This window comes from Pleurodeles waltl, chromosome 2_1 (assembly GCF_031143425.1).
Source record: "Pleurodeles waltl isolate 20211129_DDA chromosome 2_1, aPleWal1.hap1.20221129, whole genome shotgun sequence".
NCBI classification, from domain to species: Eukaryota; Metazoa; Chordata; class Amphibia; order Caudata; family Salamandridae; genus Pleurodeles; species Pleurodeles waltl.
This window is the reverse complement of record NC_090438.1, coordinates 837,220,253-837,292,341: the sequence shown is the minus strand read 5'-3', so window position 1 is coordinate 837,292,341 and position 72,089 is coordinate 837,220,253. Positions and strand designations below refer to the sequence as shown.

The window sequence follows — 72,089 nt, the reverse complement described above, 5'->3', positions numbered from 1 at the left end:
CCCCGTTATGTAAGGGGCTGTAAGCCAGGATTCGGGAGCGCTTCCATTTTACTCCCTAAAAAATAATTAGGATGACGTCTTTCTCTTTCATACTACCATGCAGCTTTGTTAGCTGTACGGTAGTATGAAAGAGAGACTCGCACTGGAAAAAAAAAAAACTTGAAGGGTTTTACAACTTACAACATGACATTGCAAAACCCTAACAAGTTTGATTTATTTCCACTGTGATTCCTTCTTTTTCAAACTCCTGTACAGCTTCATTCTAAATGTGTTGTATTTCTTGAAAGGGGCCCTACGGTAGTATGAAAATGAAAGCATTTCAGTGTTCCCTAGAAGTGTGCGGCGCCCCTGGTGAGTTCTGATGGTGCACCAGGGAGCCACCAGGGAGCCACGGCGCACACTTTTGGAAACACTGCTCTACCTGATGGAATCGGGAAGTGAAAAAAGAGATGGGGTCTCGCTCTTTCAATTACCTGTGGCTAAGTTGATCTTAAGCCTTTGGCACCCATGTAGTAAGCTAGATAAATGAACCATAATGGCCACGCCTTCTCAGGGTGTATCTTTTCTGGTTGATACTGCTTCCAATATGCTTTTAACTAAACCACTTTTTCCTTTGTTCCAAGACAGGCAAAGAAACTGCTGCAAACTCCAAGTCTACATAATTGAGTGCTCTGTGTGTTGGTGTAAATTATTCTATTATTCATTAACTTTTGTAAACAAGCAAGACTGTGAATAGGTGAAAGATCTACAGTTGGAAGATGTATTAATTAAACTTAGTTACGAACAATCCAATTTAGGTTCGACATGATGTGATATTTCCTTCTTGAAACCCAACATCTTTGTAGTGCACAGTAAGTGCACAGTAGTACATGCCTCCCAGGGGTTTCCTGGAGCTGGAGTGAAATGCCCCCTAATGAAGGCAAAGTTTGGGCACTGAAAAGAACATGAGAAGATGCTTCACAAGTTCATGCTACATGTCTTGTTGAGGTTTTCTGATGCATTATCCTCATTGTCCCAAGATGATTTTTAGCTAGTTTGGACAGTTTCCTTGAAGGGGAAGGTGATACCAAATCCCACATTGCAAAGAGGCCAGTCTGATTAACATCACAGCATTCACAAAGTTCTAAAAAATGCACAGATTTGCTAGGATTCTGTAGGTGCCGGCTGAGCTAGAGGCCAAACTCCACAGCTAGGTACTTAGCAAAAAACAGGTCAGTTTTTTTGGGGAAAATGTGAAGTTGTCCTTGTTGTGTTTTGGGGAATTTCCTGTTGCAGGCACTACGCCTACCCACACAAGTAAGGTACCATTGTTATCGGCAGCCATGGGAGAATGCTGGGTGGAAGGAAGTCTGTGGCTCCCCTCAGATTTCAAAACTTTCCATCACCGAATTGTGAGGAAAAGGTGTATTTGTTTGACAAGTTTTGAGGTTTTCAAAGGATTCTGGATAATAGAACCTGGTGAGAGCCCCACAAGTCACCCCATCCTGGATTTCCTTAGGTGTCTAAGTTTAAAAAATGCACAGGTTTGCTAGGTTTCCCTAGTGCCGACTGAGCTAGAGGCCAAAAGCCACAGCAAGACACTTTCCAAAAAACACTTCAGATTTCAAAGTAAAAATGTGATGTGTCCATGTTGTGTTTTCTGTTGCGTGCACTAGGTGTACCCACACAAGTGTGGTACCATTTGTATTGGGAGACTTGGGGAAACACAGAATAGAAGAACTAGTGTTATTTCCCTTTGTCTTTCCCTAATTTTTTTTAATTCCAAATGTAAGACAGTGTGTAAATAAAGAAGTCTATTTGAGAAATGCTATGTAATTCACATGCTAGTGTGAGGACCCCAGATTTCAGAGCTGTGCAAATAACCACTGCTTCTCAACACCTTATCTTGTGCTCATTTTGGAAATACAAAGATTTCCTTGATACCTATTTTTCACCAAATGAATTGCTGTATACCCGGTATACAATGAAAACCAATCGTAAGGTTCAGCTTATTTATTGGCCCTGGGTACCTAGGGTTCTTGATGAACCCACAAACCCTATTTATGCTTGCAACCAGAAGAGCCCAGTAGATGTAACGGTATATTGCTTTAAAAAATCTGCCATACCTGGAAAAAGTTATAGAAGAAAACAAGGACAGAAATGGTTTTTTTTACCTTAATTTCAATATATATTTTTTTAATTTTAGCTGTTACTTTCTGTAGTAAAACCACCTTGAAGGATCTACACAAATAACCCCTTTCTGAATTCAGAATTGTGTCTACTTCTCAGAAAAGTTTACCTGTCTGGGATCCACCCATTTCTGTCACTAACTGGAAGGCGGATGAAAGCACACAAAATAGTAAAAATGGGGTATGTCCAAGCAAAATGCCAAAATTGTGTTGAAAATTTTGGTTTTCTGATTCAAGTCTGCCTGTTTCTGAAAGCTGGGAAGATGGTGATTGTAGCACCAGAAACTCTTTGTTGATACCATCTACAGGGAAGAAACCACACGCTTTCTTCGGCAGCACTTTTCCCCATTTTTCTGGGGTAAAATTAGCAGTATTTTGGCTAATTTCTTGGTCTCCTCCAGGGGAACCCGCAAACTCTGGGTACCTTTTGAATCCCTAGGATGTTGGATAAAAAGGATGCAAATTTGGCGTGAATAGCTTATGTGGACAAAAAGTTATGCGGGCCAAAGCGCGAACTACCCCAAAAAGCCAAAAAAAAGGCTCGGCACCTGAGGGGGGGGAAAGGCCTGGCAGCGAAGTGGTTAAGGAAATAGCTGTATTGGCAGTTAGTGTAATAATTAATTCCAGAATCTCTCTTTGTGTAGGAAAATGCCACTGTTGGCATGGTTACCCCCCACTTGTTCCCTGGTGTTGATGCCAGCTTTGATTGGAAGTGTGCTGGGACCCTGCTAACCAGGCCCCAGCACCAGTGTTCTTTCCCTAAAACTGTACCTTTGTTTCCACAATTGGCACAGCCCTGGCACACAGTTAAGTCCCTTGTAAGAGGTACCCCTGTTACCATGGGCCCTGTGGTCAGGGAAGGTCCCTAAGGGCTGCAGCATGTATTATTCCAACCTCAGGGACCCCCCACTCAGTACATGCACACTGCTTTGCAGCTTGTGTGTGCTAGTGAGGAGAAAAGACAAAGTCAACACGGCACTCCCCTCAGGGTGCCATACCCACAAACCACTGCCTGTGGCATAGGTAAGTGACCCCTATAGCAGGCCTTACAGCCCTAAGGCAGGGTGCACTATACCACAGGTGAGGGCATAGCTGCATGAGCACTATGCCCCTACAGTGTCTCAGTCAATTCTAAGACATTGTAAGTGCAGGGTGGCCATATTGAGTATATTGTCTGGGAGCTTGTCATTACGAACTCCACAGCACCATAATGGTGACATTGAATACTGGGAAGTTTGGTATCAAACTTCTCAGCATAATAAACCCACACTGATGCCAGTGTGGGCTTTATTGAAAAATACACACCGAGGGCATCTTAGAGATGCCCCCTGTATGTTAGCCCAACTGCTGGTGTGAGGCTGACCGGTCTATGCCAGCCTGCCAATTCCAGACGAGTTTCTGACCACATGGGGTGAGTGTCTTTGTGCACTCTGTGGTCAGAAACAAAGCCTGTCCTGGGTGGAGGTGCTTCACACCTCCTCCCGCAGGAACTGTAACAGCCGGCCGTGAGCCTCAAAGGCTCAAGCCTGGTGTTACAGTGCACCAGGGCACTCCAGGCAATGGAGGTGCCCACCCCCCGGACGAGTCCCCACTTTTGGCTGCAAGACCAGAGGGATAATGAGAAAAACAAGGAGGAGTCACCCCCTCAGCAAGGACCACCCCTAAGGTGCCCAGAGCTGAAGTGACCCCCTCCTTGAGAAATCCTCCATCTTGCGTTGGAGGATTAGGACCAATAGATGTGCCCCACTCCCCAGAAGGAGTGGGCACAAGGAGGGTGTAGCCACCCTCAGGGACAGTAGCCATTGGCAACTGACCCTTGACCCTAACACACCCCTAAATTTAGTATTTATGGGTGACTCTGAACACAGCTCTTGAGATTCCTGATGACCTCAAGAAAGAAGAAGGACTGCTGAGCTGAAAACCCCGCAGAGAAGAGAAGGAGACACTAACTGACTCGGCCCCAGCCCTACCAGCCTGCCTCCCGCTTCGAAAAGGTACATGAAAAGGCACAACGCGTTCTGCATGACCAGCGACCCCTGAAAAGCCTCCAGGGGACTGCCTGCATCACCGAGGACCACGGATCTCCCGTGGACAGCAGACCTGTCCAAAAAGAAGACAAAGAAATCATCTTTAAAGGGACTCTCACCTCACTCCAGGCGCGTGAGTCCAACTACTATGCACCAGACGCCCTCGGTCTGTGTCCAGAGAAACCAATTAGCCAGAGAGGATCCCCAGGCAACTCCGATACTGTGTCCACCTTGGGCGGACCTCCCTACACCCCCACGATGACACCTGAGAGGGAACCCCGAGGACCCTCCTGACCGCGACTGCCCGGGTCAAAGATATCCGATGCCTGGAATAGCACAGCACCTGCAGCCCCCAGGCCCGAGAGAAATCGACCACCAGTGTAGCAACAACCAGCAGGCGTCTCTTACCCTTCCACAGTCAGTGGCTTGCCCGAGAGGCCCCCCTGTGCCCTGCCTGCAGTGCCTAAGTGACCCATGGGTGCCACTGGGGTGTGGTTTTAGTGCCTACTTGGGGCCCCTCCAGTACTCCTCCAAACCTCCCTGGTCTGCCCTCTGACAATGCAGGTACTTACCTGCAAGCAGACCGGAACCGGAGTACCCCTGTCTCCATAGGGGGCCACGTTATTTTGGCGCCTGTTTGACCTCTGCACCTAACCGGCCCTGTGTTGATGGTGCTGGGTGTTTGGGGTTATGTTGAACCCCCAACAGTGAGCTACCTGTGCCCCAGAGATCGAACCCATAAGTTTGTTACTTACCCCAAAAACTGTACTTTAGTTACCTCCCCCAGGAACTGTTGAAAATTGCAGTGTCCACTTTTAAAATAGTTTTTTGCCATTTAAAGAAAACTGTGTACATTGTTGATTCCATTCAAAGTTCTAAGTATTACTGTGTAAAGTACCTTTTATTTAATGTACTTACCTGCTAAATGAATCTTGTGGTTCTAGAAATAAATTAACAAAATAATATTTTTCTAAATAAAAACCTATCGGTCTGGAGTTAAGTCATTGAGTGTGTGTTTTCACTTATTGCTTGTGTGTGTACAACAAATGCTTAACACTATCCTCTGATAAGCCTAACTGCTAGACCACACTACCATAAATAGAGCATTAGTATTATCTATTATTGCCTCTGTCAAGCCTCTTGGGGAACCCCTGGACTCTGTGCACACAATATATCATTTTAACATAGTATATACAGAGCCAGCTTCTTACATATAATAATTAATTCCAGAATCTCTCTTTGCACCACATTTTGATCCTGTTAGAAAACTTAAGAAGGGGAGAAACTAACTGAAGTGGTTGATGATAAAACTCTATTTTGTATCCCTGCACAGCCTGGTGTGATGTAAAAATTTCAAACTAATGGAGAAAGAGGAACAGTTTAATTCCTAACATTCTTGGCTTGCCAGAGTTTGGACAAGAACATGCCTTATCTTACCTTGCTGGATAATCTGTGGGTACCTTTTAGAGGGTAAAAGGACGGGTGTGCTCCTTTTCCACTGAAACTGAATGTAAGCACTTATTTTGAAATGTAAAGTGTGTGCTTTGTACGAATCCCATTGGAATTGGTCAGGAGAACAAGTTAATCCGCCTCCACCTGCTATAAAAACTATATTGTTGTACTCCTTCCTGAGAATCTGCTAGGCATTATCAAGTGAAGTGGAAGTTTTGATGCAACCTGAGATTTCTATAATAAACATGTCACTTCGACATGGTCTTAAACCTTAGAATCCACCTCTTTGTCTACCATCCCTCCCAACATAGGGTCATCTCTCATTAAGAAAGCCCTGAGACTTTCCAATGTAAAATTCAGATTTGTATTCTTAAGGAGAAAACTACCATTCAGCTAAAGCACCCCACGTATGGGAAGATGAGGTGCACATAGGTGGTAAATGGAGAGAGCGCATATGTATAAATGCAGGATGTTGCTAGAAGTGGGTACAGGGGTGTGCAATGAGTTCAGGGTAAGGGTAGTGAGAGCAAGGTGAGTCTTGAGCCTTTACATGTGCAATGAGTGTATGCAGGTAGTTGTAATGAGAGTGAATTGGGTGCATGTTGAGGACCAATGCGTTGGGAGCCTGCAGGGAGTGGATGAGGGGTTCCTATATAAGAGGAATGTGGGGTGTCTGCACGGGCTACATATGAGTGATTGGATGGTGTGTGCACAGGGTGGTGCCTGCAGTGAGTGTCAGTAGTGGGTGAGCACAGTGTGTGCCTGTTTGGAAATGAGTGCAGGAGGTGCCTGTGTGAGTGCTTGCAGGAGTGACTGTAGAAATGCTTGCAGGGGGTGTCTGTGGGAGTGCCACTATATTTGTGGGACATAAGTGAAGAATACATCTTTAGGGGGTACCTGTAAGGGATAAATAGAAAGTGGTGCATTCACTGAGGTTCTTGCATAGGGTGCCTGTAGGGGATGAGTGCAGATTGTGCCTGTGTCAGTGCAGGTGGTGATTTTGGTGGTGCCTGTGTGTGGGTGCATGGTACTGCAGTGTGGAAGCTCATAGAATGCCTGTGTGAATGGAGGGGGAGGGGTATGAGTACAGGGGGAACAGTGTGCCTGTTGGTGTGCAAAGTGAGTCTAGGGACAGGTGTGAGTGGGTGCCAGGAGTATCTGTATGAGTGGGTGTGGAGAAGTGACTGTGTGAGTGGGTGCAGGAGTTACCTATGCTGACGCAGATGTTAATTAGAAATATTAATGAGTATTATGTGATTTGATTAACTAGAAAAAGATAGAAATAATTAACCATAGAGAAATGAATGTGCACATTTGAAAATGTGCCCACGGAGATTGGCCATCAGATTTCACAAATTATACTAAAATGATTAAAAATGTATGAAATATTAATAATGAGCAATAACAATGTAGTAATATGTCATATTAAGATGTATAACATATGTTTTGCATTATAGTGTAGAGCTAACTAAGCTGAAGTTGTGGCCTAGTTTTACCAGGCTTCATGCAGAAGCTGAATAATCGTGCAATGTAGAAAAGCTGATGAGTTGAACTGACCCTGACCACTTATGTTAACAAATCTGCCTAGCTAGAATATTCTGCAATGAACTGACGGACAGGAGACGGGGGAATCAAAATTGCATCAAACCCGGTGAAAAGCAGACGAGATGTACTTTCCCAGGACTCGAACAACAGAGACACTGACTGGAGAAGAATATCCAACATTTTCGATACATGATGAGCCGGATGATGAGGACATCGAACAATGAACCAATCAATGAACTGAGAACAGCATAATCTTAGAACTTATAGATTTGTAAAATAAGTATTATTGTTTAGGGTAATAACTGGTGTTTAACTGACCAATTAGGAATTAGGGGGATGGACTGGATAACCTCAATAAAATGTCATGACAAGGGGCAAAAACCTCAGAACTGTTGGGGAGACGTTAGAGGCAGATGAACGGGAGAAGCCTTGCCGAAATTGCTGCAAGATTCTATCATTGGGCTCATGCTCTTGAGAGCCTGATGCATTGCTGATCAATTGATGACCTGAAGACGAAGAATTACTTTGTTGCTGATCCATTCTGTGGATAGGTAGCTATGACAATGTGATGTTAACTTTGTGCCTTTCTTTCTAGGTACCAACTGTGCTGTTTAAATAGTTTTTTTCTCTTAGCTAGATGTTTTCTAAATTCATGTTCTAAATTGTTTTTTTTTCCGCATGAAGTCCCACATGCTAGTGCTAATCTGGGTTAGACAGGGTTCCTATGAGTGAAGTTGACAGTGACAAATGATTGACAAACTGATTGCTGAACTTTGCTATTAATGTTGATATATTCATCTTTGTTGGCTTATGCTGAAGCATTAGAGCATATGTTTTCTCGAGTTCTGATAAGATTATGTTATTGGTGGTCATTAATGAATTAATTCTGAGCTGATTGAATACATTTTGAATTAACCATATGGATTAGAATTGTAAATAATAGAGAAATAAAATTGCTAAAACGTACATTGAGTTGTGGTTATTCATGAAATGTTGCTTTAATTGACTAATGATTAATAATTCTCTTAGTAGTTATTGATTGGGTATATTGAATATTGATAGCATTGGTCACTACATGGCTAGGATACTCCATGCGATCCAAAAGGTTCATCGGCCTATACGCTTCCCCTTGTAAGTTTACTTACTAAGGACCAGGTGTGCTAGCAGTTTTTGGTAGAAGCTTGATGGTTAGTTTCCTCGGAGAACTAGTTATGTGGAGACTGATAGTTCTGATGGTAGTTTAAATTAGGGTTAGTTATTCATTTTATGAGGTTTGAATTTTATTTTTCGTAATGGCAATTGTAGCAAAGATGATGTCCCCTTAAGCCCAGAAATGACTTTCCCAGATCCTAGTTCCCGCAAGTAAAGTTGGGTATGTTCTCGGCGCATTTGTGTTAGTATGAAAGTGGTAGGTTGCGCTTGCAAAAGGCTTATGCAAATCGCAGGTGAATTGTGATGTATGAGAGGTGAAGTAGGGAGTTTGCGTACTCCAGTTGAGGTTTAGTAGGAGTGTGCGTACTCCGCAGTATGAGAGTAGGGAAGTTGTTGAACTTCATATGTGTATGGCGCTTTGTGCTAAAAAATTGTCCACGTGGTTGTTGGTGATGTACGGACCCTGCGTAGTCTAAGACTCTAGAGTATATTGACAAGTGTAGGAGACACTTGGTTACATGTTGTAATTTGTATGGTTTAGTAGGTTGATCGGGCGTGGTAAACAATTCGGTGTGTAAGTTAAGTGATTAAGAGAAATTTCCGGCTGAGATTTGGCAAGTCCTATGTGCACCAGGACAGACAGACCCATTGATCAGTTGAGAGTAGAATTTGCGGGTCGAATTTTACTTGCGAATGTGGGAGAATGAGAAAGAGGAATAGCTGCATGAGCGAAAGGGCCATCATTGAAAATCCGTAAGGTCTCTGAAGCGATTGTGTACCTTCCTGTAGTAAACCAGCAGGTTTGTTTTGGATATTGGTTTTTGGTTAGTGCTCACAATAATTTTGCATTAAGTTTCATGTGAGTTGAAGATTAGGAGGACAAGTCACAAGACTTTGTCAGCCACAGTGTGTGAGTGTGACGTCAGAGTGAGCCTCGCTGGGATAGGTTGTTTAGTGAGAAGAGTCGCGAGCGGATTGGCAGCCATCCTTAAGAGACAATTGGTTGAGAAAGCAAGTGAAGGGAATCTTGGGAGTAAAAGTAATTTCCTTATTTAATCGAATACACAAAAGGTAGAAAAGATGAAGTTTTTCAAAGCTTTTAGGAGTGCCATGAAGGGTGATACGTACATTAAGGTGACAGAGGGGGAGCCTACCCCACCGGAAAATTCTCCAGCATTTATTGTGATGGAGGAGCGAGGGGTCGTGCCATGTCTTTGGGTAAAGCAGTGCTGCAAATTGTCAAAGAAACAGGGAGCTTTAGCGTTTCCGGAGCATGGAACGTTTAATTTGAGACTTTTGGATCAGTTGCGAATGACACTATATGAGACGAAGCCACTTCTGAGACCAGCACAGTTTGAGGCTTTAGCAGTTTGGGAGCTCATAGTAAGACAGCAGCAAGATATGAAATTCCAGAGGAGAATAAGGAAGGTAGAGAAGTCCTTAGCAGAGGCGAGATGGGATTGGGAACAGAAAAAGTGGAGAATGACGACATTGCAGGATGTTAAATTGTTTCCTGCAATTACTGAAGAAGATAAGTTAGAAGAGACAGAGGATACTAACAAGGGTGAAAAGAGTTTAGGGAGTAAAAAGAAGAAAAAGACTTATGTGGAAAAAAAAAATCAGTTGTTGAGGATCTTATTACTCAGGTGTTGAGGGACCAACCTCCACCATCTGCAATGCAAGATGGAGGTCCAAGTACTAGTTCTGCTACAACTGACCCAGCCCAAGTGTTGGGGACAGTGGGACCAGCACAGATAGATAATGGACAGGTACAAGGGGTAGTGCAGATTACTCCTAATGCAGTGACTACTTCGGTGGTCCAAGCGCAGATGCACCCACCACGATACAGAGAATTTATCCAGAAGTACCAATTCTTGAGACAACTTCGAACTTAGTGGTTTCTACGGAGCAAGTGGTTCCGAGGCCAACTAGTTCAGACTGAGCCGACTCCAATGTTGTTATCTCAGGCACAGCCACAGGGTTTGCCGAAGTCCACACCAGTGACAGGGACACAGTCAGATATGACACCAGTAATGAATCAGAGTATGGGAGTAGTCCTTCCACAAAATGCGCATGTCAGAGCAGCACCAGATGCAATAATGTTGTCAATTACTGTTGGTCCAGCGGTACCATTGTTTGTGCAGAATAAGCCAATTGCAGGAGAACAGGGTGAAATATCACAAAGCCTCGTGAGGAGGGAGGTGAGAGATCATGTGCAGGTAATATCATCTATGGGACAGACCGTTGATGGATATAGGCCATTGATGGACCTTAGTCCACTTGTTGCGCTTCCAGATGCGGTAAATGGCCCAAGTGTAAGTGAGAGCTTGAAGCTTTTGACACCGCAAACTCCAGGTGCAGTGGTATAACAGGTGCCAATGCTGAATGCGACTAACATCTCATTACAGGGATTAACAGCACAGCAATTGAATGAGTGGTTGGATATCCTGAATACTCCTCGAAACACATCCAAGAGTGAAGAGCAGATTAATCGTGTAAGACTGGCTACAGAGATAACGGAACTAGTCGAGGGATTGATGGGAGTGAATAGGTTAGAATCCTATACAGAAGAATAGCTGAGATATTTGTGTCCGAGAATTACGAGAGAAGTAGGCAAGATACATCAAAAATTAGCAGATCTGGCAGATCAACATGAAATAGAAAATGAGAAAACAAAGCACTTGAAAAGGAGTTACAGGTTAGATTTCGAGGCAAAAGATTTTGAACATATGAGGTCAGCAGGGATGAAAGCGCACCTCAGAGAATTATTGCAGAGTGCTCAGATTTGGGGAACATTAGAGAGGTGGGAAGGCAGATGGGCAAAGAAGAAGGATAAACGGAAACGAGATTCACAAGAAGGGTCTGAAAGTGTTCAGAAAGAAAAGGATCCAGTAAAAATGTTACCAATGAGGGAAATTCAAAGGGGGCAATTTGTTCATGTTCCTTGGCACAGGAGTGAAATTTTGTCATTCACAAATGATCATCCAAAACTGAGAGAGAAACCGGTTGAGTGGTACCAGCAGGCAGATAGGTTTGTGAAGCTTTCAAAATGTCTGTGGGAAGACTTGAATACTCTGTTGGAGATAGAGGTTCCAGCTGACTTGTGGGTTGAGTGCAAGAAAGCAGTGTATTGGGCGACAAGTGAACTGGAAAGAGATAGAGTTACATGGGCACAATCACCTGAAGTGACAAAACATTATTATAAGGTGATTGAGTTCCTGAAGATGCGAATTTTGCCTAAAAATATTGATTGGCAGAGAACTGACAGGACAGTGCAGGAAGTAAAGGAGTCGATACATACCTACTATGAGAGATTGCTAAAAGCGTTCAAGGAGTACAGTGGTAAGGAAGCAATTGAGCCGAAAGAAATGTTGCATTTTGTGTTCAGGTTCGTGGAAGGATTGAGACCTGAAATAGGTCAGATGATTAAGAGTCATTTGATTTGTTGGCAAGCAAAACCGATTGATAAGGTATTGAGGTATGCAAAATACTGGAGTGACGCGATTGAGTTGAAGCAGAAAAAGCTGAAGGAGAAGGCAATGGTGATGCAAATTAAGGCAGCTCAAACAGGAGTGCAGGGAGCTTTAGTGCAACAGATGCCGCAGTAGCAGGGAACTGTCATGTTCCAACCTCAGGTGAGAGGTAGGGGTCGTAGAGTCAATATGAATCGTGGTCCGTATTTGAGTACTGTAGAGGTTCAGAATGATGTACAAGGGATGAAAAAGATGTTACTGTGTCATCTTTCTGGAAGCGGGAGTGTCCGTTGATGGTGCAGGATGGTGTTGTTCAGCAAAGTGGTGATGTCAATACATTTCAAACTGTAAAAGACCCTAGAATGAGAGGACTTAATCCAAATTTTCAGAATCAAGTGCAGAATTTTCAACCCATGCAGCTTGTGCAAATGCCTCGTGCACAAGTAACACAGTTGCAACGGATGCAGCAGCAGGTTCCTATGGTACCTAGACAGCAAATGCAAATACTTCAAGCCCCGATGGAACAGCAACAGATGGTGCTTACTCAGCAGGTCACAGGTCAGAGACAAGACAGAAGTAGTGACACAGTGCATCAATTCCCATTACACAGTGAGAATGAAATAAACGAATGGATGAGTATTAGTTCGGATGATCAGCCATGTATGCTTTCAGCTTCATTAGAAGTAGATTAACGAGGACCCTTTGTAAAAGTAAAGGTGATGGGTCATAGGGTCTCATTTCTAGTGGACTCAGGAGCTACACGCTCTACAGTGAGAAGTGCAGAAGTTCTGAACTTACCTCTTTCAGGAAGAACAGTGCAGGTTGTAGGGGTTGCGAAGAGACAGTTGATAAATCCGATCACAGATCCAGTACAGATTGAGACTGGCAACTTCCAGGAACTACATAAGTTTGTAGTTTCTGACTCGAGTCCAGTATCTCTACTGGGAAGGGACTTGTTGTGCAAGACCAGATGTTCGATCAATTGTTTAACTGCTGGAATAGCGTCTCAGACAAATAGTGATGATGAAGAAGAACAAACTCCTGAAACTGAGAACGAAAACTTTAATGAAGAATACCCGTTGATTGGGTTTTTCCCAATGTTTACTGTGAAAGAATTACATGCAGACTTGCAGGGAACAGTACAAGAGAATGTATGGGACTTGACAGGTAAAGAAGTGGGTTTTATCAAGGGAGTGGAGCCGATTAAGATCACTTTGAAGACAAATGTAGTGTTTCCGCAGCTTCCACAGTATAACATGGCACAGAATGTTCTGATGAAAGTGGCACAGATAATTGGAGATTTTCTAAAACAAGGGGTTTTGAAGGAAGTGCTGAGCAGTCCATGTAATTCACCGTTAATGGGCTTAAAGAAGCCGTGTGGGAAAGTGTGCATTGTGCAGGACTTGCGAAAAGTAAATGACATGGTGGTCAAGTGTTGTCCTGTAGTGCCGACCCCAGCAGTAATATTGTTTCAGATTCCATGCGATGCTGAGTGGTTCACAGTGGTTGGTTTGTCACAAGCTTTCTTTTCTGTGCCTCTTCATGAGGATACTCAGTTTCTTTTTAGTTTCAAATTCGCAGACAAAATCTACAGCTGGTCAGGCTTCCACAAGGGTACACGGAGTCACCATCTCTGTTCAATCAGATTTTGAAAAAGAATTTGGAGTCATTGGAACTACCGTACTAATCGGCTCTAGTGCAGTAAATTAACGACTTACTGATTGCGTCCAAGATAAGGGACTAGTGTAAGTATGACTCGACTGCCCTGTTGAATCATTTGGGAAAATTCAGACATAAAGTGTCACCTTTGAAATTGCAGTACTGTCAGAAATCAGTAAAATACCTGGGACACCAAATTGAGAAGGGGTCAAAGAGAATTTCTAGAGAAAGGATTGCCATGATATTGCAGAGAAGTCCTCCGAATTCACAGAGAGATGTCAAAATGTTTCTGGGAATGGTAGGTTATTGTCATCAGTGGATTCCAAATTTTGCTGAGATTGCCAAATCATTGCAACAACTGACCCAGAAGGAGGTTATAGATCCCATTACATTGGACCAGGATCAGATGAAACCATTCACTGAGTTGAGAGAGAGTTTGTGCAGAGCTCCAGCGTTGCGAATGCCTGATTACACAAAGCTGTTCACATTGTTTCGTCATGAACGTGATGCTTGTTCTTTGTTTGTCTTGACACAGGTCCATGGAGGTGCTTATGGCCCAGTAGCCTATTTTTCAGCTCCCTTGGGCCCAGTCGCAGCAGCTTTACCAGGTTGTCTGTGTACCATTGCTGCAGTTGGTCAAAGCCTTTCTCAATGTGAGTGAGTAGTGATGGGATACCCTCTGACGGCAAAGGTTTCTCATTCTGTTGAGATCTTACTGACAAGGACAAAAACACAGTATTTGACTGGTGCCAGAATGACAAGGTATGAGACGAGCATTCTAGGTGCTCCAAATGTAACATTGAAAAGATGTACAGTGCTGAACCCGGCAACATTACTTCCAAGTGATACTGTTAAAATTGAAAAAGAGGAAGACATTGAGCATGATTGTCCCGAGGTAACTGAGCTGTGCACAAAACTAAGACCATATATCGGAGATACACAATTGGAAGAAAATGACCAAATTATCTGTGTTGATGGCTCATGTCTCAGAGATGGTACAGGGACATTGAGAGCAGGATATGCTGTATGCACAATCACAGGGACATTAGAAGCTTCTTGGCTTTGAGGTGTATATTCTGCACAAGTAGCAGAATTGGTAGCTCTTACTAGAGCGTGCCATATTTCTGTGAGACAGAGTCACAATTTATACTGACAGCCAATATGGATTTGGAATTGTTCATGATTTTGACCAATTGTGGTTGCAAAGAGGTTTCCTGACCTTTACTGGTTCACCAGTAAGAAATGGTGACAGAATTAAAGAATTGCTGTATGCAATACAGTTGCTAAAAAATTTGCCGTGGTAAAATGCAGTGCACATCAAAAGACACAAGACTACATCTCACTGGGAAATGGATATGCGGATCAAGTCGCAAGGTTTTGCGCATTGAACTATATATAGTTCAAAGACAAGTGGGAACTGATGTCAGAAGAAGATAACCCATGTACAAGTTTTGCATTAAAGGTGATCGATAATTGAAAACATTGCAAGATAATGTTGACAAAGAAGAGAAACGACTCTGGTCCAAATTAAAATGTGTCCAATGTCCTGATGAGATCTGGGTTTCTGAGGAGGGTCAGATAGTCCTGCACAATAGTTTATTGTCATAAATGGCCAGTTATTATCATGGTCAGGCACATATTGGGAGGGATGCCATGGTTTGTTTAAGTTTGACTGGGTTAATCCCAAATTTAGGCAGGCAGCAGAGGCAGTATGTCATCGGTGTATAATTTGTCAGCAGTTAAATCTGGGAAAAGGGACAATAGTGAATTTGAGCCACATTGGAAGAGTAGGAGGTCCATTCAGCAGAATGCAGTTGGATTTCATTGAAATGCTCACGTGTGGAGGTTTGACATACGTGTTGGTGATTGTGTGTGTTTGAAGCATACCCTACAAGAAGGAATGATAGTCTCACAGTAGCAAACCTGTTACTTAGTGAGTTGATACCACGTTTTGGGTTTCTGATCTCTTTAGAATCAGATAGGGAACTCACTTCAATAACGAGGTGATTAAACTCTTATGTGCAGCACTAAACATCTAGAAAAAAGTTGCATTGTAGCTATTGCCCTGGAGCATCTGGACTAGTCAAACAGATGAATGGTACCTTGAAATCAAGAATTGCACAGATGTGTGCAGCTACGAATTTGAAATGGTCAGACACATTGCCTTTGGTATTGATGTTGATGAGAAACACACCCGACAGGGAGACAGGGCTGTCGCCCCATGAGATCCTCATGGGCAGAGCAATGAGATTACGAGCAGTTCCAGCCAATGCACTTGTAAACATTACAGATGATATGGTGTTGGACTACTGCAAGGGTCTGGCTAATGTGGTTCTCTCTTTCTCTCAGGAGGTGCAGGCCACCACCCTGCCATCCATCCACGATCCAGGGCACAATCTGAGAGCCGGAGACTGGGTCGTTGTCCGAAAACATGTATGCAAGACGGGTTTAGAGCCACGCTGGAGAGGGCCTTACCAGGTGGTCCTAACGACTACGACAGCTGTGAAGTGTGCAGGACTTCCAAACTGGATACATGCAAGCCATACAAAGAGAGTGGTATGTCCACAGGATCATGAAGAAGCGTTGTTGAGAGCACCAACAACAGCGAAACAAGTTGCTGCACCTGAACCAAAAAAAGAACCAAGAGAGCCTGAAGTTGAACCAGAGCTTGTGGAGGATGGTTCTATTACCCCTGTAAGAGACAAGAGTGAAGAATTACAGGAGGGTGCGGAAGAATCTATCTCAACGGACATAGCAGGAGAGCCTAGCTCAGCAGAGGTTCTCCTAGAAGCAGACAGTGCTGAAAAGCAGACAGAGCAAGTGCCAGACCAAGAGGGGGAAAGAGTTGAGACCGATCAAAGCCAAAGTGATTCAACTCCTCCTGAGCCCGTTGCAGGTCCATCAAAAGACAACACCATAGAGAAAGAGAAAGAGAAGAGTCGAATCCTGAGAAGAATATTGACAGCAGGAGCAAGAAAAATAGATAATTGGTCTGAGTCGCAGATAGGGAAGAGAAAGGAATTGGTCATAAATGAAACAATAGAGCAAGAAGTAGATAGCACAAGAAAAGAAGAATTGAGTGAAGGTGAATTAAGTGGTGATCGAAAGTTGAAAAGAAAGAGAATAGCAAGTTGACGTTACGCAGGTCCTGAATGGGCGTATGCAACTACAAATGAATGGGAACACCAGTCTATGTCCTTTTATTTTGATAGAGAGGTTCTGAGTCAGTACTTTGATGTAACCTGAAGGGAAACAAGAAGCTGATTTCTTGAGCCAATCTGAGAAATCTAAAAGAGACTGTTGAAAAAAAAAAACTGGAAGAGACATTGATAACCTGATTTGACATAACACCGGATGTGACAAGCTGCTAATAGATTTTGACAAAGGAAAAGGGTTCCTGAGTGTAAGACTGAACTGTGAGAGAATAATTTTTCATTTTTTTACTGCACTTTATATAAGAGTTACTTCTGCTTTCTGATTCTTTACAGATTATGACTGAGTTAAATAATCAAGCTAGGAATGCTTGGCGCTGTAGATATATGAGTGTTGGGTTGGCAATTATGTGTGAAATCTTGTTTATAGTAGTGATTGTGGGAATGTCTGTTCTTGATGTGAAGGGAGTCAATCATACTTCTGCTCCTGAGACTAATACACTATCTGCTTTAGAGAGGTTTAAGTTAGATGAGAAATATATGCATGACTATACTAATGCTCAAGGAGAGCTTTCTTCTAACGTTTTCTATCGTTTGTTGTGTGAGTATGTTGAGACGATGGATTCAAGATATTGTCTTGGGTGTACGCAAATTCCTTCGTCAGTAGAGGAAGGAGTTACGTACCTCAGCTTACCATTAACCTACAGAATAAGCTGTAGTTTGCAACTATCAAGGTTCTATAATCAAGAGTATATACAATATTTTTACTCTAATTAGGATCTAGTGTTTTCGTTTGTTCCTATTATTAGATATTTGAGTAGAGTAACTAAAAAGCATGGTAAAGTATTAGTTAGAGGATTTTTTGAGCCTACACTAACATTTGGAACCGCATATGCGCACAAGAACAACCTCACATGTTTGCTTACACCTTTAGAAAAGAGATTTATAGGGCATACTGATGACAGAAGAAAAACATTAAAAGAAAAATTAGGTAACGGTTTAGAGAAAAGAACTTATAAGAATGATTATGCTTACTCTGCAATTAAAACGCAAGGGAAATCAGCATTAGATGCATTGCACGAAGGGAAGCTTTGTATATACAGGCCAAAATCACGCACTGACACTTTATTTGTGGGAACGAGTGAATGTAGGCATGTGTTTTTGTTTCAGAGTAAGTGGACTTTTAGGTTGAATGGTCAGGACCCTGCGATTCCTGTGATCTATTATATTTGTGGACTTAATGCTTATTACCGTCTTCCAAGAGGATGGTATAGGACATGCTATTTGGTGATAGTTTTCCCAAAGATTTATCAAATAGATGACTTAAAGAAGTTTCCGAAATTAACTGAATTATATCATAAGCGACAAAGGAGGGAACCCTCTTCTGCAGTTGTGGGAGATATCTTTGGTGCGCTGATTCCTTCAGTAGGACTCATTCTGAATTCGATCAAGATACGAAAGTTGTCTACTATTGTGGATAACATGCTGAAAAAATTTACAGGGGCAATACTCCTGATAGATACTGAATTAGCCACGGATAGAGCTATGACGCTTCAAAATAGGCTTGCTTTAGACATTCTTTTTGTCGAAAGACGGCGGAGTCTGTAAAATGATTAACTCTAGGCATTGTTGTTCTTACATACCTAACAATAGTAAGGAGATAAGGGACTTACTCACTAACCTGACTAACTCAAGTAAGGATTTAAAAGAATTGAAGGAACCAGGTGTTTGGGAAAAGGTTGGAAAAGGATTTGCATCAGTGGAAAATTGGCTTAGTAACATTTGGAATGGGGTATTATTAAAAAATCATACAGGGAATATTAATTGATATTGCTTGCATATAAGGATTATGGGGTCCTTGCAAATTGTGTCAAAAGATTAAATTGAGAAGATCTAAAAATAATCAGAAGTGGGAAGAACAAAACAGGGAAAGGATTTATAGAGAAGATTTAAGAAGGAGACAAAACACTGGGGAAATTGAATTATGAAAATGCTGATGGCAAAGGGTGTGTAATGACATATTTAGTCATCAGAGGAGGGATTGCTGACGCAGATATGTCAATTAGAAATATTAATGAGTGTTATGCGATTTGATTAACTAGAAAAAGATAGAAATAATTAACCATAGAGAATTTAATGTGCATGTTTGAATATGCGCCCACGGAGATTGGCCACCAGCATTCACAAATTATACTAAAATGATTAAAAATGTATGAAATATTAATAATGAGCAATAACAATGTAGTAATATGTCATATTAAGATGTATTAGGTATGTTTTGCATTATACTGTAGAGCTAACTTAGCCGAGGTTGTGGCCTAGTTTTATCAGGCTTCATGCAGAAGCTGAATAATCGTGCAATGTAGAAAAGCTGATGCGTTGAACTGACCCTGACAACTTATGTTAATAAAATCTGCATAGCTGGAATATTCTGCAATGAACCAACAGACAGGAGATGGGGGAATCAAAATTGTATCAAACCCGGTGAAAAGCAGACTAGATGTACTTTCCCAGGACTCGAAAAATAGAGACACTGACTGGAGAAGAATATGCAACAATCGATACTTGATGAGCCGGATGATGAGGACATCGTACAGTGGACCAATCAATGAACTGAGAACGGTATAATCTTAGAACTTATATATTTGTAAAATAAGTATTATTGGTTAGGGTAATAACTGGTGATTAACTGACCAATTAGGAATTAGAGGATAGACTGGATAACCTCAATAAAATGTCATGACAAGGGGCAAAAACTTCAGAACTGTTGGGGAGGCATTAGAGGCAGATGAACAGGGGAAGCATTGCTGAAATTGATGCAAGATTCTATCATTGGGCTCATGTTCTTGAGAGCCTGATGACCTGAAGACGAAGACTGACTTTGTTGCTGATCCATTCTGTGGATAGGTAGCTATGACGTTTTGACTGTTAACTTTGTGGCTTTCTTTGTAGGTACCAACTGCGCTGTTTAAATATTTTTTCTTTTAGCTAGATGTTTTCTAAATTAATGTTTTAATTATTTTTTTTGCATTAAGTCCCACATGCTAATGCTATTCTGGGTTAGGTAGGATTCCTATGAGTGCCATTGACAGTAACAAATGATTGACAAACTGATTGCTGAACTCTGCTATTAATGTTGATATATTCATCTTTGTTGGCTTATACTGAAGCATTAGAGCATATGTTTTCTCAAGTTCTGATTAGATTATGTTATTGGTGGTCATTAATGAGTTAGTTCTGAGCTGATTGAATACATTTTGAATTAACCATATGTAGTAGAATTGTAACTAATAGAGAAATAAAATTGCTAAAACGTATATTGAGTTGTGGTTATTCATGAAATGTTGATTTAATTGACTAATGATTAATAATTCTCTTAGTAGTTATTGATTGGGTATATTGAATATTGATAGCATTGTTCACTACATGGCTAGGATACTCCATGCGATCCAAAAGGTTCATCGGCCTATACGCTTCCCCTTGTAAGTTTACTTACTAAAGACCAGGTGCGCTAGCACTTATAGGGAAGTGAATGCAGGGGGTATCTGAAGGGTGTGAGTGCAAGGAGTACGTTGGTAAGTGCAGGAGTGCTTGTATGTGGTGAGTACAGGATGTGCATGTAAGGGGTGAATGCAGGATCTGCATGTAGGGCGTGCCAATAGAAGATGAGTACATGGGGGTCGAGTGCAGGGGGATGAGTGCAGAGTATGCATGCAGGATGGGTATGTGTTGTTTGTGTGTGCAGGGAGTGTTGGTATGGGATGAGTGCAGGTGTTGCATGTATGGGTTTGTTCAAGGGGTGTCTGTAGGTGGTAAGTTGAGGTTTTCCCTGTATTTGAGTCCAGGGGTAGCATCTGTGTGAGTGCAGAGTGCTGCAAAGTGTGTGCATTGGTTGCCTAATTAAGTGTGTGGGGGTAAGCAGGGTGAGACGGGTGCAGGGGGTACCAGTGTGTATGCAGGTGATGGCTGTAGAGGGAGAGTGCATTGGGTGTCCGTAGTGTGTGAATGCATTTTGTGCCTCTGGGGGTGAATGGGGGGTGTCTCTATGAATAAAGTGCAGCGTGTGTCTGTGTGGAAACACGTGTGGTGTGGGCAGAGGGTGTGTAAGCAAGTGGGTGCCTGCGTGAATGTAGGAAATTAGTGCAGGGAACCCTGTAGAGCATAAATGAATGGGGCTGTCTGTGTGAGTGCTTGCAGGGAGTGGCTGTAGGAGTGCATGCTAGGGGGGGCGTGTGTGAGTGGGAGGGATGTCTTTAAGTTGTGAGGGTGAGTGCAGGGACTGTCTGCAAAGGATGAGTTTATGGGCTGCATGTGTGAGACTACGTTGTGCCTATGTGAATTCAGGGGGTGTATGTTTCAGCGCAGTGCATGCATGTAGGTGAATTTGTACAGGGTTGAGCCTGTAGATGGTGAGTACAGAATGTGCCCGTAGGAGTGAGTTGAGGAGGATGTGTGCTGGAGGTACCTTTACAGGGGGCAGAGCAGCAGATGTCTGTCAGTGTTAAGTGCAATGGGTGGAAGTGTGTGAGTGAATAGTGTAGCTATGTATGAGTGCAAGGGATGTGTGCAGTGAGCTAATTGGTGAGGTTTTGAACGCAGAGGATGCCTGCGGGTGCAGTCCCAGAGGATGTTTCTATAGGGTGACTGCAAAGGGGTCTATAATGGAGCAACTGCTTTAGGTCCCCATCACCAATAGGGCAAGTGCTTTGGAAGCCAGTAGGGACTCACTGTGGGGTGTTCTAGTGCGTGGGTGCATTTATAGACGAGTACAGAATGTGTATATAGGGGGTCTCTGCAAAGGAAGGAGTGAAAGGGGGTGGCTGTAGGGGTGCCTATAGGTGCGAGTGTAGGTGGTGTATGTGGGTCGTCTGTGTCTGTAAGGGGAGCATGTGTGTGAGTGCATGGTGTTGCGGTGTGTCTGCATTGCCGGGTAACCTAAGTGAGTGCAGGAGCAGCTGTGTGCCTGTGTTGGTGCAGTGTGAATCTTGCGTCTGAGGGTGACAAGGGGGTGAGAGGGTGAGGGGCTGCGGTTACCTGCCTGAGTGGGTGCATGGAAATGTCTGTGTGAGTGATCGCAGCTAGTGTCTTTAGGAATATGAGTGCAGGGGTGATTGCATGGGGATGGGTGCGAGTGCGGCGGGGACGTGCCTGTATGTGCACAGTATGTCTTGTGCCTGTGTGTGTACATGGGAGTGTCTGTGTTGGTAACTTCAGAGGGTGCCTGTGTGAGATTTTGTTGAGGGTTGAGTGCGGGTAGAAGGTGCTTGTAGGTAGTTACTAGTGTCCACATAGGCATGGGCATTGTAGAGAGTGTGCGGAGAGCCATTCGGGCTCTCTTCGAATGTACAGCGTGCTCTGCGTTTCCGGGATGGGCGCAGAGCACGGGTATAAATAAAGGGTGAACTGCGGTGACGCAGTTCCTGGTGTGCTAGCATTCAAGCACGATCTCTGTGTCGTTATTTATGTGACCCTATGACGCATCTACATTGGCGATGAGGATGGGATCTTATACGCCGCGCGGCTGATGTGAAAAAAATATATAAATAATGAGGTGAAGCTCTCTCCCCCTCGACAAGAACATACCGTCGTGGATGAGGTGTGGTGTCGAATGTGGCAGCGTCGGAGGCGCTGCGTGGCCTTAGTGACGAATGCGATCGATAGTCCTGGCTCGGTGGAGCCCGACTGCCTCATTTCCTGCCTGGCGAGTGTGTGGCCCAGTGTGCTGCCCAGCTTCCTGCCTGGGGAAGTTAAAGAAGGTGAGCCACGCCCACGCCCCAGGGGAGCTGTCAGACGGGAGCGGAGTGCTCCGAAAGGCGTTCTGTTGCTAAGCGAGAGCAACAGCGAACGCCGGTCGCGTTCTGAAAGCTGGAGACTCCCTCTGCAGGAGCTGAAAGAGAGCGTGTCTCCTTTGTTCAATGCCAGAGACTGTTTAAAGCCTGAGGCTCCGGATCTGAGCCGGTCGGCAGAGGCCTGCCTACATAAATAAAAGCACACAACAAGAAAAAAAAAGCACAAATAAATGGGGAGTCATTTGTAAACTATCACAGGGTGCACACAACAAGAAAAAAAAAAAAGGAAAAAAAAAACACCAAATAAATAATAGTAGCAAACAAACAAAGGGTGAAGTTTAAAAAAATAATAATAATAATAAAACTTTAGCCTCTTTAAATCAGTGGAGTGGGAGAGCGCAAACATGAGTGCCCCGCTGCAAGAGAATGCAAATCCGCCACCACCACCACAAGGAAATCCCCAGCTCCCGGCACAGTTAAATAACACTGTTCATTCCTCAGTCACATCATTACCCCCGTTTAGCCAACTGATTGATCCGGCCACTGCTGCGCCTAGATGGCGCCTATGGATAAATCGTCTAGACAACTATTTTTGTGCTACGAGGGAAACGGATGGAGCAGTACGAAGGTCTTTAATGCTATTGATGGGCGGAGATGAACTACAAGAGCTGTTTGATTCCCTCCCCGATGTAGGGGACAAATCTGACTTTGATGCGGCTGTAACAGCTTTAAATAGGCACTTTGATCCTCAACTTAACTCCGACTATGAACGTTTCAAATTTAGACAGGCGCAACAAACGGAAGTCGAGTCAATGGACATGTTCTACGCCAGGTTAAGAAAGCTAGCGAGTTTGTGTACAGGACTCAACCAGCAAGAAGAGATCCGAGCTCAGATTATCCAAGGCTGCAGGTCCAATGCCTTAAGAAAGCTTATTCTTCGGCAGCAGGGTATGTCCCTTGACGATATTCTAATTCTTGCGCGGTCCCATGAACTGTCTGCAGTACGGGCAGATGCGATGGCCGCTGTGAGAGGTCAGTCGTTGGCTGCAGCGTCGTCGACCCGTGCTCTCCAAGTGAAAGACGAGCAGGTGGATGTTGTTCAGGCACGCCCGGCAGCACCGCGCAGGCCGAACCTCGCCAGATCCAGTGACCGTGCCTGTGGAAGCTGTGGATACGAACACAGGGCTAACATGGGGTGCCCAGCAAAAGGACAGTCGTGCAACCGCTGTGGTAAAGCAAATCATTTTGCAAAAGTGTGCAGGTCAAGGAGGAATAAGCAAGGGGATCAAAAGGGAAGGGATGCTAATGTCAGGGCTGTGTCCAAGAGTGCTGAAGAGGTGAGAGACCACGCAACGGCGGGTAGCCCTGTTTTTGAGGAAGATGAGGAAGAGGACATTTTTGTGATTTCTTTCACTGGAGGGAGGCAACAAAAAAAGAGACCGCCTCCCATGAGCGATGTACACGTCAATGGCACGTTGGCATCAGTACTTATTGACACAGGGGCATCAGTCAACGTCATGGATGAAACCCTCTTTCAGCAGTTGACTCCTACACCGCCACTTACCCCGACTGCTACCAAGATATACAACTATGGAGGACGAGACCCCCTTCCTCTCAAAAGAAACTGTGGAAGTGTCCGTGACCAGTGGGGATAGGTCAACAGAGGCAAAGTTCTATGTGGTAGCAGGGGATCGCGGCACTCTGTTAGGGTGTCACACGGCAGAAGATTTGGAACTGGTGTTCTTTGCACGTCAAGTTTATGTCACTCAGGTGGAATGCCTCCTTAATGAGTTTCCGCAACTCTTTGAGGGGTTGGAATTCTTGAAAGGAAAGCGTGTAAAACTGCACATAGATCCCAGTGTTGTCCCTGTGGCGCTGAGGCATCGTCGGGTGCCATTCCATTTGCGCCCTGCCGTCGAAAAAGAATTGCAACTGCTTGAAGACCAAGGAGTCATTGAAAAGGTAGATGGGCCTACGCCCTGGGTCTCACCGTTGGTGATCGTGCCAAAACCCAAACAACCTGGAGCTATTCGCCTCTGCGTTGACATGCGTTTGCCTAATAAAGCCATTCGAAGGGAGAGACACATAACGCCCACTATGGATGACATCATAGCAGATCTGAATGGGGCACAGTGGTTCTCAAAACTGGATCTTAACGCTGGAGATCATCAACTGGAGCTAGATCCTGAGAGTAGAAACATTACCACTTCCTCGACACATGTAGGGTTACGGAGATATAAAAGGCTGAGTTTTGGGGTGTCCTCGGCTGCCGAGGTGTTCCAGAATGCTATCAGAGAGACTTTGTCCGGATTACCAGGAGTAATCAATTTGAGTGATGACATCTTGATACACTCCAGGACGAGAGAGGAACATCATCGTCATCTAAGAGCGATGTTGCAAAGACTAGCGGAAGCGGGACTAACACTTCACAAAAAGAAGTGTGCATTTTATCAAACATCAGTAGATTTTTTTGGTCACATCTTTTCGAAGGATGGTCTACAAGTGGATCCAAGTAAGGCTGAAGCAATTCGTCAAGCCCCAACTCCGCAAAATCCTACGGACGTACGCAGTTTCCTGGGGATGGCCACGTATTGTGGGAGGTTCATACCACAGCTTGCCACCATGTCCAAGCCTCTTAGACAGCTCACAAAAGGGCAACACCGCTGGGAGTGGACTCCCGATGCACACAAGGCGTTCGAAGACATTAAGGCAGCGTTACTGGACAGGTCAACTATGGCTTATTTTAACCCTAGCAGGCAAACAGAAGTGGTGGTGGATGCAAGTCCTGTTGGGCTTGGGGCTGTTCTTCTTCAAGACATCAAGAGTGGATTCCCGTTGCATATGCTAGCCGGGCTTTGTCGGCGGTTGAAACAAGGTCTGCGCAGATTGAGCGCGAAGCTCTAGCTATTCGGTGGGCATGCCGGCATTTTCATTTATATCTGTATGAGCATGAGTTTCAAGTAGTAACTGATCACAAGCATTTGGTTTCGTTGTTTGGGGGTAGCCCACGTCTTGCACCCCCGAGAATTGAACGATGTACTGTTCTGCTTCATCCTTATCGATTTACAGTCATTCATCGACCTGGGGCGAACAATCCAGCAGATTATTTGTCTCGCCATCCATCTCCTAAGGTACTTGATTCTCACCAAGAGCAAGATGAAGAAAGCACTGAGGTTTTTGTCAGCATGGTTGTGCAGTCTGCATGTCCTAATGCTCTTCTCGTAACCGACATTGTGAAAACTACCCAGGATGACGTGGTGCTGAATCATGTTAAAGAGGCGTTGAACTATAAGAAATGGAAACACTTTCTAGAGAAGACAAATGCGTCCAGCTCAGACCAGAAGTTGGCTATGCAGGGCATATGGAAGGTGCGTGATGAATTGTCTTCAAATAATGCCGGACTGATCCTGAGGGGAAGGAGAATTATACTTCCTCAGTGTCTATGGTCTCGGGTGATTGAGTTGGCTCATCAAGGGCATCAAGGTGCTGCCAAAACCAAAGCCAGGTTACGTGCCAAAGAGTGGTTCCCTGGCATGGACAGTCAAGTTGAAGAAATGGTAGGGAAGTGTCACTCCTGTATCATCACATCGGTGGAACCGCCGAGCTGCCCGGTGGTGACTGAACCTGCTACTTTGAAACCATGGACCAAGGTGAGCATGGACTTTGGGAGTTTTCCGGATGGAAGGCTGACTGCCGTTTTGATCGATTCCTATACAAAGTTCCCTGTGGTCGAGGTCATAGCATCCACGGCATTTGAAAATGTACGGCCAGTTTTTCAGAAGACTTTTGCATTGTTTGGGCTACCCGACGAAATTAGAACAGACAATTGGCCCCCATTCCAGGGGCAAGAGTTTCGCTCGTATCTTGATGGATTGGCGATTCATCATCGTAAGATAATGCCCTACTGGCCTCAGGCAAATGGGGACGTTGAAAGATTTATACGAACTTTGAATAGGGCTCTCAGGATTGGAGTTGAGCAAAGAGAGGAAAGTGAACAGTGCTTGTACCAGTTCTTGAGTGCCTACTGTCAAACACCCCATAGCACCACTGGGTGTGCCCCCTCCGCCTTGATGTTCAAGGTGTCTCCACGTGACTGTATTCCATCTGGTCCAAGGTGGAAACCACCTGTGTTGGATATTAAGGCCACTCAGAGACGACGGGAAATTACTAATCAGAAGGCCAGTGTAAAACGAAGAGCCAAGTATCGAGAGTTTCAAGAAGGTGATCCAGTGGTGGTGAGAAGTCGGAGAGGAGGAGGAAAGTTCCGGACACCGTTTGAGCCTGAGGTCTGGGAGGTCACTGGTGTAAAAGGACCAATGATAACAGCGGCCAGAGGCAGACAGAGAGTGACATGAAATGTGTCACATTTCTGTAAAGCTGGTGTTATTGTCTCGGCAGAAGAAGAAGGAGAGATGGAGGACATAATAGGTGGTTCACCAACAATACCTAAAGAGACTGTGAGTGTCCCAGGGCCTGTGTTGGTTGAGCAAACCAGGCCTTGTGTTGCTCCTGGACATGGAGGTTTGCGCACCAGAAGTGCGAGGTATGATTTACGCCCCAATCCTGTCCCCAGCAGTCAGCTGAAAGATTTTGTCTGTAAAGCAGGCTGTTCGTGAACTGTGTTTCGTTACCATCTTTCATTGACTGAACACTAATGACGCCCGAGTATAAGAAGGTGTCCAGAGGCCTAAAGTGAACAGTGTTAGTGGGTGTGGGAAAAAGTAGTTTTTTCCTGGATTACGTCATTCAGTTTCATTGTTATTTCTTTTGTCTTCCTTCACTCATTCTCCTTTCGGGGTCTGTGGGGTAATGTTCAATTGTTTGTTTTAAGTTTACAGGTTAATCCTTGTCCGTGTGAAGTAAAACATGGGGGGGGATGTAGAGAGTGTGTGGAGAGCCATTCGGGCTCTCCTCGAATGTACAGCGTGCTCTGCGTGTCCGGGAGGGGCGCAGAGCACGGGTATAAATAAAGGGCAAACTGCGGTGACGCAGTTCCTGGTGTGCTAGCATTCAAGCACGATCTCCGTATCATTATTTTTGTGACCCTATGACGCATCTACAGGCATCAGTTTCCCCCATAGGGAGTAGTAAGTGTAGAGAGCGTTAGGAGAGCCACTCGGGCTCTCTTCTAATATGTTGCGTGCTCTGCGTGTCCGGGAGGGGCGCAAAGCACGAGTTTAAAATAAAGTCAGAACTGCAGTGACGCAGTTCCTCGTGTGCTCGCCAGCAAGCACGTTGTCCCGTCTCTTTATTTGGTGCACGAAGGCCAACCTTACATTGGCGACGAGTCGGGATTTTTTTTTTCTCTTCTTCTCTTTTACCTTTCCTTGTGTCCATTCCACACGTCCGGAGCCAGTATTTATTCAAATAAGAAAGAAAAAAAGGTAAAGTAAAGCGGAAAGGGCCCCCTCGGAGCTGACTTACAGTGAAGGGCGTCGGTGGAAACAGCGTCGGAGGCGCTGCTTCGCCTCGGAGGAGAGGGCGGTCAGGAGACCAACGAGGTTGATGCTCCTGGCTCGGGGAGCCTTCCGGACTGGAGAGCTCGCGCCCGGGTCCCTGCCAGGGCAAAACAAAGAGGTGAGCCACGCCCAGGCCCCAGGGGAATTGTCGTGGGGAGCGAGCGCTCTTCAACGTAAGGCGTTCGCGTATAAAGCCAGGAGGCTTTATCGGAGGAGCAGTGTGAAGGGGCGTGTCCCTTCACGGTGAAACTGAAGGCCGTGTGTGCCTGGGGCTCCAGTTCAGAGCAAGACCACAAAAAAAGAAAAGAAAATAGGGAACCAAAGAAAAAAAAAGAGGAACAAGACTGTAATATCTAAGGGCAGTAGCACAGAGAGAAAGGAAAGAAATAAAAGAGGAAGAATAATAAAGAAATGCATCAACAAAATAAATGAACACATATCAGTGGCAAACAGAGTGTAAAGTGATTTAAAAAAAAAACTTTAAATGAATAAATGAACACATATCAGTGGCAAACAGAGTGTGAAGTGATTAAAAAAAAAAAGCTTTAATCTCTGATACTAGTGTGTTCGGAGAGTGTCAACATGAGTGCCCCTCAGCAAGAAAATGCAAATGCGCCACCACCACAACCACCTGGAAATCCCCTGCTCCCCGCGCAGTTAAATAACACTGTTCATTCTTCAGTCACATCGGTACCTCCGTTTAGCCAACTGATTGATCCAGCCACTGCTGCGCCAAGATGGCGCCTATGGATAAATCGACTAGACAACTACTTTTGTGCCACTAGAGAAACAGATGGAGCAGTACGAAGGTCTTTAATGCTGCTGATGGGCGAAGATGAACTACAAGAGCTGTTTGATTCCCTCCCAGACACAGGGGCTAAATCTGACTTTGATGCAGCTGTAATAGCTTTAAATAGACACTTTGATCCTCAACTTAACTCTGACTATGAACGTTTCAAACTTAGACAGGCGCAACAAACGGAAGTTGAGTCAATGGATATGTTTTACGCCAGGTTAAGAAAGTTAGCGAGTTCGTGCACGGGACTCAACCACCAAGAAGAGATCCGGGCTCAGATTATCCAGGGCTGCAGGTCCAACGCCTTAAGAAAACTTATTCTTCGACAGCAGGGTATGTCCCTTGACGAAATTCTAATCCTTGCACGGTCCCATGAACTGTCTGCGGTGCGGGAGGATGCAATGGCGGCTGTGAGAGGTCAATCGTTGGCTGCAGCGTCATCTACCCGTGCAGTCCAAGTGAAAGAGGAGCAGGTGGATGTTATTCAGACACGCCCCTCAATGCCGCGCAAGCCAAACCTCGCCAGACCCGGTGAACGTGTTTGTGGGAGCTGTGGCTACGAACACAGAGGTAACATGGGATGCCCGGCGAAAGGACAGTCTTGCAACCGTTGTGGTAAAGCAAACCATTTTGCAAAAGTGTGCAGGTCGAGGAAGAATAAGCAAGGGGATCAAAAGGGAAAGGATGCCAATGTCCGGAGTGTATCCAAGAGTGCTGAGGAGGTAAGAGATCACACGACGTCAGGTAGCCCCGTTTTTGAGGAAGATGAGGAAGAGGACATTTTTGTAATCTCATTCACTGGTGGGAGGCAACAAAAAAAGAGACCGCCTCCCATGAGTGATGTACAAGTCAATGGCACGCTGACGTCAGTACTTGTTGACACAGGAGCCTCAGTCAACGTTATGGATGAGACCCTATATAAGCAGTTAACCCCCATACCACCACTTATCCTGACTGCAACCCGGATATACAACTGTGGTGGACGAGAGCCTCTGCCTCTAAAAGGAACTGTGGAAGTGTCAGTGACCAGTGGAGATTGGTCAGCAAATGCAAAGTTCTATGTGGTAGCAGGAGATAGAGGCACTCTGTTGGGGTGTCACACTGCAGAAGACTTAGAGCTGGTATTCTTTGCACGTCAGGTGTATGACTCTCAGGGAGAATGTCTCCTTAGTGAATTTCCGCAACTGTTTGAGGGGTTAGGGCGGTTAAAAGGAAAGCGTGTCAAGCTTCACATAGACCCGAACATTGTCCCTGTGGCTCTGAGGCATCGTCGGGTGCCATTCCACTTACGGCCTGCTGTAGAAAAGGAATTACAACTGCTAGAAGACCAAGGAGTCATCGAAAAGGTAGATGAGCCTACGCCCTGGGTCTCACCGTTGGTGATAGCGCCAAAACCTAAGCAGCCTGGAGCTATTCGTCTCTGTGTGGACATGCGCTTGCCTAATAAAGCCATTCGAAGGGAGAGACTTTATCCGGATTACCGGGGGTAATCAACTTGAGCGATGACATCCTGATACATTCCCGGATGAGGGAAGAACATCATCGTTATCTCAGAGCGACGTTAAAAAGACTAGTGGAAGCTGGATTGACCCTTCACCAAAAGAAGTGTGCATTTTATCAAACGTCAGTAGAATTTTTTTGTTACATCTTTTCAAAAGATGGTTTACAGGTGTATACTCATAAGGCTGAAGCGATTCGTCAAGCCCCAACTCCTCAAAATCCCACGGAAGTCCGCAGCTTCTTAGGGATGGCCACATATTGTGGGAGGTTCATACCACAGCTTGCCACCATATCAGAGCCTCTTCGACAACTCACTAAAGAACAACGTCGCTGGGAGTGGACTCCTGACGCTCACAAGGCGTTCGAAGACATTAAGGCAGCATTGTTGGATAGGTCAACCATGGCTTATTTTCACCCTGGGAGACGGACAGAAGTGGTGGTGGATGCGAGCCCTGTGGGGCTTGGGGCTGTTCTACTTCAAGAGCGAAGACATCAAGAGTGGATTCCTGTTGCCTATGCCATCCGGGCTTTGTCGGCGGTTGAAACACGATATGCGCAGATTGAGCGCGAAGCTCTCGCGATTCGGTGGGCATGCCGGCATTTTCATCTGTATCTGTACGGACATGAGTTTCAAGTAGTAACTGATCACAAGCCTTTAGTCTCTTTGTTTGCGGGTAGCCCACGTCTCGCACCTCCGAGGATTGAACGATGGACAGTTCTACTTCAGCCTTATCGGTTTACGGTCGTTTATCGACCTGGGGCAAACAATCCTGCAGATTATCTGTCTCGCCATCCGTCACCTAAGGTCCTGGATTCTCACCAAGAACAAGATGAAGAGAGCACTGAGGTTTTTGTCAGCATGGTCGTGCAGTCGGCATGTCCCAAGGCCATTCTCATAACTGACATTGTGAACGCTACCAAGGATGATGCTGTACTGAGTCAGGTGAAGGAGGCGTTGAATTATAAGACATGGAAACACTTTCTAGAAAAAACAAAGGCATCCAGTTCAGACCAGAGGACGACCATGCAAGGCATGTGGAGGGTGCGTGATGAGTTGTCCACAGATAATGCCGGACTGATCCTGAGGGGAAGAAGAATTGTACTTCCTCAGTGTCTATGGTCTAAGGTGATCGAATTGGCTCATCAAGGGCATCAATGTGCTGCCAAAACAAAGGCCAGATTACGTGCCAAAGTGTGGTTCCCGGGGATGGATAGCCAAGTTGATGAAATGGTGGGGAAGTGTCACTCTTGTATCATCACATCTGCGGAACCGCCAAGTTGCCCGGTGGTGACCGAACCAGCCACTTTGAAACCATGGACAAGGGTGAGCATGGATTTTGGGAGCTTTCCGGATGGAAGACTAACTGTCTTCATGATAGATTCATATACCAAATTCCCTGTGGTTGAGGTCATTGTATCTACAGCATTTGAAAATGTGCGGCCAGTTCTTCAGAAGACTTTTGCATTGTTTGGGTTACCCAATGAGATCAGGACAGACAATGGGCCTCCATTCCAGGGTCAAGAGTTTCGTTCGTATCTTGATGGGTTGGCTATCTGGCATCGCAAGATCATGCCGTATTGGCCTCAGGCGAATGGTGATGTTGAAAGGTTTATGCGAACTTTAAATAGGGCTCTCAGGATTGGAGTTGAGCAAAGGGAGGAAAGCGAGCAGTGCTTACAACAATTTTTGAGTGCATACCGTCAAACACCGCATATTACCACTGGGTGTGCACCCTCCGTTTTGATGTTCAAGGTGTCTCCACGTGACTGTATCCCAGCCGGTCCAAGGTGGAAACCACCTGTGTTGGATGTGAAGGCCACTCAGGGACGACGGGAGATCACCAATCAGAAAGCTAGTGGAAAACGAAGAGCCAGATACCGAGACTTTCAGGAAGGTGATCGAGTGGTAGTGAAGAATCGGAGAGGAGGAGGAAAATTCCAGACGGCATTTGAACCTGAAGTCTGGGAAGTTATTGGAGTACAAGGCGCCATGATAACAGCGGCCAGAGGAAGACGGAGAGTCAACGAAATGTGTGACATTTTCGTAGAGCTGGTGTTGTTGTCTCTGCGGAAGAAGAAAGTGAGATGGAGGACGTCATAAGTGGCTCGCCGAATAGACCTGGAGAGACTGTGAGTGTCCCGGGGCCAGTGTTGGGTGAGCAAGCCATCCAGTGTGATGTTCCTGGACATGGGGGTTTACGCACCAGAAATGCAAGGTACGACTTACGCCTGCCCCCAGCAGCCAGTTGAAAGACTTTGTCTGTAAAGCAGGTTGTGGGTGAACCGTGTTTTATTAACAGCTTCCGTGACTGAACATTGATGGCGACTGATGTTGATAGTGTGGAGAGGTATCTGGTGGTCAAAGCGAACAGTGTTATTGTACGGGACAATGGGTTTTCACTGAGTTTGTAGGGTTTGTTTTATTTAGTTCTGTTGTTCCTTCTTTTATCTTCCCTAGCACCTTCACCCCTGTTGGGGTTTGTAGGGTAACGTTTTCTTGGGTGATGTAAGTTTACAAAGTAATTCTTATTCGTGTGAAGTAAAACATGGGAGGGATGTAGAGAGCGTTAGGGGAGCCACTCGGGCTCTCCTCTAATATGTTGCGTGCTCTGCTTGTCCGGGAGGGGCGCAGAGCACGAGTATAAAATAAAGTCAAGACTGCAGTGACGCAAGCAAGCACGGTGTCCCGTCTCTTTATTTGGTGCTCGAAGGCCAACCTTACAGTAAGCACCATATAAATATTGAAATGCAATACAAAACAATGTATGTGGTTCGTAGTTTATGTGAAGTGGATACGGGTTGCTGAATGACCTGTATGATATTCAAGAAGAAAGAGAAGGGTGATAGGGCAGTTTGCTGCGTGAGGTAGTGGGACGTTCGTTATGCGGTAGCTCCTAACACATATCAAGATTTTGGCTGCGAATAGTTGACAGCTTTCTTTCGCTACTTGCGTTTCTTTGGAAGTCGGGTGCTGCAGTGCATAACAATGTGCAGACCGGAGCGCAGTTCAGCTGGTAACTACCGTGAAAAGAAAGAAAAGGATCGATGATTATGCGTGATTTTGTGTTTCAGATGCTTTTTGACAATGCCCCATGTGGCTCTGTGGCTTTCAAGATTTCAAAACCTATCGTAATTTAGTACCCCCCATTTTTTCAGTGCTGGAATTGTTTCATGCCACCGTGAGTTCTTCCTACCTAGTACTGATAAATTATATTTCTATTTTTATTCTCGTCCCGACTCCCCCGCCCGAGGCTGCAGGGAACTAAGAGACAGCTGGAAAAGGAAGCACGCTGTTCTTCAACCGAGAGCCAGCTAACTTAACTGAAAACAAAACTGAGCAATCAATCCTCAGTCAGCTTGGATTGCACTCATGCAGCTAGCCATGCGGTGGCGCTCGTGCGAACGCTCGAAGCTCGTCGGAGTTAGCGTCGCTCTGATTGGTTGGCAGGGGGCCTCGGGAGGTGAGAGGCGCGCCGCGGTTGGCTTCGGCGGGGCCGGGGGCTGGCGCTTGACTCTGTATAGAGAACCGGGCGCCTCGCTCGAGGTATCTTCAGTGCAGGGCTCGGCGACGCGGTGACTCTGAAGCTCGGTGCAGACCGGATTCGCTGTGTGGCAGTTTCGTGCGCGAGAGCAGCCCTGGCGGCCGTACCCACCATGCTGTGCTTCGTTACGAGGCCGGACGCCGTGGTCATGGAGGTTGAGGTGGACGCCAAAGCGAACGGGGAAGACTGCCTGACCCAGGTGAGAAAACCTGAATCCACCGTTCAGCACCCTTCCCAATCGCCGCATATGGATCGTCCATTTAGAGAATTCGGTACTCGCTCTTTAGGGACCCGTTAGCCACATATTATCCTAACTAATATGGCCCGCCCACTCCGGGGGGGGGGGGGGGTGGTCTTATGGCGAAGCTGGTTCGATTCTCTACTGCCTTTTGCAGGCACCTATGTATAGGGTCTTGCCTCGAGGTCCTTTTAATTTCTCACTCTGGTGGCACCCTTGAGTAGTGTACTTCATCTTACCCCTTCCTGCACTGTCTTTCTCCGAAGACGACTTTTGTAATTCTCACATCTTATTTGAACTCCTGCCATAATTTGGCTCTTGGGGACCCCTCGTTTAGTCTACTTCTCTCCCGTCCACCGTAGATAACTGGTTTCTGCCTCCTCCCCTCATTGGTGCTAGTGATCTGGAGGCCCTCTCTGTTAAAGTCCTTTATCAGACTACTTCTCTTTTAGGTTCCTCGTCTTATAATCTTTTCTGTAGCTTCCCTCTTCTGTAAGGCACTTAATATTGTTGATGGGAGGTCCAGGGGGTCAGTTTAGTATCCTCCCTCTCGAGACTCCTTCCAGAGCCTCTCAACCTGGGGCCTTCTTAATTGCCCTCTTCTTGGATCATCACTGCGGTAGTGTATTTCATCTTGCCCACCCTCCCACTTCAGTGAATCTACGGAAGGGCCTCCCTGTCTGATCTGGGTACTCTCATGTAATGTTACTTCTCCTAAAGTCTTCTTTTGTAGTTCCCTCCTGTTCGAAGCCTTCTATTAGGTTCATTTATTTGGGCACCCCGTTAGGTGTACTTCAACGTTCAGTTTGCGTGATTTTGGTCCCTCCATCAGTGGCAGTGATTCTTCCTTTGTCTGATCACTTATCTCGTAGGTTGCTCGCCCTAATTTCTGACTCAGTAGTTGATTTCCCCACATGTACTTGGCCTCCCTGAATATAGTGTACCTCACCAGTAATTTTCAAACTCTCTTCTTTAGGCTCAACGTATTTTCGTTGTTGTTTGCGTGATGGGGCCTTAAAGCTCCTCTGTACCCCCTCGCTGCCCAGTAGTGACCTATGTTTTGCTTACACCTTCACTCATCCAGGTTTAACGCAGGAGGGGCCTCGTGTCCAGATTGTGAGCCACCTTTGTGGGCCCTCGGGCTTGCCTTTCTAAGTGGCCACCAAGAGACCTCAATGCTCTCTAAGTCTTCCTGTTTCACGTATAGTGTCAGTTGTAGGACTCCAAGTGGTATTGTGAGATGGAGTTCATTAGTAGGCCAGTGTTGGTACACAGGGCCTTGCCAGTACAGCCAAAAGGCACGAGTGGCATAGTTGAGGCGAGCACAAAGGTACCCCTTCGGGGGGCATTGGCTGAAAGATGGTGATCCAGCTTAGGCGCCCATAATTATTACGCCCATTTACATTAGGGAGTCACTAGAGAAAGACGTGGGTGGTCTCCACCAATGCTTGCACTATGCAAGTAACCGAATGGCTCAGTTGAATCAATCTGTCCGAAAAGAAAGGCCCACGGTGTAAGTGTGTCTTTGCTGTTAACCCTCTCATCTGGGAGGGCTGCTTCTGGTAGTCGCCCCGAGGGGGCCTGTTGAGCTCTTTTGTGGCTGTTGCTGTACGTGCGCGCGCTAGGGTTCAATGTATAGAAGATTGATGGGGTCAGATAGCGAGGGGCAACAGCTGTCCCTGTGCTTCAGGAGGGACAGATGCTTAGCTTCTGCCAGCAGATGGGCTCCTGTGTTGTGGCCGTCCTCTCTGTTCCGCCTCCTCGGGTTTTGCTGTATATTTTTTTTTTTTTGCCCCGTCTGTGTGACGCACTTGCCTTAATTGGCTGTCTTTCTAATTGGATAAACCACACGGTGCACCTGTTAGCTTCCACTTAGAAGTTCCAAACTGCAACCATAATTTTCTGCTCAGCAGTTGATTAGAATTCTCAATAAACCAAATCGTTTTCGCAACTGTATTCTGTCTAGTCCATTTGGTAATAGGCGACGTGAAATGTATTTCCAGTTTGAAATTTGTTGCAGGCTTTAAAAACGGCAAGAAGGTTGGGGTGGTGGTGGTACTTTTTGGATTTTGGGCGTTTTAGTTATCACAGGTGTTTGATACTTAAGAAAAAAAAAATTGCACGGTTGTAACTTTGAATTCCCAGCTTGCACGTGGCCGACTTTGAGTTAGTGCATTTTGTCACGAGGTGGCATGTAAAGTCAACATTAATTATCACTGCTTTTGCAAAATATATACCAAGAGCAAGCGGTGGCATACAGCTTGGTCTTATTACGGGAGTCACTATATTGTTTTAAGGTATGGCAGTGAGTGGAGCACAGCTTATCTTTTTAAAACAGATTCGCAGTTATTGCTCACCGTGCCCAGGCTACTTACAAGATGGGACTTTCTTTATGGATGTCAAAGTAAATTATATAAATATTTTTATCACATTTTAGCGTCTTTGCCTGCAAGGCTTGGGCCAGCCAGTAAGTTTTCTTAAAATGGGTGCCGCATTTGTTGGAAGGCACATGTCTGAGAAAAGGTTACATGTGTGCCTCCCCATCATGTTCAACATTGAAGGCTCTTGGAATTATGCGATTTTGCGGCTGCGGTGTTCTCCTCGTATTTATGAATTTGATGCTCAAACGGTTTAAAGATTAGTAAGAACGAGGCAAATGGGTTGCGGCACGGTGGAAAGCCGTTTGCAAAGGTTGACTAGTAACATTTCTGTTGCTTATTGCTGTATGTGGGTGCTAAACTGTTGCTAACGATATCGAACCTTTGTCCTGGTGCTGTTAACCTGTATATAAAAAAAAAAATGACAAAATCGATAACGCTATCACAAAATGTGCCGGTTTATTCTGCCTACTTTGCCTATTCTTGCTGCATGTTTAGTCAACCTTGCCACTTTATTTGGTCCTATGCTGCCGCAGAATGCCGGTGGACCTGTGAATACCCTGTTGAACCAGGATGTGATCATGCTCCCTTTTCCTATAGGTCTGCAGGAGGCTGGGCATCATAGAGGTTGATTATTTCGGGCTCCAATTCACCGGCAACAAAGGCGAAAATTTGTGGCTCAATCTCAGGAACCGGATCTCCCAGCAAATGGACGGCCTGGCACCCTACAGAATGAAGCTGCGGGTCAAGTTCTTTGTGGAACCCCATCTCGTATTGCAGGAGCAGACAAGGTAGGACGGACGCAGCAGCACTAACCCTTCAGAAACAGAAACAAATGTTTCCGTGGTTTGAAGAAAAAAAAAAGTGCATAGAAGGCTTTGTCTTTAGTTTTTACTTGCTGATCCTACGCACAGCAGTCAATGTTTTCCATGTAGGTTTTTATTTTTATTTAATATCTATGTTTTCTATATCTGTTTGATGTTCAAACGCGTGTAGCAACGTTCCACTGTTCTTGGGGATTGCACTGTACTTTACAGCTCCTCCTGAAACTGTACTGAAGTCGTAGCATTTTTCCAGTACTTCCATGTTGACTTTCCTCCATCTGGAAAACACTGTAAACAAAACGTGACTGGGACATACATTTGCACGGTCAACTTTTTTTTTTTTTTTTTTTTTTTTTTTTTTCTGTGAGGAAATGATTAGGCCCTTGAATAACCCCTTACCTCACTCCTGCATTAAGTACTGGGGCAATTTACCTCCCCTTTCCGATTTCACACTTTCGTGACTGGAGTACATTTGTGTGCATGTATTTTCAATAACGGGGCACTTCCTGTAGGAGATAAGTGACTACCTACATACTTGTAGGTCTAGAACTACTCTAAATGTATACTCACCCGGGGCAACCGATTCCCCTCGCCCTGAACTTGAAAATGTCGAAGTTTCGCTAATTTCCTTATGACCGTTGTGAGGGTACATTTTCTGACCGATTGGTTTCTAAACCGGAAAATAATCTCTGAGAAGCGGCTGTGAGAGTTGCAGAGATGCATTCCTTTTCGGTGCTAACAGCTTGTTTTTCAGCTCACTATGTGAGGAACGGACATATCAAATGACAGGATATTTTTCGGTCTTGCTTTTGCCGACGCCTTGTGACCGCTAGTAACCCTCGCCGCTATCCGTGTTACTGCAGGTCATCCGAAACCCGCCTGGACAGGAAGACAGGAAATGGCTCCTCCCCACGTGTTGACGTGGTTTTAACTTTTTCCAGACGTGCAAGTACCAGTTCACCTTATTGTACTTGAAGCACTTTCAATTTCGTTTGCTGTAAAATGTTTCTGAATTTTAGAGTGATTGGCGATTCGCACCCCCACTTCTACTAGTAAACGTGTATTCATCTAAAGTGTGATGGAAGCCAGTTTGCCGAAGAAAAGTTTCGTGGAGAGTATATTTTGCAAGAAACCTCAACAAAATTTCTGTTCATTATCACTTTACCGTTTTCTCAAATAATATTGATGCCATTTTTAGCAGTGCAGTGATACTCCGCTTGACTCTCAACTGCCACCTTTTGCCCGCAGGCAAAATAGAATGTTGGTGTTTTTCAGAAACACTTTAGTGTCAGAAGAAGCCCCAGGTCTCCTTGTTGCATCCTCGGCCCCATGGAATATTATTTTTCCCCTCTGGGGGAGTCAGTCTCCCCATTTTGTAGACATATATTAGAAACAAGGAATTGACTGGAGAGTACAGCATGGTTTCACAGAGACGAGCAGCTTTTCAAATTGGTGTCTGTATGATGTACCTATCTATTGCCAAGAACACAGTGGTGAGAAGGGTGATGAAGACCGTGTACAGGTCAGGGCAGTGCTTCTCTTAACCCTGACAGAACGTACTATGATCCTTTCCTTGAATCCTCCAGATAGTTTGACTTACTCGAGTAAGTCCGTGGTGGACAAGTATGATACCGACGTGGCTTCCAAGCGATTATGCCCTTCTGGGCTGGAGGGCCAGGTACGGTTGCCGGCTGTCTAGACTTTGCACTTCTGCTAGCTAACTTTCTGAACGAAACAACAGGTAGTGGAATGATATGATGTGAACCTAAATCTCAATTGCGGCCACTTTTTTCTGAAGAAGTCTTATTCTCAAGCCTGCCAAAAAAAGATGTATTTTGGGAAGGGATGAGTGGGCAGATGTGAAGCACACACTGCTGACAATTTGAGAAGGAATGTGGCCATTAATTTGTCTGTGACCGATCTGGGTGGGCAGCATGCGTGTTGTAGTTTCCACTCTGCACTATTTTGCTTAAAGTACCTTTATCTATTTGGACGAACTCCCTGAAAGACTTTAGACCCTACTTCAAACTTTGGGAACCCCTCCCTCTCATTTTCAACTGGATGAAACATACAGAAGCCTCCAGCCCAAGATTTAGATGAAGCCTCTACAACTGATGTTTTGCGGGGAGTATCCTCTGCTCTTTCTGGGTGAATGTGAGGAGTATGGTTTTGCCTTGAGCTTATCTGTAAGGTTTATTTCTGTATTGTAGTCATGTAAGCTGCATATTTTGGTGTATAGTTTAGTTGGTGTAAGAATTATGTGTTTATGGATGATGACGTGCACATGAAGCTGTTTAGTGTGAACCTATTGTAGGTTATTCACTGCGATAGCTCAAAAATGCCATAATGTATAGAAGCATGCCTTTCTGTTTCCTGTACTATAGTACAGTATTACTGTGTAGCTTGCTCTGCTGCTCTGTCTGATCTATGTTGGTGGTGCTTAAAACAACATAACAAGATGAACATAAGATGGTTTTCCTTTGGTTGTTGGTGTGAAATCTGTCTTGAAAATGGATAATTCACAGTTTACGAGCTCTGCATTTTTTATTTTTTGGCTTTTGATATTTGCGGCTAGATGTAAGGCTTTTAAGTGTTTGGCTGTTTTGCAGAGAATGAGGTTCCCTACTGTGTGTGTGTGTGTGTGTGTGTTTTTTTTTTTTTCTCTGATTGAGTCATATATTTGTCCAATTCGATCTGTGTTCAGGTGATTTGGCTTGTGGCCTCATAGTGCAAATAAAAACAATAAGTTCGACTTTACAGCGGCCTGTCTTGGTGGTGATGTCATGTTGTGTTCTTCTTGCTTGGACACGTTGCCTACAAGGATTCTTGCGAAGTCCTTAAATCTATGAAGTTATGATGATAGGAATATGTCATGATACTGGAAGCTACTGTGTTAGTGTTCCTGTAATGTCTTGGTCCTTGCTCTCTGAGTAGGTAGGTTTGACTCAAGTTTGGAAGGAAGTCGTCTCTACCAACCTCCAATTTCACTGCTCCTTCTCTGTTCTGCTATGCCGTCCCTTCTCCTGTCTTTTAAGGTGTGGTTTAAGACAGAAATATTCCTAAAACCATATCGGACTCCAGCGGCCACATTAATGGGTTGGGCAGACAGGCTCTTTTTAACTCTGAAATACCTTGTGATGAGCACCACTGGAATTATTCAGCAGAGGAAGACCAGTTTCTGTTACAAGGAGCACGTTATGCAGCTCATTTTTTTGGTGGTAATCCTCCATTATTTTGTAACTCTTACACAGATTACCACTGTCTGGGAAAAGGTTTCATTTCGTTAGAACCAGTCCAACACACAAATACACCAATAAGCAACAGAAAGGAGACCAGTCAACATTTGCAAATTGCCTTCCACTGCACAGGAACACGTGTTGCAGCGTTTTTAGCAACCTTTGATCCATTTGAGCTAGAAACAAGTGTTTTATTTCTGAAATCTGCCGATTTATGCAGAGGGCCATGGATTATGCGACCAATCCATAATTATGCCAAAAACTCTACAGCCACAAAAGCAATTAGTGGGCCTGCTTGTCACCACTTTGCTCAAGCACATTTTCCTTTAGTTAAGCTCCCTTAAATCGCGAAGCAGATCAAAATGTATTTAGAAGATTGGCACTTTTTGGGGCATTACCCACTTATCCTTTTTGAGCTGCCACCTATGTGCACCCTTTGATATATGCTTAAGGAACATGGGTGGAGCAGTGTGAGCAAACTGTTGCTGGTACTACCTATGCTGTTCCCAGGAGTAGATCTGTGTAAAGGAAATACTGCTTAGGATGGAGGTGAAGAAAAACGGAACGTAAGAGCCAATATATTTAATACACTCCAGACTACACCAGAAGCTTATTTCATTAAAAGCGACCCCATAGCCTCCAATATTACACAGGCAGACTCGGTTTTGTGGCTACGCCTCCATTTCTAAGGGATACTCCTTCACTAACTGATGTAATGTTATCACGGCAATGCCAGGAGACTGCCCACAAAAATAGCCATTATCGCAGATAATACTGATCTGTTCTGTGATGTTACAGAACCAAAGTTTAGACATCAATACCCCTCCCCACTTGGAAAATTCACCAAATTATACTTTTCAGTTGATTAAACCTTTAAACTGGCTTGTAGCAGTGAGACTTTAATTTATGGCCAGCATGAACGCTCTGCCACATTGATCATACTCCAATCATGGTTCACACAGGAGAGTATATCTGAAGCAGTCACCGTTCTTGTACATTGTTTGTACTACGAGGTTTCGCAGCTTCTCTACAGCCTTTGGGTGCCTTCTGGAGTCACGATTCTGCTTGAGGAAAAACTAAGATATAACTTCTCTAAAAAAAAATGTTTCCTTCTTTTTGTATTCATATAGAAAAACATTCCAAACTTGGAGATTAGTACTACAGTGTGCTGCATATTATACCTAACAACTCTTATTGACGCATGTAATTTAGTCCTCTTGCTGAACATTTCCATTTGACCTGCCTATTACCCCCTGTGACTTTCAGATCCCAATTTACACACATTCAACAAAGTGAGACATAACAGTTCTGCCAATTCCATCTTCACCCGGGTAGTGGCTAGCCCTTGTGTACCTCCCTAAGCCTCTCCCTCCATTGCAGAGGGAGAGGCTCGGCGGGCTCGCTAGTGTACAAACTTTTAATACTTGTGTGTTTTTTTTTTTTTTTTTTTTCATTGTTGCTTTACGTAACTTTGCGGCAGCTGTCAGTTTGTAGCAGGCAGGTCAGTGTAAACGTGTCCTGAATCTCAGTCAGTTTAAAACGCCTGAGTTTCTTCGGGTTCTGTGCTAAAGGGTTGGGGACACTATGTAAACAAATATTCTTTTCGGTTTGCAGCCAAACTCTGTCTCCGACGCGGCTGGGCGTGTTTTGACCGGTGGTTTCTAGTGTGGTTGTTATGAGGCATTACACGTCTTAGAAATGGCATGTGACGATGTAACTGCAGGTCAGTGACTGAGAGTAACCTCGGACGCTGTTTTCTGTAGTAGGACACGTTTGGCTGATACGTCTAGCCGACGGCGCTTCCGCGTGTGGGCAAGGTACAGGCATCTCATTGGCCGACAGCTCTCGTCTCCACGCGGAAGTATCTGCATTGTTATTTGACACCGACATCTGTGAAGTTGGTTCCGTTTAAAGGCGAGTGAACCTAGCTCCGAACACTACACGAAGATCACTCCCCCACTTTAGATTCAGGCAGTTGGGAGACCTTGCGGTGCCTCCTCCCCCCCACCCCCCCACTATTCTAGTGCTACAACCTAGTTGTGGAGCCATGGTGGCTTTGTGTGGTAGTATACTCGTAATGCAATGTTCTAAAACTTGCACAAAAAGGCGAATTGGTACGAGTGATATCTACAGTTTACCAGTCTTCGTCGAAGGGTGTGTGCAGTTCAGTGGTTCGCAGACTTTAGAACCGCGACCCACGTTTTAAGACGACAAACATTTGCGACGCTTCTAAGTTTCCTGGATATGAGAGAGGGCTTTTTTTCTTTTTTTTTTCTTTTTTTTTGGGGAACGGAAGCACCGCATGAAGTGCACTTTATAATAAATGTTCTATTTTAGTGGCCGCTAACTTTACTTACAGTGCCGTTTTACCTCTAAAAGTATATAGCGCACATATGATAATGTGTGGAACTCGTGTTTCTGTGAATACTTGTCATTTGTTTATCAATTGTCTTGATGTGTTTTGTTTCCAGCACAATTCAGAATCGCACAAAACTGTGCTTCATTTTTGCTTTTCCTAACTAGTGAAAAAATACAGTCCATTTTGTGAAAGGAAAAAAAATCACACTTTCCTGTACTCTAGCAATTCATGTAATTCACTTAAAAGGCTCCTGTAACTTTGCCATTGGCGAAAGAAAAAACAATTCCCACGAGCAGCAATGTGTTAGAAGACAAGCACCAAATGTGAAGGATAAACAAAATGTAAAGGCATCTTTATTTATTCCCAGACTTGCGACCCACATGTTGGACAACACTGATGTAGATTGTTTAGAAAGCGATTCTCTGGGAGGCTGTCGTAGTTACCTTACAGTTTACCCAGTGGTGTGCTAGCCACCCGGTGAACTCTACTATGCCTCTACATTTATAGGCAGAAGTAAACACTTAACTACCAGAGATGTGTTCGAACTATGGCATCTGCAGAGCTGTTGAGTACGGGGTACACTGCGGTACTGTGACTTGTTCTCTAGAACTGTTGGCACCCACAGCAGTGCGAGAAGCGGGTGTGGGCGAATTTGGCGGCAAAGGAAATTAAATTGGGTTGGGCAACCAGAGTTATAAATTGTATTTGTATAGCGCTTACTACCCCTGACGAGGTGGCTCATATTAGAAGTGTTGTGGGGAGGTGCACTTGCTTTGAGCATCTTCGAGCCTGAAATATGGTCTGTGCCCCATTTTAGCCGTTAGTTGTGGCACTTTGGCTGGGAGAATACAGTGTTTTTTCTGTATGACTGAGCCCTTAATAACTGGTGTTTTCGTTGTTGTGGACTTTTGAGTGTAGACTGCTCAAGCATTTTTTTCCAGTCCTTCTTATAATTCCCTCTGACATGCTGTTCAGGGGCACTTAAGTTGTCTTTTCTTTCTCGAACTTTTTTTGCTTTTTTTTTTTTTTTTAGGTGGGGGGGGGGATGTGGCGTTTCATGTCTGTTGCTGCACACGGTTATGTTTTGGTCATTATTCTATATTCTCATGGGGTCACTGCTGTTGTGGCCTGGTTTCCTTGTTGTAATTGACGTTGTTCTAATTTACTGATATAATTTTCCTAAAGCTGCAAAGTGCACTGGTAAGATCTGGGGCCACCGTGTGTCTGGGTGGAAAGGAAGCACTTTCACTACAGATCTTTCGAAGTAAGTAATTGACTGTGGGCTACAAATACATTTGTATACCACCAGGCCCACAACTTATGGGTAGAGGGCACAATCACTGTTGTCCAGCATTGTTCCTGGGGTGTCCATTCATGTTTTTTTTTTTCAGGATGGGCATGTAGGATGGATTGGCTTGTAATAAACCCTGATGAGACCGGTTACGCTGAAAATGTGGCATGGAGTCTATCGTCCCCTCCCCCAACTAAGTGGACCAACACTAAATAACGAACCCTGTTATGTCAACGACACCTGTAACCCGTAGTTGAATGCTTTGCGTTTGAGACTGCACAACGGTTCAGAACAGAATTAGACCCTTAATCGCGCTCTTCCGCTGAGGGGAGTATGATTGGTGATTTTTACCCAAGCAAACACAATCCGTGGTAATGTCTGTCACATTTACCTCCCCAAAAGAGTGCATTGTATTTTTGTAGGGGAAAGAACTACATTTGCTCATATTTCAGAGTTTGTTTAATAACCCGCACTATTGTTTGTCTTGTCAACATACGAATCGCCTGTCTTTTGTATTGGCCAATCTTTGGAACCGTGTGCCTACGTTCTATGTGGCTTTTTGGCCTTGTCAGCTCTGTATTTGTTGACAGAGGACTGTTTTTAAAAGTTGTCCAGATAAAACGGCCATTAGCGGCGCGGCCTCTGTTGACCAGGAATGATAGTGCGTGTGAAGCTGCTTTTCAGTCAGCAGCCCGTGGCCTTTCCCCGCAAAGTAGGTGAAAGGTTACTCGAGCACACAGCAGTGAACCCTCGGGGCCTTGCCCTAGGCGCCGAGTTGCCGTGCTCCTCCCCGCCGTGGCTACTGCGCCCCAGCCCGCATGGTTCACGGTTTGTCGAGCCGGTACCGTCTCCGTGAATCATCCGATGACACTTGTTCTTGCTGCCGGTCCAGGAAGCCTGCAAATCGCTCGTGGGCTGTGCAGTGACCCACGCAGTACAGAACCTCCATTTTAAATGCACGGTGCAGCTGCTTTCTCTGAGACGGGACCGGCTGCGAAACAGCGTCTGTTACCTTTTTTTTTTTTTTTTTTTTTTTTTTTTTTTTTTTTAAATTCATTCTTCTTTTTCGGCCATGCGCGACTCACCTGCTCACACGAACAAGAGCCTTTGTTTGGTGTGGTAATCTTAAACCAGGGTAATTCGAGGTTGCCAAAGCCTGCAAGGGGCAGTGCTTGCGGTCCTCTCTAGGTCAGTCTTATCGGTGCCTTAAAGATTTTGCAGCAAAATATATGTTTTAAGTGTTCGGCGACCAATTAAAAGAAAAGGCTCCCATTGAAGTTGACACAGTGTGTGATCTTGTGCATGTAGCTAAAGCGGCGTTTGAGGCATTGCTTGAGAAAAATGACCTTCAAATGCACAAAACCGTTCTTCAATGTTTAAACCCTCCGTCCCCCCCCCCCCCCCACACACACACACACACACACACACACTTTGTTTTTTATTTAACTTTCATTATTTGGCTAACAATATTTTTCCCTTGAGGGTTCTCGTTGTGCTCAGACCACTAGGCCGTCTTTCTTTATTACCTACTAGTACAACTTTCTCTTTCTGTTTTGAATTATATAGCCGTTAACCCCCACCCCTTCTTTTACTAGGACGATTGAGGTAAAACGTACCCCCTTCTGTCAAGTCATTGGTGCAAGTGTATTTAATGCCCCTCTAGTTGAAGGCACGGGAATGAGACCATGGACCCTTGCGTGATGCTACTGATGGCAGGCTCTGTCGCTCGTCATTGAGGTTGCCTCCAAATGTATGAGATGGGATGTCTACAGATAAGCTGGAAGTTGCCTTTGGCAGTTTTGGTGCTCAGCTCCTGTTCTTGAACTATATTGTGTGAGCACCTAAGGCATCAACCTGCCCATACTTTGAACCTTGTTGTAACAGCACCCTCCTTGCTAGACTCCTTACCTGCTTTTTGAAACCATTGACTGTCCGTTTCTCTGCTGTTAATTTATCAGACGGTGGGATTGGAGGCTCGGCACTATCCAGGATTTGGTTGTCGCATGGCCGGATAATGTATTCTGCAAGTGTACAATTGTACTGAAGGTGTTCTGAACACAAAGCATCTTTCCCTTTTCCCTTAACTGGTTACTGTGCCAGTTATCCATCTGTTGTAAGAGCTTGTGTGAAATACTTTAACAATTACTGCCAGGTTTGGGCTCCCTTATCTTATAGCAACATCCCACAATAAAATGATGGACAGAGTGTCGAAACGTTTTAGATACTGACCCCAAAGTCAGTCTGGGTTTCGTCCATCATTATTCTGCTCGCCACGTCACCCCAGTTTGGACCCAGCCATATGCAAATCAGCTTTGGCTCTGCTCCCCATTGAAACAGTCCAGCCTGAACTGCCAAGCCAGGTCCTCCCTGGACCGGAAACAAGCATCCTGGGACCAGTTTCCGGGTATCACCCCTCAAGTGTACAATTATTCTGAAGGGGTTTTGAACACAAAGTATCTTACCTTTCTTCCCTTAAATGGTTACTGTGCCAGTTATCCATTTGTTGTAAGAGCTTGTGTGTGAAATACTTTAACAATTCCTGCCAGCTTTGGGCTCTTATCCTATGCCATGTCTTGGATCCAAATGCCCACTTATTGGCGTAACACAAAATGATTGCCCCACCCCCTGCAAAAAGTGATGAGGGACCCCTAAGTGTCCCATAGCTCACAAATAGCTGAATTGGGGACCCCCTTAAGGATTGTAGGCCCTCCTGCGCCTCAGTGGCATGCGTTACGCTCCACTCCTCGGTTAATTTGGTAGTAGATCTTTAAAATAAATTGAGCTTAATTTAAGAACAATCTGCTTGGTTGAAAAACCAATGCAGTCACCTTTTAATCTAGAAATCAACTTAGTCTAGTTTTTTAGATCCCAAACTAGACCAGTCTTGTATGAGTCAGGCTAAAGGGGCACCACGTTGCACGTGTATGGTTCGTTTTTTTTTTCTTCTTCTTTACTCCTCCCCCCCCCCTCCCAGTCTGGCCTTGGCGACCCCTTTTTAGCTGTTGCACTAGTCTGTATATCATCCAGAAACCTATATGCAGTGGCTTTTGGTCTGTGGCCTTCGCCCACTGGGCTGTTAAACTGTCATGCATGTTTTACTTCCACTCCACGGCATGCTGTACTGAATGGGGCAGTGGCATCTCCTACTTTGTTTATTGCTCCCTTCACCTGGAGTGCCTTCACTGTACACATTGTCCACATCCACCTAAAATGGTTCCTTTCACTTGAGTGACAAATACAGTTCAATGTAATATTATTTTTTAATAATTTTAACCCTTTTGTGCATTAGGCGGCTTGGAGCCTCCTGATGCCACAGTGCTCATATGCATCGGATGGTTCTGCGCACATGGAACAGGAAATTCCTCGGTTTCCCTTCTGAAAGAAACCACCTCGGGAGGTGGGGAAAATCTTTCCCATCTCCTGAGGCTGTTTCTTGTATCAGTGAAATGTCCATCAGCGCGCACGGCGCAATGATGTAATTTTGCTGAAACCAAAAGTGAAACGAGCTGATTACCTGATTTCACTTTCACTGCTATCTCAGCATGTAGACAGGAGAGCTATTATTGGAAAGAGGAGAATCTCCTTTTTACAATGGTACCCCTCCTTAGTGGATCTCTGGGGGAATCTCTGCAGGAGGGTGATCAGTACCCCCCCCTCCCCAAAGCAGCATGGATTCACCCATTAGACACCTGAAAGGGGGAGCAGCCCCTTGGGCAAGGGCTTTTACCCCCCTCCCCCTTTCCCCCCCCCTTTATTTGGGTATTTTTAGTCTTTCGCGGGGGCAGATAAGACAGTGGGAATAGAAAGCCTACTAGGAACAAGGATGGATATATATATATATATATATATATATATATATATATATATATATAATATTTTAAATATATACATCTATGGGTGGGGGCTGCCCTGAATGGGGATAGTAATGCCCCCACCTCTCTCAAAAAGAACCACAGTCTTCTGTCCCCTCCCCTTCCTGGGGGGCAGATGAGGGATACAGTCCCCAGTCTGGCTTTAGGAGGTTTGAAAACCAATTAGGCACCAGGGATTTTGTTTTTTAATTATTCATCTAGGGGTGGGGGCTACCCATAATGGGCATTGCCAGGCCTCCAATGCCCCCCCCCCCCCAAAAAAAAAATCGGCAGTGTCTTTCTTCCCCCTTCCCCCCCCCCCCCCCCCCCCCAAACCATCCCCTCTTAGACTAAAGCATCTCATCCCAATGGCAAGCAACGTTTTAAACTTTTGGGGTAAAAGGGAACTTAGCTAACTCCCAATATCGTCCCATTTGCAATGATGAGCAGTTGCACTTCTTGGACCTCGGTATTTCCAGGTTGCAGCGTACCCATTAGACACTTCTGCAATCTAAAAACTGGGGGAGTCCTGGGTGGTGTGCTTCACATGTACCCCTCCATTTTCTTAGTCACAATGCCATGCAAACGCCAACTTTGCCTGAATTCACACATTTTTGCTACATTTCTGTGATGGAAACGCCTGAAATTCACAGGAATACACAAAATTCCCACCACCCAGCATTGCCCCCCCCCTGCCCTGATAAAAACTCTGATTCACTTGTGTGGGAGCTCAAAGCAGTCAGCCTAAAAACATATAGGAAAAAACTGCCTTTTTGGACCCGCTTTGATTCCCCCTTAATTTCTACATGTTTTTGGCTCTTCCTTGTCACAGGCACCTGGCCTATCTACACAAGTGAGGTATGATTTTTTATCAGGAGACTGAGGGGAAGGATGGATGGTAGGAAATTTGTGCTGTTGCGCTGATCCCACATAGATTAAAGAAGAAAATGTGTGGTTTTTTTTTTTTTTTTTTTTTTTTTTTTTTGTGCTAAATTTGAGGTTTGCATGGGATTTGGGATAGATAAAAAAACATTTAGGGAATCCATGCAAGCCACACCTCCCTGGACATCTTCCTCCCTCCCCCCCACCCCCCCCTGCAAAAATACGTTGTTTTGGGATAGATCATTTTGATGTGTCCACAATATGTTTTGATCAGTTCGCTGTCACGGGCACTTGGTCCACCCACACAAGTGAGGTGGCATTTTTGTCTGAAGACCTGGGAGGGATGCTGGGTGGAAGGAAGATCTATAACTTTCCGTCACAGAAATGTGAGGTTTAATGTCTTTTTTTTTTAAGACTAATTTTGAGGTCTGCAAAAGATTCTCTGTAGCAGAACTTGGTGAGAGCTGCACGTCACCCCATCTTTGATTCCCCTGGACGTCTAGTTTTAAAAAATGTACAGATTTGCTAGGTTTCCCCAGGTGCTGGCTGAAGTAGGGCCCAAAAACCCCAGCTACCCGCTTTGCGAGAAACAGGTCAGTTTTGCATGGAAAAATGTGATGTGATGTATCCATGTTGTATTTTGGGCCTTTTCCTGTCATGGACACTAAGCCCACCCACACAAGTGAGGTACCCTCATCAGAAGACTTGAAGAGAATGCAGGGTGAAAGGAAGTTTGTGGCTCTTTCCAGATGCCAGAAGTAAGTTTCCATCACAGAAATGTGAGGAGTGTGTGTGTGTGTGTGTTTTTTTTTTTTTTCAATCAAAGTTTGGGATCTGCAGGGGACTCTGGGTAAAACAGCCTAGTGAGAGGCACACAAGTCATCCCACCTCTAGGCGTCTAGTTCACAAAACATATGTAAATTTGCTAGGCTTCTCTAGGTGCCCGCTGAACTAAGGCCCAAAAAAGCACAGCTACACACTTTGCAAAAATTAGGTTAGTTTTGTGTGTAAAAATTTGATGTATCCATGTTGCGTTGTGGGCCATTTCCTGTTGCGGGCACTAGTCCTACCCTCAAAAGTGAGGTACCATTTTTATATATATATATTTTTTATATATATATATATATATATATATATATATATATATATATATATATATATAAACTTTTTTTTTTTTTTGTTAAATCAAGTGACTTAGGGGAACACAAATCTTTAGGACCATTGTTATTACCAATTGTTTCTCTGCATTTGCACCTTGCGAGTGTAACATAGGGCCATATGTACAAACACTTTTTCCCATAGACACAGAATGGGGAAAACCTTTGCTACATCTGGCCCATAGTGTGTAAGCAAGAAGTCATTTTGAGAAATGCCCTCTAATTCATATGTTTGAATTTGGAGTTACCCATACTAAGATGTGCAAATAACCACTACTCCATATCTTGTACCCATTTAAGATATACATAGGTTTCCTTGATAACTTGTTTCACTCTTTTTAAATTTAACAAATTAATTCCTTTTATTCCTGGTACACAGTGAAAAATCATTGCAGGGTGCAGCTCAGTTATTGGCTCTAGGTATTTAGGGTTCTTGGTGAACTAGCAAGCCCTATACATCCCTCTCAACCAGAAGGGTCCAGCGGGTGTAATTGTATATTGCTTTTGAAAATCTACCATAGTTAAAAAGAATTACAGGTGGAAAAGTACAGGGAGTGCAGAATTATTAGGCAAATGAGTATTTTGACCACATCATCCTCTTTATGCATGTTGTCTTACTCCAAGCTGTATAGGCTCGAAAGCCTACTACCAATTAAGCATATTAGGTGATGTGCATCTCTGTAATGAGAAGGGGTGTGGTCTAATGACATCAACACCCTATATCAGGTGTGCATAATTATTAGGCAACTTCCTTTCCTTTGGCAAAATGGGTCAAAAGAAGGACTTGACAGGCTCAGAAAAGTCAAAAATAGTGAGATATCTTGCAGAGGGATGCAGCACTCTTAAAATTGCAAAGCTTCTGAAGCGTGATCATCGAACAATCAAGCGTTTCATTCAAAATAGTCAACAGGGTCGCAAGAAGCGTGTGGAAAAACCAAGGCGCAAAATAACTGCCCATGAACTGAGAAAAGTCAAGCGTGCAGCTGCCACGATGCCACTTGCCACCAGTTTGGCCATATTTCAGAGCTGCAACATCACTGGAGTGCCCAAAAGCACAAGGTGTGCAATACTCAGTGACATGGCCAAGGTAAGAAAGGCTGAAAGACGACCACCACTGAACAAGACACACAAGCTGAAACGTCAAGACTGGGCCAAGAAATATCTCAAGACTGATTTTTCTAAGGTTTTATGGAGTGATGAAATGAGAGTGAGTCTTGATGGGCCAGATGGATGGGCCCGTGGCTGGATTGGTAAAGGGCAGAGAGCTCCAGTCCGACTCAGACGCCAGCAAGGTGGAGGTGGAGTACTGGTTTGGGCTGGTATCATCAAAGATGAGCTTGTGAGGCCTTTTCGGGTTGAGGATGGAGTCAAGCTCAACTCCCAGTCCTACTGCCAGTTCCTGGAAGACACCTTCTTCAAGCAGTGGTACAGGAAGAAGTCTGCATCCTTCAAGAAAAACATGATTCTCATGCAGGACAATGCTCCATCACACGCGTCCAAGTACTCCACAGCGTGGCTGGCAAGAAAGGGTATAAAAGAAGGAAATCTAATGACATGGCCTCCTTGTTCACCTGATCTGAACCCCATTGAGAACCTGTGGTCCATCATCAAATGTGAGATTTACAAGGAGGGAAAACAGTACACCTCTCTGAACAGTGTCTGGGAGGCTGTGGTTGCTGCTGCACGCAATGTTGATGGTGAACAGATCAAAACACTGACAGAATCCATGGATGGCAGGCTTTTGAGTGTCCTTGCAAAGAAAGGTGGCTATATTGGTCACTGATTTGTTTTTGTTTTGTTTTTGAATGTCAGAAATGTATATTTGTGAATGTTGAGATGTTATATTGGTTTCACTGGTAATAATAAATAATTGAAATGGGTATATATATTTTTTTGTTAAGTTGCCTAATAATTATGCACAGTGATAGTCACCTGCACACACAGATATCCCCCTAACATAGCTAAAACTAAAAACAAACTAAAAACTACTTCCAAAAATATTCAGCTTTGATATTAATGAGTTTTTTGGGTTCATTGAGAACATGGTTGTTGTTCAATAATAAAATTAATCCTCAAAAATACAACTTGCCTAATAATTCTGCACTCCCTGTAGACACATGGCTTTTTTTATTTTATTTTTTATGTATTTATTTTACCTGTTGTTTTCTGAAAGAAAGTCTTGAAGGATCTACACAAATGACCCCTTGCTGAATTCAGAAATGTATCTACTTTTCAGCAATGTATATCTTTCCGGGAGCCACCATGGTTTCGCACCCATTTCTACCTCTAACTGGAAGGAGGTTGAAAGCACAAACAGTAAGAACAAGCATTTGCAGTGCAATGGGCCTTGTATTCGGTCGAGTTGGAGTTATTAGCGTTGTAAATTCATAACTAGACTTTTCTTGCCACATAAATTAAGAATGAAAATCAAAACAGTTGACATAAGCAAGGCACTTCAAAGCGCCGGCCTGAGCCTGAGCACGAAGGGACGAGCCAAAAGGAAAAAAGTTTGATTGCAGTCAGACTTATTTGCAAACGTGCAATTATCCATGTAACAGGGTGGATGGCAAAGACAGTAACAGAACTGCCTTAGGAAGGGACAAATGTAAAGCATTTACCAATAATAACAAAGGATTTTTGAAAGCCAAGCTCATAAATGAGTGATAGTGATGGGCGGGCGATGGGTGTGGTTAAAAGCCCACAGATAGATTACAACATGGCAGAGGGCTTGCGTGCACTCGACCGAAAAAGTGGGCCTAAGCGTGAACTACCCCAAATACCCCCCCCCCCCCAAAAAAAGGCTTAGTGTTGGGGGGATGTGGCAGAGGCTTAGCAGTGGAAGGTTTGACACTGGCTGTTTACATTGCCTTCACATCGAGTGCTCTTTTAGATGGTAATTTATTTTCTGTGTCTCCTTTTAAAGTTGCTTTAGTGAAGTCCTTAAGGGGCAATTGAATATATCCGCTGCTTAAAGATTGAGCGCTTGGTTAGGTAATGATTTATCCCTGTTTCCTTCACAAATAATGAAATGCTTGGCACACCTGAAGGGCTAGCTATTTAATAAACTGCACTAGTAATGCTGCCATACCTGTTAACACTTTCAGTTAAAAGGTTTTTTTTTTTTTTTTTGTTTTTTTTTTGTGTGAGTATATGGTGCTCACCTTAAGGTCCGTTATGCTTTTTTTTCTTCAATTTTGTGGCATATGCTTGCAGATATAAATCATTTGTTAAAGCTTAAATAATTATCTTTTTTTTGTTGTTGTTGATTATAGCAAAGAGTCACTGAAATACTGTCCCACTTCTGTGGACCTGAAGTCATTTCAGACCAGTGCATTTATTTTCTGTTAAGGGCGTGTTCGAATGAACACTTAGCTCCCAGCAGGTATACAGACATAACTACGTGCAGAACATTTGATGTAGGTTGCTCCAAATCGCGTCAGCTGATGGATAACGGGAACAAAAGGCCATTTGATGCTGTTAGTTGCCTACGAGTCAGTCACCCCCTTCTCCAGGTAAAGTTTGTGGTGGGGCTGTATGCCCCTCCTCTGCCGGTCGGCGTGGGCATCTGTTCAGTTTCTTCTGTGCCTCGAAGAAAGGACCTGCTCCTGTTACACTAGAGAACACCCCCCCGCCCCCTTTTTTTTTTTTTTTCGGGTTATAGGCAATTCGACTTGTCCGCAGTTCTTGCACTGAAAGCCGATTCTACTTGTATTCATGATAAATGTTTCTTTGTTATATAGCGCCTCATAATGCGCTTCTTCCGTTTCTTGGGCGCAACTAGTGCTGCACTCTTGAGGGCCGGCAGTGTTCTCAAGATTATTTATTTTTAGTTCTTCTTTCTTACGATACTGCTGCACCGGTGAGCCATAAAGGCTGTGCTCTAGCCCCTTGCTGCTTTGTGTAATTCGCTGCACACCCTTGTCAAGGATGTTCTTGGCTCTCCAGCTCAAGTACTTTAGACAATGGCTTAGGACGCTCGATATTCGACTTCCTCGTTTTGTACAATATATACTGTACAGACGAGCCATGGAGGAGACGCAGTAAACAACTGTAAAGGTTGTACACAGTACCACGGAACCGAGGCAACCTATAGGTTGAGTATCCCGGCGCCATGGAGTATCTAGCCCCACATTTAATCATAAGTGCTGCACGCGCTGGCCACGTGTATTGTGGGGGATCTTTCTCCATTGTGCCTCTTCTGTAGCTGAGCCCTGTCTGTGTTAGAAAGCGTCCTGTAGTCTTCGGGACCCAATGTCGTTAAGATTTTTTTTTTTTCTCCTTTGGTCTGGTGTTAAGCCCAAACCTTGCGATTGTTACAAAATTTGTGTGTGTGTGTGTGTGTGTGTGTATATATATATATATATATATATGTATGTATATATATATATATATATATACATACTCACTTATAGGGGCATGCGTGCCGCCAGCCTTCTTCGTCCATTGACCTGTTGTCATTCACATTTTGTTTTCTTCTGCGCACCACAGCATACAGCAAGGAGCAGTGGATCAGCCCATTTCAGCTAGAGCTTACTTCACTGTGGCATTCTGTTGTTTCACAAGGGGCGCTTCTGCACTCAAAGCAGTTCCCTCACACTCAAAGTAGTTCTATTCAGTGTCAAGTACTGCTACGAAAATATCTTATAAAATAACGTTTGTCGCAAAGCACTACACGCATTGACAAAGCCAAAAGGCTAGCAGCCTACACCAGGCACTCTGGGGTTTCCAGTACTTGTTTTTGGTTATCAGTTCCAGTGATAAAATAAACAAATCCATTTTGGAGCAAAGGTGTGTGCACTACCTCCCTTTATCTGGTACCTGCCAATTCTGATGATCGGTTTGAAGCAGGATTTGATATTTATTGTTAATGTTGGCAAAAACTTTGAAATGTTTGTGATCGGAAAAGCAGGAGTAAGGGCCAAGGTGGTGCTTGTCTATTCCAGATACCAAGTTTCTTAAAGCCCTCAAGCACACTCACTCACTCACTCACTCTCTAGTTGTTAATGGAGAGAAGGCAGGTTGCTGAGCCCTTAAGGGTTAGGCAGATTACTGGTGAAGAGAATGCAACACTAAAGGCATTAATGGCTTGCACTATAGGAAACACGTATGCTTGCATTGGATGTTGCCATTAGTATTTTGGGGTACTCTGTTCTAGCTCCTGAATTTACTGTGTTTGGGTTGAGTTATGGGTTTAGGAATTCAAAATTGTGATTTGCTGGTGGTATTTTCAGTAATTTGTGTATAAATTGAATGGCGAAATCGCTGTAAACCAAGACTGTTTGAGCTCTAAAAATGGGACTGTGAAGTGGGCTTTTATAAAACTGGTCAGTTATGGTTTTGTAGGTGTTTTTAAAACGGGTTACTTTTTAGGTTGTGCTTGCGTAATCTCTTGTAATATTAAAAAAATAAATGTAAAAAATCGTAAAAGGGTTTTTCAGCCTGCACAAAACTTACCTTTACTTAATATCTGTTAATTCCAACATCGTTCTAATTTACATGCTTTTGATTGGTGAGCATGTCATCTACTTTCACTTTCCTGTTTTCTTGCCCTGCTTTGCTTGTCTATGGCTTGGCATGGAGCTTGGCCCAATTATGCCTTCCGGTCACCGGCTAGATGCCAGTGTCCTTTCATTGACTACTATTGAGCACTCGATTTGTGGGCATCTGCATGCAATGTTCTCTCCTTTCCAGCATGTTAACCCACCAACTCCCTCCCCCCCCCTGTGGGTGTGTGTGTGTGTATATATATATATATATATATATATGTGTGTGTATGTATATATATATATATGTGTGTGTATATATATATAATTATTATTATTATTATTATTATTATTATTATTATTATATATATATTTTTTTTTTTGCTACCTCCCCCTACTTTCAACCCACCATGTTTTCATCCTTCCCTGCTTCAGTCACTTTCCCCATCCTCACTCTGGTCCCCAAAGGCATTTGAGTGCTTTACATGAGCACCGTTACATTACACAAACTTTTTTTTTTTTTTTGTGTGTGTGTGTTTATATAATTTGTTTTGCACGCTCTCTGCCCCTCCTATGTGTTAACCCACCATTCCCAGCCCAGAGCTGTTATTTTTAACATTACACATCCTATTTTAGCTTCTGGTTTTCTTTTTTTTTCCCCTCGCATTTTCTATTACACACAGGGGATTAAGTGATTTGCCCAGGATCACAGGATGTTGAGATGATTCACTTCTGGTTCCCCGGTTCTAAGGTCGGCAGCGCTGTCTTCTCCCATACATTAGCTGTGTTTTTACCGATTGTGTCTATTTCTTTTTCTCTTATTCTTTCTTTCTCTTTTTCTCTATTCTCTTTGTCCTTGTTCTCTTTTTCCTTGTTCTCTCCTTTCTTTCTCTTTTTTCTTTCTCTTTTCGTTTTTTCTCTTTCTTCTCCCCGCCCCCCGCAATTGAGAGAGACAATAGAGCTGGCGTAGGCAATGCTTGGTGCATAAACGGAGTGAATGCTCACACTTTGCTGAGGAGAGCAGGCTAGCATCGCGCTCCCGGGTACAGAATAAAGTTCCCTTTAATATTTGTCGGTGTTTGCAGGAAAGAACCATGTTTTTTTTTTTTAGATAAATGTACAAGATGTCAGGTGCGGCTCCGAGGTAGGTCCTGGCCCTCCCTCTGAATTTAGATCCTGTTTGTTGGCTGCAAGTGGCAGCAGGCTGACGTCTGTCTTATGTTTGTTTCTACCCGTGGCGTATCGCTCCTGCTTGAACGGCTCTTTATTTGTCTTTATTCCGGTCTTTATGATTGTTTTTCCACGCCTTCCTCCATTTGATTTCGGCCCATTTTAAAACGGCGTTGTGTGTTTGACTCGTTTCTCTTCTTCATGCCCCACTGTTTAATAGTTTGTTGATTGAGTTTACTAACTTGGCCACGGTGGCCAGCTGATTGGCAGCAAGGACAATAATAATGGGTTACAAAACGTCTCCCTGGAAATGTTTCCCCTGCCTGCTACGGTTTACGGATTCTCTTGCCCGGACAAGTTTTCTGGAAAGCTGCCCGGAGCGGGATTGAAAGAATGCAGTGGTTGTCATTGGGATGTCTGGCAACCGCCCTCGAAGAAGAGGAAATGTAAAGTAAACGCCTTTAGGAGGGAGCCTGGCATTACAGAAGGAGGGACATTTGGGGACTGCTCTCCCGGTTAGGACACCATACAAAATGGCAGCCCTGGATGTAATTTCCTGCTTTCAGTTTTGGGTGATGATAAAGGAGACCGAGCACGCCCTGTTGAACTATAGGAAGCGCGTGTTATGCCTCGCAAGCGAGAGAATTATTCGCCCTTGCACCTGCCAGCTGAATCAGGAACCTGTTTGTCTCTGTGCTTACCTGTTATCCAAAATCTCTCTCCTTGCAGGTTTGTGCAACACATGGATACTGTCAGTGGTCCAACCTCCTGTTTGTTGCTGGTGTGGCTGATATCCAGGAAAGGCAGGAGTTCGTCAGAGTTGTGTTTCTGCTTGTATTTTATTAGCATGGTTAAAAAACGCTCCCGTGATGCACTTTGACCATACTAATTTGGGTTCCTAAAGCCCCGCTTGGGCGTGGCTGCTATTGCGCATGTGTGATCTTTGCTAACTATGACCGTACTAACTTTGCGGGCCGGCACTGTAGCCCAGCAAGGTGTGGCACCGGTTAGTTGCTACCTGACACATGCAATAGCCATTGTGGCTAGGATTTCGCTGTAAAGTCGCTGGTTTTATCTTTAAACCATACAGTTTCTGTTTCAATATTCCTATTGCGGCTGGACGCAGGCAGATTTTTGTATGACTGCTGTCTAGAGCGGCATAGTGGGCGAAAAACGATTCCCTGGCAGGTAGCACTGTGTGATCGCCAGTGGCTGGGACTAATCCTCCACCACTCAAGTTTTTACTGCAGCATTTCGTAGTTGTTCATGATTCCCAAACATCTTATTGAATGCCGCCATCTTATGGTTATTATGTGAAACTTTGTGCCCATCGAGTGTGGTTTGAGTGCTTTAAAATGAAAGGCTAAGTATTTGTATATAATAAGGGAGTCTCTTATGGAAAAGGAATCCGTGAAATACCATAATGTAAACAACGTATTGAACTTTCCTCTGTTTTTCGGGACCTTGTCGAAAGCCCTTTTTTTATTGACGTTTCATAGGTTTGTGCAGTTCCTTTAGCAGTTGTAGGCAGTGTCCAGTGAATTTGTTATAACTTGGCAGCCTCATCAGGGCAGTAAATGAGCGGGTTTCCTGGGCCACAATAGTCATTTGTTATAAAGAAAAGGATGCAGCATGCTCTGACGGGACATTTAAACCTGTCTTTCTACCTATTCAGATCATATTCTCAGAAGCTAATGGGTTTTGTGTTTTCATCTCTTGCAGGCACATGTTTTTCTTGCACATAAAAGAGGATCTCTTGGCAGGCAATCTGCAGTGTTCCCCGGAGCAGGCGGTGGAGCTCAGCGCTTTGTTGGCACAGATGGAGTTCGGGGATTACAACCAGAATACTGCCAAGTACTTCTACCTCGAGCTGTGTGGGAAGGAGCTTGGCACCGCCACTTTAAACCGGTAAGAGGCCCGCGGTGGTGCTTGGTTGACTGCAGGAATTACTTTCTCTGTTTGTGGTCTGTAGAGTGCGTGGAATGAGACATGGCGGGGATTTGTGGTTGGGAACGATTGGTGTGTTCCCGAAGGGCAAAAGTGTACCGATCTTTCATTGGAACTTTGTGACCACTTCTCTCTGGAGTGCCTACTTGAAATGTTCACCCCTGTTAAAGCCTGATGCTGTAACCAGACTCGCTGCAAATGATACAGGTTTGTATATAAGCACCTGCCTGCGTCACTGCTCCATCTGCTACCATTCGTTCGCTTCCAGCATGCACCAAGCCACATAACTATGTGCACAACACTCACTGCTTAGTCCCCCACGGTTGGCATGTTTCCCGTCGTCGTACTTGTTTTTAAGCCATCAAAATGAGGATGGATTTTAGCGACCTTTAATTCAGGATAAGTTGACCACTGTATCTGTGGTAGATGACCGGGTAGTTAGTTAACTTTTAGGTGGATTCCGCTTGCCTTTTGTTACATAAATGTGTTTTGTTTGTGTTCCACAATATGTATATATTAGTTTGTTTATTTTAATAGGTATAGCAACGTATTTTAAAGTCTGTTGCCTAATTTTTATAACTAGGTTTATGAGTGTCAGCGTTTAACTGGAGCCGATTTCGAATTACATGGAAAAATATATATGCAGGTTTCCGGGGAAAACACCACCCCATGCAATAAAAAATGTGTGAGGTGTGTTTTTTTTTTTTTTTTTTTTTAACTGTGTTTCGAATTTGCCCATAAAATCCCCCAATGACAACGTTGTAAACGGCTGATTAATTCTAGAAACCAACTGTTTTCCTCATTGAAGGCCTCAAATATGTAATTGACTAGTACAAGGAGGAAATATCATAGTGATAATGGCAATACCACATCCGGTGTTTCCAGGCTCTCTCTACAGACTAACTCTGACTCTTCTCCTATGTACAGTAAACTGGGAGAATAAGTGTTTTTTTTACCGCCACTTGCATGGCCTCTTAGCACTACTATTTGGCGTCTTGGTTTCTGGGTGGTTGACAGCTATCTTGGCGGCTGTAGTCAAGATTACAATATGTTTGTGACATCCCCTTTTAACTAGGTGGTATTGGCTTCAGTGTTATTCCTGGTTTTAAAGAATGAAACCAACAATGATCAGGGCCTGTTCAGTTTTTGGAAGCCTAGCTGTATTGAATAACCCGGCCGTATCCTGAGTCCCACTCGTGGGAGGAGGAAACTATTAGTGAAGTTTGGTCATCTCTCATCCCTGCTAGCCATCAGGGGGCAGTGTCCTGATGATGATGATGATTATTGTGGGAACACCCCCGCTGGACGCTATCTTACATAATTTGCACTTCCTCACAGCTTTCTATGAAATAAAACATGTCTTCCGAAGGTGGTAATTACATTACGTTCTTACACCGCTTTATTGCAGAGGTTCATTTGCCACCAATTGAGTCCATCTTGCCCGAGGTCAATAACTATCCTTTTTCGTGATTCCAAAAAATCCCCTTTGCTACTGTTCACAGCATCTTCTTCACTGACCTGTCAGAAAACACCTTCCAGGAATAAAGGATGGTTGAAGGTCGTAGTTTCGATTTGAAGTGAATGGAGAACATGAGGGGCACGGCCTGTGTGGATCATGAGGATGACTGGACTAGGTTGGAGAGGGAGGTGTCCAGTAAATTGGAAAGCCGACTAGACTAAAGAGTTAACTTTTTGTGCGTGATGGTTTTTGACTTTGACAATTTAGTTTTCCTTGAAAAACAAATCTCTCTCGCTCTCATTATTATTATTTTATTATTTTTTTTCTCCATCGTTTGGAAGAATATCTTGACTTGTGGGTGGGTGCCTGCCTCTTTCCCGAATTATGTGAATGCGGTGCCACTTTGCACATACCCCCCACGCCCCCATTTTCTGATGTAGTCATGCTACTTCTCGACTTGCTTAGTTCTGACAGCACATGGTTGCACACATCCTCACATTTGAGCAGTCTGTTTACACCACTGAAAAACAAATGTCTAAAATGTTGGAACTGAAATGGTCTTGTATTTCAATAGAATATTTGTGGCCCATTGGGGGACTTTTCAGCTTCAAGGTAGTCTTGTGTGCTTCTGCTTCCTTCGACCTTAGCCACAGGCATCTTGATTAAGAGACCGATATAGTCAGATACTTTCCATTCTGAGGGGATGGAGAGTTCTTGCCAAAAGCAAATGACATATCTTTCTCTCAGTCTTTCTCTTTTATTTTGCCCATCGAAAGCGATTTTATGAGATTTTCGATCTTCCCTCTTTGTGTCGGGCACTGCTAGAAAGGTAGGTGAGATAGGACATTTGGGTTTGTAAGATACTAGTGTAAGTGTTGCAGGATATCTATAATCTGCCTTTTTTAATGCATAATTTAGGTAACCTGGCAGAGTAGCCTATTTGAAAAGTGTGGTTGTGCAGTGCATAAATGGAGGAGGCTGCTCGGGTCCTGTTGCTCCACACTTGTGATTGCGCTTGTGTGTAGTGGAATACTAGGTTGGGGTTTCTAGAGTTTCACACATAATTCTGTCGTTTGCACAAGTGTTTTGCAGATTCACAGTGTATATTATTGCATGTAGGCACATTACCTCAATGAGTTGGAGTTTACTTGTTTCTTTAATATTCCTACAGTATCACCGCAAAACACAAGGCACTGGAAGGGGTGAGTCAGGCATCTGCTGAGTACCAGTTCCTTCAGATCGCTTCAACTCTGGATAACTTTGGGATGGAGTGGCATTCTGTGAGGGACAATGAAGGGCAGAAATTGATTATCGGCATCGGACCCGAAGGTGTATCCGTCTGTAAAGAAGATTTTAGCCCTGTTAACAGGTACAGTATTGCCATGCTCATAGTCTCGCAAGAGGAGCATCATTCAGTATTGTCATTTGGGAGTCCTGTTCGAAGTATTGAAGACATACAATTTGAAGCAATGTATTCTTCAATTGAACTCTCTTGCTGGTTATAGAGGCCTTTGTAGTTTGCACTGAGCTATTCAACCTGCTTTATGGTGCACAGGGTGGACTCGTAACTTGCTACCCAAGAGAACCAAAAAGTTAATAGTGATGGTCCTCTGTTCTAAGTTGGTATCACTTGTTCACCGTACATGCCGTTTGCAGATTTAATCACACCAAAGTACCACATTCCAACCTGCAGATCATTCCACTTATGTCTAGATGCTTTGATTTTTACCTTTATCCCCTGCTCCTGTCCTCGGCGAATGATCGCTAAATCGGTGGTTCCCAATGTTTTGACTTCTGTGGATCCCCACTTTATCATTACTGGAACTTGGGACCCTCCTAACTAAATCAGTATTGGAATCCGGGGCGCCGCACTAAGTCATTACTGAATGCTGGGGACCTAATCTGTTAATATTATTTAATTTTCTGATCAGTCGCGGACCCACTGAGGAAACTTCCGGGCCACAGGGTGGGAACCACTGCACTAAATGATATTTGGTTCTGAATTTCTTGTCTGCTTTATTTGTGGTCCTGATTGCGCCCACTCTGGTGCTTTTTGAAATAATTATGTTGTGAACAGGTAGTTCAGTTTTTTTATGCTTACTGTGCTTTTGTATGATCCACCCTCTCACTCTTAAAGAATAGATAGCTTAATTTAGATACTATTGAGTGTTGCTATTCCTACATTTTCTGCACCCTTTCTGAGTTGGCCGCTTAACTAACGTTTGTTTGTTTACCACCCCAGAATTACGTATCCGGTAATCCAAATGGCGACCCAGTCTGGCAAGAACGTTTACCTGACTGTTACGAAGGAGACTGGCTCGAGTATTGTGCTCCTTTTTAAAATGATCAGCACGCGGGCTGCAAGTGGACTCTACAGAGCAATAACTGAGACCCATGCCTTTTACAGGTGTGTATTCCAATCTGTCTGTGGCACATAGGTCGTTACTAGCACTTTGTCTTGTGCGGGTGGCTCGCCCAGTTCTTTTTTTTTTTTTTTTTTCTCTTCTTTACATGCTTTTTACTGAGGTACTTAAAACTAGAAATACTAAAGGTTAAACCTTATAAGTTTGGGCTGATGAATTACCCATGTATAGCACAAGTGCAGAGTAGAGTTTGCAAAGCTTTGAGGACTATGCAGTCTGCCTTAACCCGATACTTCTGTTTCTAAACGTGCAGGACTCCTTTTCTTTCGATCATCCATATTGCAAGTTCTCATAAATTTAAAATAACAAAGTACACTGTATTTCTTACCCTAGTTGAAATCGAAGCCTTTGCCTGAACTGTGTGGTAGGGAAAAATAGTTGGGGTTTGGTGTGGTTGCCAGCAGACGCACTTCTCCATCATTAAATCCCCCTATTGTTGGCAGCATTAGAGGAGCTGGTGCCTCTAGAAACGGAGTGCCAGCGGTCAATCTGGCCTCTTTGTCTACTTTCACAAACACTCGATTCACACAATACCCCCACCACCTCGGGCAGGAAAACATTTTAAGATGTGCTTTGGCCAGCCGAGGAGCCGCTCCAAAAGCCCCAGAAATAGCCAATTGAAAGAAGTGGATGTCAAGTGAGAACGGTCGGTGATGGGCAGGAGTGGCGCTTTATTTTTAGAGCTGATGAGGGTTGCGTGAATCACTAGCCGGCGATCTTCACATGGGCATACATGCCAACATTTTAGACGAGGAAAGTGGGAGATTTAAAAAAAATAAAAATAGTAAGATGGAGAATATATTTCTCCCATTGACTTCTATTGAAGCAGACACACTTTCAGGCAAGAGAAAGACCAAATAAAAGCTATTTTTGCTCTTGAAATTTGGAGCCTCCTGACTGAATAAGTCCTGTTGGCATGGATTCCTGGGCTAGATTAGGAGAAGGTTGGTACAGCAGCATTCAATCAAAACTCAACTAATGTTTGTGCAAGATTTTGAAATAAGATATTTCAGTATCAAATGAAATTGTTTCAAGTTCGTAATTTTAGTTTTTTTTTATTTCTCATATTTTACTGTGTTAATATCAGGACCACTGGAATTGTGATGCTGTGGCATTTTCCTGCATGATTATAGATTTGCCACATAATCTATAATGTGCTGAATAATCTACAGACTTCAACAAAAAATATTTCTACTTTAGACATATTAGAAGTTAATAAATATGTGGGATCGTGTTCCCGTGAAGTGAAAGGCCTTATGCAAAAGTTGACTGGCCATCTTTCACTTACTTATTGCTGTATTTGGTTGTTAAACTAGTACTAATGATTTGAAATATTTGCCCTGACAGTTGCCATGTGTAAAAAAAAATTAACCAAATGGAGTAATTCTATCCAAAGTGTGCCCCATTTTGTCTTTATAATCTGCCTTTTTTTTATGCATAATTTTGGTAATCCGGCCGCATCATTTGGTATTCTCCAGCTGCTTAATTCCAGTGGTCCTGTTAAGCTTATGCTTATATAATTGCATTTTGTATCTAAACAAGAGTTTTTCCAACATTTGGTTAAAAAAAAAAACAGAACTGTAGTGTACAAATTGTTCCGAACAAACACCCTTGTTAACATGCTCTTCTTTTCATAATAGATGCGATACCGTAACTAATGCCGTCATGATGCAGTACAGCAGAGACCTGAAAGGCCACTTGGCGTCTTTGTTCCTGAATGAAAACATTAATCTTGGCAAAAAATACGTCTTTGACATTAAGCGGACTTCAAAGGAGGTTTACGACCACGCCCGACGGGCACTGTACAATGCTGGCATTGTAGACCTGGCACCAAGCAGAAACCAGAGTGCTACAAACTCCCCCCTCAAGTCTTCAGAGCATGGCCTAAATTGCGACAGTTGCGAGGGCTTCCACTGTCACCAAACTAAGATCCTGCAGGAGAAGCTGCGTAAGCTGAAGGAGGCCATGCTGTGCATGGTATGCTGCGAGGAGGAAATCAATTCGGCCTTCTGCCCATGTGGCCACATGGTGTGTTGTGAGGGATGTGCTGGCCAGTTACAGGTAACTAGCTTCTTGAGACATTCCACGAAATGAGTGCATGTGTTTGGTTGGAATCTTGTTGTCCTAATAATTACCATATGCAATGAGTTAAAAAAAAAAAACTTATTTTTAAATGGTTCCTGCACCTCATTCCTCCCACTGCCCACAGGGTGTCTGTTTAGTTAGATTGTTGTTGGAAAGACTGGTTTGTACATGGTATTGTGAGTGAAACCTATCCATTAGAAACTCCATTGTCTGCTCAGAACTTCGAAACAAGTTTTTGAAGGGGCCAGTTTTGGATCATTGGCTTATGAGATTGAGTGGGAATGGAACTCTGTTGGATTTTGTGTTTTGATGGGAAGTTTAATTTTGGACTTTTTAGGTTTGTCTTGCCACACCCATCTGTTTTTGAACCATCATATTGGACTCAAGAACAATCCTGAAATTCCAACCTTTGAGGTTGGGCGTGCATTACTTGCTTCTTACACAGAAGGTGGTGATGAATAAGCCGTATTTATCACCCAGCGAAAGACCTTTGCCATTTAAATCTTTTAATGTACGTGGAGCCCTACTCATCTCATACCTGGATAAGAACCCAGGTGCTGACCTATGGCATAACCATCATTGGTAGGAGCATAAGGGCTGAACTTGTAGCTCTGCAAGTTGCTCATAAAGAGGGGGGGACCTCTCTAATGTTCCTTCTCAAGAGAACCTTTGTTCATCAGCCGGGTCTTAGCTGGCACTCATATGCTATGACTGTAATGAACAATCTTTGGCAACCATACCAGACCTCTATTGTGCGTCACAATCTTGGATCTCTGGCACTTGTTGGCATACTCTGTTTAGTTGATCCATAAATATTTGAATGCATTAAATCTGCCAGCCTTGAACACGCATACTAAGTTGCCCTGAACATTATTTATTTAAACGTAGGAAGCTACTTTAAATGTACAGCATTCTTTGTTCTAACCTGTAGTGATGGTGGAGAGCATGTGAATGAGATCTGGTTTTAAACTATTTTGTTATAGTCCATACACTAGGACGTTATTTGTGGCCGCCTCTTTGCATTTATTTCTTCCATTGTAAATGTTGGGTAGGACTGAGCATGGCTGTGTGATTAAGGGTTCCTTAAACCACTTTTAGTAGCATGTGACTTTCAGTGGGGTTCTAGATTCTGAAGAGCATGTTTTGGGGCTCCATAATTAATTGTAATAGAATCAGGAGTTTCAGTGTAGCTCGTAATTGACCAATGCCAGAAATCCTGTTGGGCAAATTCCTAAAAGTTATCGCTGCTTATACATTCATAAGTATTACAAGCAAAAGCAGTATTTTTACAAACTTTGACTCCACTCCCAAAAAATAGATACTGGACTAAGAGAAATGGTTAAGATGTAAAGTTGGAACTATATCTAGTCAGGTGGCAGTTCACTTTTGTGGCAAGTTGCTCTTCATAATTTATTATACTAAAAGCCTGATGCGCACTTATATATAGCATTTTTTTTTTGTCTTGGTAAGATATTGCCTTTCATCTGCTCTTTTCCAAAGACTTTTTAAGACTAGAAAACAAGTGATCTAAGAGTCTGTGACATAGCAAGAACAATATCACCATGATGAACCTTGATTTGCTCATTTGGACAAAGCACGGTGTATGGCCAATGCAGTGCTGTGAAATGTGGTTACGGCTGTTTTGACATCGGACTATTGAGAGTTTTAAAATCCAGCTAACAAAGCATCTTCGAGCCCATCGTGTAATTTATAATGTAGTTTTAATCAGCCGATCATTTATACCCTCATATTGGTGTGTAATTCTAGTTTCATGTTTGGTTGTTTTTATGAACTATAATTAAAAAAAAATGTATTATCGTTTATAATCTGACGTCAAAATCATATGACCAGATAGAATGCTCGGACTGCATCCTAATCACCAGCTCATTTTCTTTCTTGGTTTATTTTTAGTTGTGCCCTGTGTGCCGATCTGGTGTGGAGCATGTCCAGCACGTCTACCTGCCGACCCACGCAAGTCTGCTGAACCTTACTTTGATATGATCATTGCACCCAGATAAGCTCCGGTTTGAGACCCAAAATACTGTACGTTGTTGAAGGGAACTGCACTGTTAAGCTGCAATAATGGGGACATAGTCACTTCAGCATCAGCCAGAGTCAAGAAGCAGAAAGACTTAGCCAGCGGATGTGTATCTGCCATCAAATGGAGGTCGAATCTCGCCGGCCTTCTCGTTCTTGAGGAACCAGGAGGAGTCTGTTGTTGGAGCAGATTGCCTTTCTCTTCCTATAGCCAAGTTTCTTCTGCTATAGGCTACTTTGCCAAAGGGACCTTTACTGAGTGTCACTGAGGGGGTGACCACAGAAGCTTAAACTGAACAAAGACGATTTCTGCCAGCTATGTTAAGCATTTTATTTGGTTTTATCAGTTATCCTTGTTGTATTTTTTTGATCTTTAACTGAATGACTCCATTTTTTTTTTTTTTTATTGAGAAAGCGAAGATTGCGTTCTTAACATTATTTCTAATCCGTTTTAATTGTGTGGCATCCAAGGTTTTTTCTTTGTTGTGCTACAGCTAGCTTTTTTATTATAGAAAAAAATAGGTTCAGACAGTATTATAGAAATGTATATCTTGGTTCATAAGAACTGCATGTGGATATCTCAAGTCCAAATGATTGTTACCAAAGCCCTCCTTGCAAAATTGACTGTTAAACTCCAACGTATGAGGTAACTCCTTCACAGCATATGTTGTAAATACGAGTATGGTGATAAAAATGGCATCCCTAGGATAGATTTATTCAGGACAAACCTGCTGATCTTTATTGGGAAGGGGGAAATGCCCGGTAAAAACTCCCGATTGTTATTCTCATTTATCAGAGAAAAACTTGTATTTGGTGGTATTTATCAAAACCAATAAATTCCAACTCGGAGAAATCCTATTTTATCGGGTGCAATAAATAACTCGCCAGTTGTTAACCAACTCGTACGGAGGGCCCATGTCTGACATTCTTATAAATTCTTATGATAAAATTGACCCAAACATTTTCAAGGGCAGGAGAAGTGGTTCTTGGCTTTGGATCCTGCCCTGGATTTTCAGATGAACCTTACTTTAACAAAAAAAAGGCCGTTTTTGTGTGAGCAGATTTAAAAACGGGTTTTGTTGCAAGGTTGCTGTATTTTTAATTCTTGCCGATTTCTGTATTTTAGCCTCACTTTCTCAGGAGTTGGTTTTGTGGGACTAATCTAAAGGAATGACTTTTGTGAAGCACGGACGATGCAAACTGTTTTGTGTACATGTAGGAGTGTTCCCTAATTTTTCCTTTGTATGAAACATTACTTTGGGTGGACCATTTTGTCGCCCATTCTTCCTTTTTAACTTAATCTCCCTCTCTCTCACTTTAACCTCATCACTTTCTTCATAACTACCAAATCTGGGCATTTTTGGTCTTTGGATAAGCAGGAGTAATGGAGAGACCATTTTGTGTGCAATACTAGCTGACTGAAAAGCTGGACAAACAAACTACAATGTCACTTTACAGCAAACGTTCCTCTATCTACACTTCATATTGCCTTAATGTAGCAGCGTGTTCTTTATGCATTTTGTTTCTTTGCACAGACATTTTGTCAAAAATTGTTATTGGAGAAAAGTGCTTTTTTATGGCACATGCACATAGCCTTGTAACTCCCAAGAAGTATTTATTTTTTCACTATGTAAATTGAATTTCGTTTCCAACAGAAGACAGCCCAGGAACTTCCCATGTTCCATGTAGTAGACACTTTCTGTTTCTTTTATATTCTGTTCTGTGAAATAAAGGTCTACATTGGATTTGTAACTTTTTTTTCTGCATCGGTTTCTTATATACATGCCTCAAAATAGCCAAACATTGACAGTTGTTGTATTATTTTTCTAATTACCTGGTATAGGGAGTCTCATTTTCTAAATACTATAATTTATTGAACACATAGGGGCTGTAAGAAAGTTGATTACTTAGTGAGATGTTTTGGAGTCCACCACAAGGAATAAGGCTACAAACTTTTTAAGTTAAAACAGTTTCAGTCATTTAAACGTGCTCAGTCCTGTGGTATCTATGACAGAGAGCAGACAGGCGTAACTCAGAAAAGTTAGTAAGTATTTATTAGCAACATAACCACTAAAGTCAAACCACAACACACACAATTAATAAAACCACACACATAAAAAAAAAAAGATAGCAGGAAATAAGAGTTTTGTATTTTTTTAAGACAAAGTGACAAGAATAAGTAACACTTAGTAGTCACTGTTTGCGTCTGACTGACCTGTCAGGCTGATCGCGATGGAGTGTTGGGCAGATGCATCAATCTGGTTTATCCAGATCAAAGATTTTACTTTATGGTGTAGTCTCTGAAATGCAAGTTGAGATTCTTCAGCCGGGCAAAGTTGCAGGCTGTTTTTGCCAAAGGTCTCTCAAACCACTGGAGATGGTCTCACTAAAGTAGTGTTTCTTTGGCATGAAAGGCTCGGAGTGAGAGAAGTACACATTTTGTGGCAGGAGTATTTTGTTGCTTAGGGCAGATACTTTTATAATTTGTGCCCTGTCAAGGTTTCTCCCTTTGGACTTGGCCAGAAGCTGCCTCCAACAAAGGTCCTTCGAAATCATACCTTTGCCATGAGGTCCCAGTAATGCTCCAAGGTCTTGGAAGTCCACTAATGTTTTAAGTCCAAGTCTCAAACTGCAGGTCCATGCCATTTCTGTTGTTCCACAGGTCCAGAAACTGTTCTGTTGAGCTGTGGGTGAGGTGCAACTTTAGGTTTTACTAGCCACCGGGTGGGTGTGACTGCTGAACACTACTTAACTGGTGAGTAAAAAGTTCCCAAGGGCAACTCTTTCCGCTTAGAGAGCACATTGTGTTTGTCTTACTGCAGACGATCCCACTGTAGTCTATTCTAAGTCAGATCAAGGATGGCACAGCTTTTCTGCCCTTGGAGGTGGCTCGCATGCCAGTCAGGGGTGTTTTAGGGAAATGAGCTGTCCCTTCCTCCTCCACTCTACCGAGGATTCTGGGAACAAAAATCACCCCTCTGAAGTGCGGCCAAGTTGGCCACTGAGAGCCCAGGAGACAATGGGCTTCCCTTTCCCAGGTCTCCTTTCAAACTAAACTGTAAATGGGCAGGCCTTCGGCTAGTCCATTTCAAGTTAATAGAAGTTCTGAACCCTCTTCAGATACCCTACCTGAGACTGAGTTGCTTACCTCGCACCTAGATTGTACTGTCCAGTCCTAAACAATTGTTTCTACTTTGGTAGCAGTTTCCCCACCTTATTATGGGCAGGCACTGACAGGCCAGCTGCTGGCAGGCTAATGCTGATTAGCCTACTGAAGGTTTAGGGAAGCAAATTCACTTTTCCTATATATTTAATAAAATTCGAATTTTTGCCACTGAATTTGATTTCTAGTAGGCATTGAATAGGTTTCGAATTATTGCGGTAGCTTGTCTCAGACCAGAAATAGCAGAGTGATGATTTTATTGAGAACTTTGTCTTTACTCATAGCTGCAGCTGCAATCCTCAGTGAAAATGGTTTTAGGGGATAGTCACTGTAGGTACCTGCACCTATTACATTCTTACATGTATCACTTTTAAATACATGGCACCCACCCAGCGAGCTACTTTGTCTTCTTAGGGGTGATTAATTAAGAATAGGGTTCTTACTTGTCAACAAGTTTTTTTTATTTTTACAGGTTCTCCAAATGCTTTAAAAGCTGCACATACCAGGCTATACAGGTAAACCTGAAGCCTTGTTTTCTTTGTCTGCCTAGTGGACAGCGCAACGTGCTGCAGTCCTGTAGTTAATATTTAACTTCTCCATGCCATTGTTGTAACGTCCCAAAATGAACCAAAGTTAAGAAGGCCAAGGATCAGGGCACATACAATGGGTCCAGGACAACAGTGCCCTAGTGTGTCAAAAGCCAGAAATGCCAATCAATAGAAAATGAGGGTGGCCACACAAAAAGAAGCATTTGCACATGGCCAGTTCACAGTCGCTCATGAATTGTCAATTAGTCCTATAAGAGTGCTACTCCATGTGCTTATAAATGTCTTTGTGAAGTAGCCCCAAAATACCCAACTCCTTACTAGTAAAAGTGCAAAGATTATTTGTATTAATTCTATATGACTATTCCTATTGCAGAATATTTGGGGACCACTTCATAAAGTAATTAATTTAGGAATCTGAAGTAGTACTGTAGTACTAATTCACTTATCAATAAATCCCTTTGTGTTGGATCCCTACATGTTAATGTTTAGCTTACTTTGAAGCCACTTTAAAATGGACACAGTACCGTTTTTAATGAAGGTGTTTGTCAGGTTTATGACGAATATCCTGCATTTAATTGGCATGGGCAGGAGTTCCCAGGGCACGGTGCTCAAGGAACTTAAGGGGTTATTTAAGAGCCCCTAGCACCACCGGAGAGTCACTTTTTGTGACACTCCGGTGGAGCTAAGCACTGCTCCATATTTACAAGTAGGGGTAATGCCACTTTTTTGTAGCTAAGCCTCCTTGTAAATATGGACCGCTCTGACGCAGTTTTCTGCATCAGTGGGGCATGCAATGGGTGTTGCAGTGGGCGTTCCACAGATTTATGAGTTCTCGCAAACCTGAAGCAGCACAAAAAGGTAACGCCACCTTACAGATGGCGTTAGCATGGCAAAATGAGGAGGAATGTGTAGTAATTTCTAAATTAATGGTGGAGTTGATTTGCCTCCACTAAGCTCCTTGTTAAGGGATTAACTGAGGAGCTTGGTAAACACATGTGCTGATGCTCCTAAATGTAATATCCACAGTATAGCACTATTTCGAATTTTTTTATTTGTTAATTCCGACTCAAACCAAAAGGATCATAAACGGTATACTGAAGATTCATTGCATAAAAATCAAATTGAATGAAATCGACAAATACTTAAGACTTGTTGAAAGCAGTAATCTGCGGTAACGTCTGCATTAAATGCTACCTGTTAAGCATTTTCTTAATGCACTTCTACTATTTTCATGGTCCTGCATCTATGGCAGAAGAGATGAACTTTGTGGTTATAGGTTTCCCATTATTCAAAGTAATTTAATGCACGTTATTGTATGTGGCTATTCGGAAAACAGCCTGTCCTTCGCATTTTTTAGTAACTGTTTGCTTTTTATGCTGGTGAAGACAGCATCTGGCACAATGGAAATGCTTTCTACGGTTAAGTCTGTATTCTTAACTCCGTTATTTAATTTGGCAACGGCACCCTGAAATGTACATAGTCCCATCAAATTGGTCTCTAAGACTGCTGGGGGAAACAATAATGCAAATGTGTTTATTGTACAACTGGCCATATCATTATTTCTGCATCAAAACTATTCGGTCTTTTTCGCCAGCTGGAATAAAACAGCATAGTCTAGATAGCTTTGACAGATATTCTTGAACTGCTAACCATAGATCCAAAAACGGATTGCTGCAGTGACTGGTGCAGTGTCAATACTTTTTGTGGGTGGGTGCATGCCTGGCACAGAGGGGCACTTAAAAGGATGAGCTAGCATCCTGTGATGCTCTGAACTAAGGTTTTGATGTAGTCAATAGCTTGCCAATCCCTCTCTGAAATGCTCTGGAAAAGGAAACTTGGAGCAA

At 43.8% G+C, this 72,089-nt stretch overlaps 1 protein-coding gene across 1 annotated transcript; it reads left to right on the top strand.

The window, feature by feature from the left end:
- The first annotated feature begins 33,682 nt into the window (after positions 1-33,682).
- On the top strand, positions 33,683-68,286 carry MYLIP (myosin regulatory light chain interacting protein). Its single transcript, XM_069218780.1, has 7 exons — positions 33,683-33,913; positions 36,931-37,121; positions 58,306-58,491; positions 61,161-61,358; positions 62,232-62,396; positions 64,053-64,473; positions 66,409-68,286. The coding sequence occupies exons 1-7, from the start codon at positions 33,827-33,829 to the stop codon at positions 66,496-66,498; spliced, it is 1,338 nt and encodes a 445-aa protein (XP_069074881.1). The 5' UTR covers positions 33,683-33,826; the 3' UTR covers positions 66,499-68,286.
- The last annotated feature ends 3,803 nt before the right edge of the window (positions 68,287-72,089 follow it).

Coding starts and splice junctions, on each gene's coding strand:
- MYLIP (XM_069218780.1), top strand. CDS start 33,827: ATGCTGTGCTTCGTTACGAGGCCGGACGCCGTGGTCATGGAGGTTGAG. Junction 37,122..58,305: donor GTATTGCAGGAGCAGACAAG/GTAGGACGGACG, acceptor CATCTCTTGCAG/GCACATGTTTTTCTTGCACA. Junction 64,474..66,408: donor GATGTGCTGGCCAGTTACAG/GTAACTAGCTTC, acceptor GTTTATTTTTAG/TTGTGCCCTGTGTGCCGATC.